The sequence below is a fragment of the Lycorma delicatula genome, chromosome 1 (assembly GCF_047948215.1).
Source record: "Lycorma delicatula isolate Av1 chromosome 1, ASM4794821v1, whole genome shotgun sequence".
Taxonomy (NCBI): Eukaryota; Metazoa; Arthropoda; class Insecta; order Hemiptera; family Fulgoridae; genus Lycorma; species Lycorma delicatula.
Genome location: NC_134455.1, coordinates 137,089,596 through 137,161,684, shown reverse-complemented (window position 1 = coordinate 137,161,684; position 72,089 = coordinate 137,089,596). Strand labels below are relative to the sequence as shown.

The 72,089-nt window shown below is 33.2% G+C and overlaps 1 protein-coding gene across 1 annotated transcript; it reads left to right on the top strand.

Moving 5' to 3' along the window:
* The first annotated feature begins 15,130 nt into the window (after window positions 1-15,130).
* Window positions 15,131-49,360, top strand: LOC142322792 (uncharacterized). Its single transcript, XM_075361872.1, has 3 exons — window positions 15,131-15,293; window positions 28,441-28,585; window positions 44,161-49,360. Exons 1-3 carry the CDS (start codon window positions 15,211-15,213, stop codon window positions 46,774-46,776), a joined length of 2,844 nt encoding a protein of 947 aa, XP_075217987.1. The 5' UTR covers window positions 15,131-15,210; the 3' UTR covers window positions 46,777-49,360.
* Window positions 49,361-72,089: the final 22,729 nt, after the last annotated feature.

The window sequence follows — 72,089 nt, the reverse complement described above, 5'->3', positions numbered from 1 at the left end:
TGACAAGGTGCACTGTCATGATGCAGCATCCAGTTGTCTTTGATGGTTGGTCTCATGTGGGCAACTCTTTTCTGCAGTCTTTCAAGAATTTCTCGGTAAACATATTGATTTACAGTCTCTCCTGTAGGCAAAAACTCCTTATGGACAATGCCATTACTATCAAAGAAACAAATTAGCATAGTTCTGATATGCTCATATTTGCTTTTTTGGGACGTGATGAGTTTAAAGTGTGCTACTCCTTGCTTGGGCGTTTTGTTTCGGGTTGTACTCAAATATCCAGGAATCATCACCAATAATAACATTTTTTTAGAAAATCAGGATTAATTTCAATTCACCCTAGAAGATCACAGCACACTTCCACCCTGTTGTTTTTCTGTTCAACAGTAAGGTTTTTTGGGAGTGTTAAGTTGTAGAGCGAGTATGGGCTGTATTTTGAAATGATGTTTGGATGTATTCATGTACAGTATTCGGATGAAATGAACTAAAATATGTTCTTCATGAATTTTAATTTGTCACATTAGACATTTTTTTTTAATATTGAAAATACAAGTCACATTAGGCTGATGAATAAATTACACATTAGTCAAAATTATACAATTGAACATTATCAATAAACACTATAAGCCACATTAGACTACAAAATAAAACTATTCTGTAATAGAATGAAATTTCACATTAAACAAATCATGAGCGCTCCAAGCAGGATCCGACTCTTGAATGATCGTACAAGACTAACTCGCCAGCCAGCACTAGTAGACGCTAGAGTGCAGCACCAACTGGCTCAACATGGAATGGAACAGGGACCAATTTTGCATAAACTTTTTTCAAGTCCAATTCGTTTGTCAAAATTTGATGGACTGTGGTACGGTTCAAATTCAATTGTTCTGCAATCATTGTGACAGTTAATCGCCAGTCGTCCTGTATCAAGTCTCTGATTTGCTCAACATTGTTGTCACTTATAGAACATTAACGGTCTTCCAGAGCATGGATCGTTCGCAACTGATTCCCAGCCATCTGAAAATACTTTAAACCATCTAAAAACTCAGGCTCATGACAGAGCGCCATCTCCATATGCCCTTTTCAATTTAGAAAAAGTTTCAGTAGCATATTCCCCGAGTTTAACACAAAACTTGATTGCACAATGTTGCTCAAAAGTAGTATCACTCATTTTTGTAAAACTCGTTTCATGAAAAATTTATTTGTCTCATGTGGCAACAATAGACCAAAAATATTAATTCCTAAAATAAATCAGCTGTTCTAATAACCATATGTTTACTAGTAACTTTATAGTGTTGCCACCTTGGCTGCCAAAAGAACTAGTCTCATTACTTTATTTATAAACTTCATATATTCTACCATAAAAGAGTTATGAAGAAAGACTACTACACAAAAGCAAAAACTCCAAGAAAATACTCTTCTTCTGGGATGGACATCCAAGTAGACCTAACATATGCGAGAACTGCTTCAATAAAACACACGAATATTACATGAAAAATACTTCAGTTGTAATCAAGAATTTTTAAGTAGTCAGTTTGATTGGATGATGAGTTTTTCATTTAAAGTTCTCTTCGCCAGTCTTATCAGACCATTGCGATACTTAATGTGTTAAATAAATAGCTTCAAATTAAGAATAAAAAAAGGTAAATGAAAAATGTATTTTTGTGGTTTTGATTGTACACATTTTAATTTTACTTAGGTGTTTAAAATTATATTTTTGATACATGATTTAGATAATTCAATGCTTATATGAATATTATTGACAATTACATTATGTTTATTTTATTTATAGTCTGAATAAAACTTATTGGATTTTTTTTTATCAGCATAACTGAAATTAATCTTCAATCGCTGAACGACCTTCTGCAAACTACACAGTTGAATATTTTCTCACCAGTATGAATAGACTATTACTCTTTAAACAACTATAATGATTAAAATATATGTTTGAAAAATTAAAGCGAGAATTTTTCTCAGCAGTATGAATGGAAAGATGCCTCTTACAAGTAGAACTATGAGTAAAAGACTTTTGACAAACATTGGATGTAAATTTTTTTTCACCGTTAAGGATGGAAAGATGTATTTCAAATGTATTGTCTTTTAAGGTTAGAACTATCGCTAAAATACTTTTGACAAAAATTACAAGATAAAGTTTTTTCACAATGATGAATTGAAAGATGTTTTTTTACAGTACCACTATAAATAAATAAAAGACTTTTGGTAAATATTACATTTGAATTTTTTTTCATCAATATGAATGTTTCTTTAAATAACTACACTGACTGAAAGACTTTTGAGAGAATTTACACTTAATTTTTTTCTTATTGGTATGAATGGAAAGATGCATTTTGAAGTTAGAACTATCACTAAACGACTTTTGACAAAAATTACAAGTAAATTTTTTTTCACTGGTATGAATAGAAAGAAGTGTCTTCAAAGTAGAAGTTAGAACAAAAAACTTTTAACAAATATTACATGTGAACTCTTTCTTACCTGTATGAATGAATAAATGCGTTTTTAAAGTAGAACTATGTCTAAAATACTTTTGACAAATATTACACATGAATTTCTTCTCAACCATATAAATAGGGCCATTTTTCAAAAAAATCATCTTTATTGCAATTTAGAGAATTTAGATAATCACTATTATGATTTCTCTCCTTAGCTTGTTTTTCAATGAATTGAGATGTTCTTTTGTCATCAACCACTTTAACACCACGATTCTGAAAAAAAATTCAATAATAAGATTAATCTAAAAAATTATTCATTAAAATTTACAACCTTATTTTCTACAAAATTTAAGTCCAATAATATCTGACTATTATTGTTGTCTTCTGACCATTACTAATGAAGTATCCTGTGATCCATATCCAATCTGCTATACTAAAAAAAAAAAATACTGCCAAAAATTCTCACAAAGTGTTATAATTAATATACTGAAGTACAAATAATCTTGTGCTAAACCTTTTGTGACAGCTTTTGTTATGTTTGAATAAAAGATTGATAGAAAGTGATAGTTATATGTTTCTAACTTTGCAGAAACACTGCTAAGTTTAATAAAGATATATTTTAAGAAAAATATAAATAATGGTTAATAAAATTATAAAAAAGTTTACAAAACAAATTAAAAAATAATAACAGAAGTACTAATACTTAAAACAACTTAGCTTTGTAATAGAACTTTACACCATTTTAAGTGCCCTACTATAGAGTAAGTTATATTGAAAACTTAACATAACATGCATTATTTTATGACAGCTTTATTACCGCTTTATCTATATTTTTACTATTGTTTTGTTGAAGCAAGTAAATGTTTGTTAAAATAAAAAACTTCTCCACTGAAAAATTGATGTAAAATGTATTAAAAAACGAATTTGTACATTCTAACTAAAATTAGAAGTATAATTTTTATGGGTACACATGTCAGTATCAAAACTTTAATTATCTGAAATTGATGATATTTTTTTACAATCAGTGGTGGCTTGCATATAGGCACTGTGGAACTGCAGCACCACCTATTTCCACTTGATATTATAAATAACATTTAATGCAATGAGTCCTTTTTTCTTTAATTCTTTCTTTATACTTGTACAATATATAATCCTTAAGCTTAATGTCAGTAGCCATCCCTTACTTTATGAAAAAAATACAAAAATCTTTATATGGAACTGTGCACAGTTTCAGTTTCAGTGGCATGGTGTTTGGCTGTTGTGTTCATGCACACATAGAAAGCTGCACGAGAGGCTGCAAGGGAGCGAGAGAGAATTTTGTCACTCCAGCAGTGCTGACCTTGGCATACCGGTGGAAGGTAGTTTTTTTTTACTCTGCATGCATATGGAACGTTCCTTGTTCGTTCCCTTTTCTAGTCTAGTTGGTGGAAGGAATATGAAAGCAGTTAAGTGTTTTTTTTTTTTTTTTTGGTAGTGATCAGAAAATGGCACAAGGCAAGGGCTCTTTAATCGCCAAATCTGTCCAAAAACATATTCGAAGGGCAAAAGAGATTATAATTAGTAAAAACTAATTTATTTATTTGTTTCTGTGTACATAGAAATATAAATTAAGCACTTTTGGACTATGATGTTTTTAAGCAAACATTTTATTAAGTTATTATCTAATAATGCTAAAAAATATTATAAGTATTGACTTTTTATAATTTATTTGGTTAAACCAAATACGGTTTTTAAGCACATCGTGCTTAAATTTGGTAAAACAAGATCAGAGCAACTGTTACTGGGGCAAAAAAGTGTCCTATTCATGGATTTCATGGGGCCAGGATCAATAATAATCACAATAGATGTACTGTGAAACACTTTTAAAATTAAAATGTGTAATTCAGAGCAGTGACTTGGGATGCTGTTGTCAAGAATTCTTCTCATTCACAATAAGCATATACACTGCTGCCTGTACTTTCAATAAGATATATCAATAAAAATGAAAACTTTCTGAACACTGACCTTGTAGCCCAATTTTAATTCACATCTAAAGACTATTTTCATCTAAAACAGGGGTTTGGTTCTTAACAGTTCAAAAACTGTGATGAGTTGAAAACATCAGTGCTGAACTGGCTGAAATCGCAGGGAGCGTAATTTTATTAACAAGGTTTAGAAACAAATGCTTGTTTCTAAACACTAGAAGTGCTTAGAAATCAATGGTGACTATATAGAAAAAGTGTTTTTAACACTTTTTATATAGCAAGCTAGTATTAGATTCTTATCACAGTAATTCATGTCTACCTGGGCAATTGTCTTACAAAGTGTTTCAAGAAGAAATAGAAAGTCCTTTTTCTTTTTCTACAAGAAAAAAAAGTTTGTCAAATATGGATCTGGAAATGTTTCATTTTTTGAGTTTTTGTAAAAAACATTTATGAAACATTTTCCCTTATTTCTCATTCAAAGATAAACTGAAGCCACACTGAATTCTTGGAACTTACATTAATTAGTAAATCTGAGGGTTTTTGATCCAAAAAATTTAATAAATTAAGTCCCAGAAAGTAACTTTTTAGAAAATTACTGTAAAATAAAAAAAAATGGTGTCTCAAAACAATTTTTTTGTTGTTTGATGTACCTACGTACATGCATGTTTTTTTAGGTTTAAATGTTAAATTGCCCATTAACAGATAAAATTTTGAAAGAAAATTTGCAGAGAATTTAATTCTAAGAAACTTTAGGTAAATAATGCCAACTGAACATGAAGAAGGTTTAGAAATTTTACTTTTATTAAAAACAAAACATTTCAGAAAAATACTGCACTATAATTAATAGAATGGTTCAAAATCCAAAAACCTTACGTTCACATTCAAATTTTCTTTAATTTCACTTGTAGAACACTGGATAAAATTTTTCCCAGTTTGTGAAATACTCTGTATACATATTTGAATTGTTTAATATTTTTATATATACATATATATATATATATATATATATATATATATATATATATATATAATCTTTTTTTTTATTGGTTTACTCAAATAGTTCATTAACATTTTGACCACTGTATTATTGAATATATACAAAGTATAAAACATTAAAACACATTAATTGGATAAGTTAAACTTACCAAATTAATTTCCAATAACTGGTTTTGACAGCATCCCACACCTTCAGTTGGTATTAAATTCTACATTTATTGAACCAAGACCGGTATAGCGGGCCTGAGTAACGGATTCCTACCAATTATTATCAAAGTAGTAAAAAATATAATAATGGGAGAATCCAGAAAGGGACAGTTAAAGAAACCTTTTTATGAAAAGGTACAGGTCCATTTAACATTCGTCTTTTGTTACACTGCCCACTGTTACAAAATAAACACCTGTTGTACCGTGAGAAAAGCTATCAGACCTGGTTATGGAATTCTTGGAATGAAAGGCTCTGTTCTCATGCTTCGAGTCGGGTCCAATCCAGCAGGCTAGAAGTATAAATAGTATGGGATAAACCATTTAAAAATGAGTTCAGCGAGGATAGGTTGGAAGACAAGGCATTACAACGTCAGTCCAGCAAGGAGTGGTGTGGAGCCCAGCGAGACTTATGATGTCAATTCAGCAAGGAGAAGCTGCAAGTTGTGTGAGTTTGGCAGAAGTCTACGAACCAGTCCAGTGAGTATAGTCTTGAATCAAGTTTGATATGATGAAGGTGATGCCACGAGTAATTTCAGTAAACAAGAAATATTATAGGTGAGCTATTGTAAAGCTGTATGTGAAAGAAATAATGTACTGAATTTCATTTACAAACTGTTAGGGTAGTTTTATTTGTTGACAGCAAAGATATTTGCAAGTGAATTTTATACTATTGTTTGTAAATAAAAGACTAGTGTTAAAAAGGGTTAAGACTAGTGATTACATTATATCTTTTGTTAATAGGTTTGAATTCTGGTTTTCTATCTACCTGGAATAAATCCTGAATGATTATTTTAAACTACGACTTGTGTGTAATCTCTGTTTATTATTACTATCTGATAAGTGATATTATGATTGTTTACTGTTTTTATTGTCATGTATTATGATGGTATGGTTTTATGTTATGTTTACTGTTTTGATTATGTTATGTTTTTATGTCATTTATTAATTGTTTGATTTGGTTGTTATCAACATGTAATACTATTATCCATTAATACTAATATTATTACTATTATCCTGATTATTATGGTGGTTGTAATTACTATTACTGTTATTTGTGTATTTACTATTTGTCATTAATTGTTTTATTATTGTCTTATTATTATCATTATAGTATTTATCACCACTCTCATTAAGATAGATTTGTCTTGTTGTAATTATGAACATTTTAAACCAATAACTGTAATTATTTAACACACAAAATTCTCTCTCAAAAATCTCTCAATATCCTGATCGAGTCATGAACATGCGACATTATTTAATAATATGTTGAAAAACAAATTAATGAAGGGTTTTTAAATAAATTTAATTGTTCTGCATTTTACATTTTGATTTGTTATATTATTCATAAAAATAATGTTATTTATTAATTTTTTCTTCTATTTAATCTAAAGTTTAAAATCTTAAATGAAAAATCTGAAATTTTTCAGTTTAATTGCTAAAACTTTTGAACTTATTTAGTGCGTTTTAAAATCATGCAGTTACTGAATAGATTACTTTTATTTTCAATATATAATAATTTTGGTTTTCGTTTTGGGGGGCTGCAAATACTATGATGTATGTGATGTGAATAAATAGATCTTTTATTCTGACTAGTATATAATAATATATTATATAAATCATGTCAGGGAAAGGTTAGATATTGTAGAATGAGAAGCACAAGTTATAACTTGTATTAAGAATATGATTTTGATTGTGTTGTTGCAGTTTCTTAGAATTCCTTGTAATATGTTGCTAGCTTTACTGGTATATTTAAATTAGTGTAATGAATAGGCTCAATAAATTTATGCAAGGACAGAATTGTATGGAATTCAAATAACATTATTCTGGATGGTAAAGTATTTTATGTTCTACATGTGTGAGTTATTTTTAACCTAATGTACAACCTAATGGTTCTGTACACTTGTAAATCTAGTTTCTATGCAGGAGCTGCAATGTAAATAATGAATTTATCTCATTGTGAATTTTGGGTGTTTACTTTAAATTATAAGTTAATTAACTTGGTGGTTCATTTGAAATCAAATTTGTTTATATGTTAGTTGATATTATTAGCTATTTCATTTTAATGTAGGGTGAGATTTGGTTCAATTACACTATTTTTGCAAATACATTCTGTAAATCTGTTATGTAGTTTAGATTTGTAGTACAATTAATAATAATTATCATCCTGACATCCTGAAATTGATAACAGGTTTGCTCAAAAATAAATTAACAATCTTTTTCCTTGAAAAGTAAATGAATAAGAGAAGTAAAACTCGGAAGAGTGCAGCATGTTACCAACTGCAGAAACAAATTTAATTGTAATCTCAAACGGCACATCCGTTATTTTCCAGTAACCATCCTGTGTGTAAATATAGTAGGTACCTTTATTTACATATGACTTCATAGAAGTTTATTTCATTTTCAAAAAAAAACAGCTTCAAAATAAAACTTCATTAAACAATGAACAGATATCTAGAGATTTTGCACAGAATTAAGAGAAAAGACTAAGAAAAGTATATTTAATGGAAACAAGAAATATTTGAGACAAACCAACACATAAAATAAAAATCATTAAAACTAAGAATAAAGAGCTAAAAAAGTGAAAATTTCAAGATTTATAAGCATCATCAAATCTTACATTGACAGAGTGAATAAACGACAAAAGAGTTACTATTAATTCTAAAAATAACTGTCAAAAGGTGTGGGTCTTTAATGAAAATATATAAGAAGGTAGAGAAATTAACATCCCAATACTTAATATTTTCAGACAGCAACAAAGTTACACAAAATAAGAGCAAAAAAGATGTTAACTCTCTTAAGATATGATTTCCAAAACGATTCTACAAAGGTCTTAGAACCTGTTGCGGAAAAAACAGTTGATTAATTAATAATGTTGTTACAAATTCAATACAGCTGAAATATTAAAAAACAGTCCCAACAATGCAGTAGTAAATGGATAAATAGTACAAATAGTAATAAATAGTATGTTTAGAATTAAACTTTTATAAGAATTTTCCAATAAAACATGACCAGAAGATTTGTAAGTTTGTTTCAATCTTTCTCAAGATATTTTACGAGGGTCTAACTGCTCAACTGGTTAGAATCTCTTCTAAATAAAATTAATATAAATTAGCAGAAGGTTCAAGATAAAGAAATTTATCAAACCTATTAATTAAATCCAAAGAAAAATGTTAGATGCAATAAGTTTGGAAGAAACGGATATAAATGTATTTTTAGAACCAAGTGAAGCATTTGACTACTAATATTTTTATATAAATTCTTCCACCTCTCACAATTTTTTATTCCACTTCGACATTGTCAGTCTAAAACTTCAAAGATATTTAATATCTTTGTAAGATTATTGTTATAAAGATATTAAAGTTATTATTAAACTTATTTTAAACAAAAAAGTACTTCTTAAAAAGTAAAACATTACTTCAGAAGGATTAAAAAGGAAATTATACAAACTTGCAAAACAAAAAATATTTTCTTATGCAAATTTCATGAAATTTGCAATTCTTTATTCAACTAACAAAATTACTTGTTTAAATACTTAATACAGTTACTATGAAATAAACTTCTTTGCATTAAGGTGAGCTTCAATAACACACTAAGCACTTCACAATTAAGAAGGCATAAATGAAAGTAACAAACATATGTTAACATAACACTGCCAAAATTGGCTTAGAAGCCATTATAATCAGAAATATTTATATAATTACCATTTATTTCTTAATATGGGCACTGATAAAAAATAATGAAACACTACTATGTTTGAAAGCTTTCTTCTCATACCATATTTATTTATTACCAGAAAGAAATATACATATCTTGATGATACATTCATGAACAGTAAAAATACACATGACAAAATAAATCCTACTGAGGCGTATATTATAGCCTGTGTGCAGGTCTGGTTGAAAACTTAACCTAAAATTAACAATGACAAAATACAAAAAATACATTCAAAATTACTCATAAACAAACAAAAGGTATATGTTAGCCAAATTAATAACTAAATTATGTGTAACATTTATAATCATTACATATTTATAATCCTTTGATAATTTAACATTCAACCCTAGAGTGTTAGCGTTGAACTGGTCAACATATACAAAATTCGATAGAAAAATCTGGATACTGATCCGATCCTATAGATGTATATAACCAATTTATAGAGAAAGTATCAAGCTATAATTCGGTTATTATTTTACTTGGTTAGGTTGCCTATTCTATCCGTAATTCTTTCATAATCATATAGTGTTTTGTTACTCCCCATGCTAACATTCCACAGATAATATAAGTGTGGAAAATACATAATAAAGCATTATTAAAGTTTTCATTGTCATATTTTTAATATAATTTGGCTAAAGCAAATAGTATTTTGTTAACAATTTTCTGAATATGTTTCTCCCATCTTATATTGCAGTCAAAAGTTATTCCTAGATACTTGCAGTAAGTCACCCTTTTTATATATAATTTGATATTTAATGTAAATTAGATGAGGTTAGTGAGCGAAGCGAGTGCTAGGTTATGTTGATAATCTAATGTTCATGGGGTTGTTGACAACTCCATGACCTGCACTTCGTACGATATCACCATGCGACCTAATGAGCTTGAAAATTCTTTTACAAAATTATATAAATTAGTATTTCCTCAATAATAACAAGAATGTAATAAAGTGAATCTCTCTTTTCTGTGTAGCTCCAGAACCACTGTAAGATATTACTTCAGAAGATGAATGAGAATGATATGTATGAACGTAAATGAAATACAGTCTTGTAAAATCTCAGATCAACCATTCCTGAGATGTGTGGTTAATTGAAACCCAGCCATTAAAGAATACTGGTATCTACGATCTAGTATTGAAATCCATAGGTAACCAAACATAACTTAACGCTGGCTAACCTTGTCTAATTAACATTAAATAATTTTTTTTTAAATCGAGATTTCTTACGGCTGTATAAGTTTGTTATAGCAATTTTTGACAAAAAATAATGTCCAGATAACTGACAATATAAATTAGGTGGTATGTTAACCAATAAGTACCAAAAAATATAATAACAAACAATTTTTATACTCTTGAATGATTTTATAAATACAGGGATTGGTAACTTTTCAAGAAGTTAGTTAGATGGAGTTAGTTGTTAGATGGAGCCACTGAAAGGTTACATTGAAGTAACAAAATAAATAAAATTATAAATATAATCTAACCAAACTTAACCTACACTCGCTAGTGAAGGTTAGCGAGTGAAGCGAGCGTAGAGCGTAGTTTAATAGGAAAATTTTGTGGTACATAAATTAAAATGTAATAATGTTTTAAACAAAGATGGTACACCGATTTAAAATACGAAAGGAAAGGTCGATAGGTTAGCGGAATATACTGGAGTTATACGGAGAAAATGAATTAGAAAATGGTGTTATACAGGAAGAACAGGAAGTCGAGGAGGATGAAAGGGGAGAGACAATACTGAGATCTGAATTTAAGAGTGCATTAAAAGATTTGAATGGCAGAAAGGCTCCTAGAATAGACCTGTAGAATTACTGCGTAGTGCTGGTGAGGAAGCGATAGATAGATTATACAATCCGGCCTCCGTGGCGCGAGTGGTAGGGTCTCGGCCTTTCACCCACAGGTCCTGGGTTCGAATCCCGGTCAGTCATGACATTTTTCACACACGCTACAAAACATTCATCTCATCCTCTGCGGAAAAAATGCTTAACTACGGACCCAGAAGTTAAAAAAAAACTGGTGTGTAATATTTACGAAAAGGGGGAAGAATACAGAACAATTAGCTTAACTAATCATGCATAAAAATTCTTAACTAGAACTCTGTACAGAAGAATTGAGAGGAGAGTGAAAGAAGTGTTAGGAAAGACCAGTTTGGTTTCAGGAAAAGTATAGGGACAAGAGAAGCAATTTTAGCGCCCAAATTAATAGAAGGAAGATTAAAGAAAAACAAACCAACATACTTGGCATTTATAGATAAGAAAAGGCATTCGATTACGTAGACTGGATAAAATGTTCAGCATTTTAAAAAATTAGGGTTCAAATACCCTAATAGAGAGAAAGAGATAGAAGAACGATTGCTAACATTTACAGGAATCAAACAGCAACAGTAATAATTGAAGAATCTAAGAAAGAAGCCATAATAAGAAGGGAATCCGACAGGGATGTTCCCTATCCCCGTTACTTTTTAATCTTTACTCAGAACTAGCAGTTAATGATGTTAAAGAACAATTTAGATCTGGAGTAACAGTACAAGGTGAAAAGATAAAGATGCTACGATTTGCTGATGATATAGTCATTCTAGCCAAGAGTAAAAAGATCTATGAACAATGAACGGCATGGATAAAGTCCTACGCAAGAACTACCGCATGAAAATAAACAACAAAATGAAAGCAATGAAACGCAGTAGAAATAACGAAGATGGATCACTGAATTTAGAGATATACGAAGAGAAAAGATTATGGAGATAGAAGAATTTTGTTATTTGTGAAGTAGAATTACTAAAGATGGACGAAGCAGGAGCGATATAAAATGCCGAATAGCACAGAAACGAGTCTTCAGTCAGAAATATAATTTGTTTACATAAAAAATTAATTTAAACGTCAGGAAAAGATTTTTGAAAGTATATGTTTGGAGCGTAGCTTTATATGGAAGTGAAACTTGGACGATCTGAGAAAAAAATATTAGAAGCTTTTGAAATGCAATGCTATAGGAAAATGTTAAAAATTAGATAGGTGGATAAAGTGACAAATGAAGAGGTATTGCGGCAAATGTATGAAGAAAGAAGCCTTTTAAAAAATATAATTAAAAGAAGAGAACAGACTTATAGGCCACGTATTAAGGTATCCTGGAATAGTCGCTTTAATACTGGAGGGACAGGTAAATGGGAAAAATTGTGCAAGCAGGCAACGTTTGTTATATGTAAAACATATTGTTAGCAATGTTGGATGTAGGGAGTATACCGAAATGAAGCGACTGACAATAGTTAGGGAATCTTGGAGAGCTGCATCAAACCAGTCAAATGATTAAAGACAAAAAAAAAAGATAAAACAACAAGAAATATTCATAAGATAAGACAACTGAATACAATTACGAATTTATTCTACCTTACCATCCGCTAAAATATTCACAGTTTTATGTATGTAGATTTTTTAATGTTAAGTTGTATATTAATTTATTTCGTTGTATGCTATTCATTATAATTATGATAAATTTATTGTTAGTATTATGGATTATTTTTGTCATTCAATTCGGTGATTTAATATATATAATGTGTTTCACCAATTTATTATTTGGACGTTAAAATAATCGAGGACTTTGTTAGAAAATATACTGGAGTAATACGAAAATTGACGTTTGCAAACAGGTAATTTTGAAAAGAATACGATATAAGTATTTGTTTCTGCTGAACGAAAATTTTACGGTGTATTTTTTAGTTCAAAATCACTTACATATTTGTTTATGCGCAGGATTACTTTCTTGACATATATTTGACACGACATAGGTACTTTAAATTCTTCGAATAAGTGTGTACCGACCGGAGTATAACCTTGGTCTACCAACAGCTGCTCTAATTAAATATTTCTGGAGCGTAAATATTTTAATAAGATGGGTATCATATTATCATTAATATGATTCCGTATCTCGATTCCATATTGAAAAAGTGAATGAGAATATGAAAAATGTATCATTCTTATTATTTCAAGATATGTAATTTTGTGAAAAAGTATGAAAAATTTATTTTAGACTTGACGTTACTGTACGTGGACATTCCAGTTCATATGATCGTCCAATATTATTACGAGATATTTTATCGACTTTACTTCATATATCGACTAACAACGGCAGTTACGGTTTATCGATTCGCTATTATTTACTGAAGATGTATATAGTTTTAGTTTAAATTCACAAGGAGGAGTTTGCCTTTTTCAGCAGGCAAGAATGACATATATTTCGTCTTATTTAGGATGAGCGTAAGAGTATGGCTTTCAAACCAAGATTTTACCATTAGTAATCCACGGGTAGCGCTCTTATATATACCTCATCCCACGTTTCGCCAGAAAAAACCAACGCTGTGTCATCAGAAAAAGATACTATGTTACCACTAGGAAAGTTTAGTTGTAAAAGATCGTTGACATATTTTAGAAAAAATTATTGGCGAGAGAACATACCTTGTGGTATTCCGAAGTTTGAGAATTTTCTGTGATCCCTGACATTACTTAGTCAGAATTTGAGTTCTACCCTTAAGTTAGTTTTCAAACAGTTCTTTTACTGGTCGTCTTATACGGCAGTTATTTAGTTTATGTATTACAATTTTGTGATGAATTTTTTCAAATGCCTTAGTTAAATCGTGAAACATTGCTATAGTCTTTATTATTTTTATTAAAATTATCATTAATTATTCTATTTAAATGTAAAACGGCATCTTTTGTTGATTTTCCAGATTGAAAATCGTACTGATTTTTGTGAATAAAATGATATTTATCAAAAAACTTTCGGTTTTTAATATTTTTTCAATTATTTTGGAAAAGTTACTAAACTGACTTATAGGTCTATAATTTGCCGGGTTGTTTTTATTTCTTGATTTATGTATTGCGATTATTTTGGCTATTTTAAATTTAGTAGGGAAATATTCTTCAATAAAATATCTAGTTCGAGTCGTTTTACTAAGTATTTACTTATTTCTTTTAAGCAAGAAGTATTAAAGCTATCGATTCCATGTGACGAGCTATTTTTTTTTTACATTTAATATTTCAGTAATATTTGTCGGGCTAAGAAATAAGGTATTAATAGAGGTGAGGTTAATAAAAGAGGCAGATTTAAGTTATTTGTATTTTGTAGTATCGCATTTGCATAATTTTCCTACATTTTTAAGGTATTTATTTAATTTATTAGGTCCAATTTTCGGTTGTGTAATTTCTTTTTTCATGTCTAATATTTCATTAATACATTCCCGCGTTTTCTTGATATTGTTTTTATTTGATTGGAACTTACTGTTAAAATAATCAATGTTTGCTTTCTTTATTATATTGTTTAATGTGTTGCTATATTTCTTATAATAATCTTTTAGTTTTATATTAAAGGGTTGTTTTAATAATTTACGATGTATTTTATCTTTCTTTCATAACAGCTGCCATACTCAATCCAATGTAATCCAAAGTAATCCAATGGTGCGTATGATTTCCACCATTTTTTTGGTTATAATATCAACTGTTTTATTCCTCTTCGTCACCAAATATCACGCTAATGAAGAGAAATAATAAGGCTAAAATAAAATAGCTTGTTTGAAGTAAATTAGGATAAAGCAGTTTAGATAAAACGTACCGCGGAATGTGAAAAGTAACTGCAAATTATTTTATTAATATGTAAAAGAAAACAATAAAATGGATAATGAAAAATAAATGACACTCATCAGTATTTTCCCTTTTCAAGAATGAAGTCTAGATATAAGAAGACCTATGACATTAAACGTAATATCATTCATATCAGTAGTCTATTTATTCGTCAGAATATATATTCATTTACAGAACCAGGCGTTATTTCAGAACTTCAGTATTACGATTGTATCGAACGGTAAAACAGTAATAATTTAAAAAAATATTTACTGAAAATGTTAGTATTTAAATTTATGTTATTATTTTTATTAAACTATTCAAGAAATATTCAAGCAGAACCTTCAGACTTATTTGACAGGTAAAAACTTCATTTATTTGGCTAATTCATACATTTTTACACCTATATAAATAAAAATGTAAATGGTTCGTTTGTTCAAAATCTTAAATCTCTGAAAGTTCTTCATAGATTGCTTTGAAATTTTAACACAACGTTGCATTCGAATACGCGCGTGTTTTTATATACCTACTATATATATATCTAAGATGTCACACCTGTGACAGGTAAAAACATGCTTTTTTGAAAAACAGCGCTATCTGTTGGACGTAAAAGTGAACACACGCTACACTAAATATTTTACGATTCCATTTCTGTGTTTCCGATGTGTGTGTCTGCTACAGACTAAAAAGCTACTGGACCGATTTACACGCAGGGAAAAAGGGATAAAGGGAAAATTCGGAAAATGGAAAGAGGGAAAAATCGAAAAAGGTAAAAGGAAAGAAGGTAAAAAGGGAAGAAGAAGAAAATTTAAAAAAGAAAAAAAGGAGAAACGGGGAAAAGAAAATGGAAAGGGGAAAGGATACAAAATAAAAAGAGGAAGGGGATGAGGATTGGGGTAGGGGAAATAAGGATAAGAGAAATGGGAGGAGGAAATGAAGAGGGGGAAATAGAAGAAAGTAAATATGCTGAAATTAAAATGGGAAAGGAAAAGGGAAAAAGGAGAAAAATGGAAAGGGGGAAAGGGTAAAAAATGTTAAATTTTACGAAGTTCCGAAATGTTAATTTTGTTAATGTTTTATCAAACTTTCAATTTTGATCATTTAATCAATATAAATATATACTCAAATCTAGCAATAGCGACGCGTTGCCGGGTCTACCAGTTATTTTAATATTTTTTTGTAGATTGTCATATACTAGTGTAAATTTATTAAACGATTTTGATTTTCAAATTTTACGTAACGGTATCTTTCACAATTAAATCTGATGTTCGTTATAAAATAATCCTTTATATTAAATTTCAGAAACCTATTATTATATATAAGAAAAATTTAAATATTTTTATTTATACAGTCCTTACAAATTTTCACGAAAAAATAGCTAGTTTAAAAAATAAATAAATAAAAGGTTATAAATTATTCATTTGTTTGAAATGCTTGATATAATATTGTATGATTTTTCGAAAAAAAATATCGCTATAACTTTCTTATTAGGTAAAATATCGAATTCGTTTAAAGTTCCTACTATTCTTTCGATAATGGCCTAAAACTAATTTAAGTAAAATTTTTTGATATCACCAATCATTGGCTCAGATGGTGGAAAAAATAAGGTTTCGAAGACAAAAAAAATCATACCTCCCTTAATCGGCACAAAATCGAATCGATTTAAAGTGGTCGTTAGTCCACTGAACATTACCTAAAACTTTTATGTTTAATAATTTTTGATATGACCAACCCTTACGGTAAGGGATGACCAAAATATTGCTTGAATTGTAAGATGATGGGGCTTGTCGTATGCTAAACATGTGAAACTTTTTTCACACGCAACCATTGTCGTATTGAGTAAATTTGAAGTTTTTCTTAACTTTATGTGGAAACCTTTTTGGCTGGCCTTTCAGTGAACCGGCTGTAATTAGATTACATGCCGTAAACCTTATAATATACGCGTACAATACGTCTATAAGAATTAAATTAAAATTTAATGGTTGGTGTCACACGGCAAATAACATTAAATTTTATGAAGTATGTGCATATATATAATTGTCTAGGATAAGGTGAATGTTTCTCGGCAATTTATATTTACAAACTTGATTTTTGCTGTGCAATCTTCATCTGAATATCTAAAAACCAATTTCAAGATAATCAGAAATTCGACCTCGAAAGGGATGATGAAAGGTAAAATAATTTTGAACAAAGTTTGCAAATTTTCCCGATTTCCAACTATATATTAACGAGATATTCAGTAGATTTGGTCTCTTGTAAATACTCTTCAGATAAATATCTAAAAAACCATTTTCAGTTTTTTTTTATAACTTCGATTTTTTAAGGGATGCGACGGTCTGTACCGCGCTGCTGCAAAATCAACACAGCCACGGCCACTGCTACTGTATGTGACTGCACCTGCTTCCTTAATACTGCTTTTTAATACAATTCTTTAATATAGTGGATAGTTACACGATTGCTGAAATATTGGTTTTTTAACATCAAATATTTATACAATTATTAATTCAACAATTTTACATGAAATATTAGGACAGAGTAAGTCTCTTTATTACTTATATTACTAGATCAGTATTATTCATACATTCTTAAGTTGCTGATTAACAAAAGTTTCAGATTTCTGGTGTCATATAAATAAAAGCTAATAATAATTAAACTATTCTGTTTAGTGAACTCCTGTTTACGGTTACAAATGTTAATTTCGACCGTACGGAGTAAAATACTCAGGTTTTATTATTGGATTATTTGGTGAATAATCAAAAAAGGAAAAAGAAACAATCACAGGAAAATGAAAGATAACATGAAGAAATATATCTCAAAAAAACGACAAGAAGATGAATATGAAGAGGAAGAAAATGTTAAGATCAAGGGAAGAATAAAAAAATTAAGAAAAGATGATAAATATAAAGAGGAAGAAAATGATAAAGCCAAAGAAAGAATAAAAAGATTGAGAGAATGTAATAAATATAGAGAGAAAATTTGAAAACTGGAGAACGTGTACACAAATTAAGATCAGAAGAATTATATCAAATCAAAGAACGATTAAATGATTGACAACAAAAACAAATAAACAAAATGATGATCAACTGCGATTTAAGGAGAATATTGTCCGACAGTATCAGAGGAGTAATTAACTAAAGGATAAGAATTTTTTGCAATTTATTAAAGATCGGGCATGTATGCCTCAGTGTTTGTTTCGTTCTTGTGAAGGTGTATTTTTCAGTCACTCTGTAGTTAACTTAAATGTAAATAAAATTAAACACAAATTCCAGAATTAAATAAAATTGAACAGAAATTAAAGTAGAAAATGCAAAAACAATACGATTCTATATTATAATTTTCAATTAATATTAAATAATTAGATGTTTCACCAAATTTATTACATATACAAATATGAAAATTACTTGTAAATTGCCTGTTAAATTACATATATAGATTTTTAAAAGTCCATAAATATTTATTTCACTAATAACTTCCGATTTTTTTGATTTTTTATTATTTAATTATTTTTTATCGTAAAAATCTTTTTACACTCAGAGATGAATAATTATTAATAAATCAATATATTTAAATTAAAAAAAAAGTTATAAAAACGGAGATGAACTCGGATTCGAATCAATGTGCCTTGAAAGATACAAATATTACATTAATGAAATTTTATTTGGCTATAACTCTGGAACCAATGAAAATAAATATCACTTATGATACGTCATTGAAAAGCTCTCAATGAAGGCTTATTACTACAGTAAGAAAAAGTCCAAAATCCAAATTTTTGGGGATTTTTGATTTTTTGTACACTTTTGGTTCAGTCGATTGCAATCAAATGGGTAGGTGCACAACTAGATGTTACAACAGTTCTAAATTCAAAATTTCAACATCCTACGGCTAATCGTTTTTCAGTTTTGCAAAATACTTACATACGTACGTGCAGATGTCACGCCGAAACTGGTAAAAATGGATTCAGGGATGATCAAAATGGATATTTCCTTTGAAATCTGTAAACCGAAATTTTTCGCGATCACAATACTTCCTTTAATTCGTACAAGGGAGTAAAAATATAAATTAAAAAAAAAAATTGACCGCGACGGGAAAAGCAAGTAACCTTATAGAGCGGGCGAAATCGCGACGGGATGATAGTATTTCATATATACTGTGTCTTAGTTGCGGTGGTTTAGTATAACTACCTGCACCTGACGTGATCATGTATTATTAAAACCGACCAGAACGAAATATTTTTTTAATATAAGCCAAGTATTAATTTTTTTTAATTGTAGCTATGAAGTTGTGAAACCAAACTTCATTTTTGATCAGACAGAATGTTATATAAAAATAAATAAATTTATAAATATATTTTATGATATTTTTAAAAATTAAATTTTATAAAATTCGTAAAATAATCTTATTCGAAAAATAGTTTCGAATTCGACTTTTATAAGGACCTTATTCGTCAAAGAAATTGACAACAGTCGACTGTGTAAATACATCTGCTAAATTCGATTACAATATGAAATTTTGCAATTATATTTTGAATTAACTAATAAATTAATTTATAAGTTTATCTAAAAATAAATATATCTTTAACATTTTTCGATACCTGCTTGCTCCTTAATCGATAAAAAAAGAACTCTTAGAGCGTAGCATCTTTTTTTCTAGATGGAAGGTATTTTATATATCGTACAAAATTTAATTTCAGTAGAAAGAAGTGAACTTAGCTTTTCGTAAACGAAAACATGCTGCTGGCATCCGTGGCGCGAGATAGCGTCTCGGCCTTTCATCCGGAGGTCCCGGGTTCGAATCCCGGTCAGGCAAAATAAGAAAAAAAAGAAGAAAACGAGAAACATAATATAGTCATAGATAGTACAATATTTGTTCTAATACTAATTAACTAACCAGAATCTTTTTCAAAGGAAAACGAAGTAAAGTGTACCGTTTAATGTTAAAAGAGTTTGTAACAAACAAATCATCAGATGCAAAAAGTTAAGTTTTACACGATAAATCAAATAAAACAAAAAAAAGAACAGATTTGTAAAAAGTACTTAAAAACAATATATTAAGTCTCCCCTGCACAGTCTCTCCTACGCAGTCAATTAAATGTTACTGATATATTTTCATTTCTAAATGTTTAAATCATTACATAAACTTATGTATTGTAATTTATTAAATTATAAAATTACTGATAAAAATACGAATAATATTAATCACGGGGTTCCAGGAAAACTTTTAAATAAAAGGAGATTGTGATGTCGATATATAATATTAAATGCATTTCTGATTTATCGAACCGATAACAATAAATTATAAACAAAAACAAGTTAAATTTTGAAAAAAAGATTTAACTTATGTTATGATCTTTAAGGGTCTCTGCTTATCAACCCAAATTAAAAACAATTTCCTTCGACGCAAGACATCAGTAACCTTGTTTTTTTTTTGTTTTTTAACCTCCGGATCCACCGTTAGGCATTCTTCAGAGGATGAGATGAATGATTTGTAGCGTGTGTGAAAATGCCATGCCTGACCGGGATTCGAACCCGGGACCTCCGGATAAAAAGCCGAAACGCTATTACTCGCGCCACGGAGGCCGGCATCAGTAACCTTGTTGAATAATTCCTACCTATACATGCATACTACTCGAGAAAAAAACCAAAATTTCAACAACAACGCTATTTTTGGGGGTGGGTTTGGAAAAATAAGTTATAATTTAAGAACATCTTTACTTGATGTCTAATGACTTGATTTTTTTTTTAAATGTAGGGGATAAATTAATGTATAACTTGTAGTATGCTTTTTTAATTCCTACTATCTGCATTAATAAGAACAATTACATAAAAAATTAAAATTCTTACCCGCATTACTAAATTCTAGATTTTATTTTTATTACCGAAAATACGAAAAAAATGTGGATTACCTTTTAAAATCGTATAAAATCATGACATCCATCGTGTTACTGAAGATTAATTTCTTGGAGTCGCACTTGGATTTCTCTCCAACAAATCCAGGAGCAGTAAGTGATGAAAACTTTGGATATGGAAAAGTGGTACCAGGACCGGTGAAGTTCAAGCAGTGAGGTAGGAGTCTTTTCCCTTAGGTAAACTACTGATGTCGGTTGAACAAATCAACCGCATCAAGGAACTCCCACACGGTCCGACAATGCGGCTCTCGTCACATTGACTCGCTGATTGTGAGTGGCCAATTTTTCCCTTGACCTCTAAGTTTCAGGGTGGCCTGAGTTCTGCCCCCCCCCCTAAAGAGCTGAGCAGTCGAATATTATGTGTTCGTTCGACTGGTTCACCCCGCAAACACACAGCTCGTCAGCTGCCAGGCGGAACCGAAACAAATATTGGTTTAAATTTACATGGTTGGAGAGCACTCGGGCTCCCATTGCCCTTAAAAATGAAGGAGAGGCATACCATCCCCCAAATCCTGTATGAACTTATACAAGGAACTTCCCTTAGTCGTGGCGTACCATTCTTGCTGCCATGCTTCCATCGCGAGGCTTTAAAACCTTCTCCGCAGGCGGGAGATGGGTAACTGTTCAAAATTTAGAACCGGTGCATTGAGATCACCGTTCCGCTCCGGTACAGGCCCGGCTCGAAACCGCATCCCAAATATCTCGGCCTTCCTGCCTCTTCACAATTTCAACATGGCCGTCCGAACTTTCAACACTAAATCGATTGGGAGGGCCTTTCCAATACAGTGGTAGCCTCGTAGGAGGTTGTTTTAAAAACACCAGTGAATACAATTAATGCTCTGTGCTAGGCACTCCTTAAAATATGAATAAGTGCTCGATTTCTTTCCAACCTTTGCGCCCAAACGGACGCCGCGTAAGAGGTCATACTTTCGAAGACACCTCCGTACACCATGTACAAATGACAGCCCGACAGCCCGTAATCCTTTTGAGCAATCCTGCTAAGCTTGTACATCACAGAGACAGCGTCCGCCGCTACTTGCCTAATGTGGTTGCTAAACGGCAACTTCTCATCAAACAGAACACCAAGGTATTTATGAACTCGAACTCGGCTGATTACTCAGCCTTTATACTTAATACGGGGGCTTACGACTATATGATAATTTGTCTGCACCCTTGAGAAGCATAAACTTCGTCTTGGACACAAAAATATTTAAATTTTGCATATCCATCCAGTCCTCTGCGGTTGACCAAACCGCCTGTGTGGCATAATTTTCAGGCATAAATCTATTTATTTTCGTCGTTGTAAATGGAAATCGCTTTAAAATTGTAAGAGTTTAAAAAAATCCCCCTTTCGGGTACTTTTTAAATCGCATGTTGATTTTTTAATGAAAAGATAATAATTTTCAATTATGAAGATAATGATACGCAATACATCGTGTAAACGAGTAACCCGTTCAGTATGCCCGTCGATTCTGATGTTTATTTTAAAATAAAATTAAGAGTTTTATTCCAAAATATTTTAATATGAGGAGTTGGAGAGCCTCTGGTCAAGCGTAATTTTGCGGCCCAACTAATTAGAAAAACAACTGATAAGATATTTCTCTATGAAAAATATTAGATTTCTCTATTAAAAAAGTATCATTTGCTAATATTTCAAATAATTTTTATATATTATAAATTAACAAAACATTTTTTTTGTCTTCAGTCATTTGACTGGTTTGATGCAGCTCCCCAAGATACCCTATCTAGTGCTAGTCATTTTTCGTTGGTATACCCCCTACATTCTATATCCCTAACAATTTGTTTTACATATTCCAAACGTTTCCTGCCTACACAATTTTTCCTTTCTACCTGTCCCTCCAATATTAAAGCGAGTATTCCAGGATGCTTTAACATGTGGCCTATACGTTTTATCTCTTCTTTTAAGTATATTTTTCCAAATGCTTCTTTCTTCATCGATTTGCCACAACACCTCTTCATTTGTCAATTTATACTCCCATCTGATTTTTAATATTCTCCTATAGCACCGCATTTCAAAAGCTTGTAATCTTTTCTTCTCAGGTACTCGGATCGTCCAAGTTTTACTTTCATATGAAGTTACGCTTTAAGCATACACTTTCAAAAATGCTTTATTGATCTTTAAATTAATTTTTGATGCAAGCAAATTATATTTCTGACTGAAAGCTCGTCTCACCTGTGCTATTCAGCATTTTATATCGCTCCTGCTTCGTCCATCTTTAGTAATTATACTTCCCAAATAACAAAATTCTTCTACCTCCATAATCTTTTCTCTTCCTATTTTTATATTCAGTGATCCATCTTCGTTATTTCTACTACATTTCATTACTTTCGTTTTGTTCTTGTTTATTTTCATGCGGTAGTTCTTGCGTAGGACTTATCATCCATGCCATTCATTGTTTCTTCTAAATCCTTTTTACTCTCAGCTAGAATTACTATATCATCAGCAAATCGTAGCATCTTTTTTTTTTCACCTTACACTGTTTCTCCGGATCTAAATTGTTCTTTAACCTCATAAACAACTAATTCTATGTAAAGATTAAAATGTAACGGGGATAGGGAACATTCTTGTCTGACTCCCTTTTTTCTTCCTTGTACGAAGTAAAGGAAGTATTGTGATCGCAAAAAATTTCGGTTTTCAGATTTCAACGGAAATATCAATTTTGACCATCCCTTAATCCATTTTACTAGTTTAGGTGTGACGTCTGTATGAATCTCGCATACTGAAAGACGATTAGCCCGTAGGATGCTGAAATTTTGCATTTAGGACTGTTGTACATCTAGGAGTTCACCTTCCCTTTTGATTGCAATTGAGTGGACCAAAAGTATCCAAAAAAGCTCAAAATCCCAAAAAATTTGTTTTTTGAACTTTTTCTTAACTGCAGTAATAAGCCCACTTAGAGGTATTTTCAATGATATATCATAAGTGGTATTTATTTTGATCGGTTCCAGAGTTATAGTCAAATAAAATTTTAATTGATGATATATTTTGATCTTATAAGGGGAAGGCATATCGGCTTGAATCCGACTTCATCTCCTTTTTTTAATTTAAATATATTGATTTATTAATCATTTTTAAACTCTTATTGTAAATTTTTTATGATAAATAATAATTCAATAATAACAATAAAAAATAAAAATACCAGAAGTTATTAGAGAAATATAATTTTATTAATTTTTAAAAATGTGTGTATGCAATTTAATAGGCGTACAAAAAAGTCATGTAGTGTCCACATCAGAATTTTTTTTTTCAGGGTACATACACATTCAAGCTGCATCGCCCGGACACGAAATGTTTGTTGTACAAAATAAACGTTAAAAACTGGACAAGTAAAGATTAATTTCAACTAAAAACCCCGAGACGAAAAAATACATCTTCAAAGTAAAAAGTCTGTAACGCATGCTAAAAGCGAAATAACAACATAAAGACTTACCTCATTATATATCCTAAATCAATAAAATCGCCATGTGCATTACAGAAAATGTCATGAGTATTTGATACACTCACTCCTGTAATTTATATATTTGAATATAAATGGACGGCCCAAGAAACCGTAAAACAGAAGAAAACAACTCTTCACTATTCCGTAGAATAGTCTGCATGTTAGCCCCTACCTCTTCAGGAAACATACAAGATTGTTAGAAACAACGCAACTGGTAAAAGGATGTTGAAAACACGCCTCTTTTTCCGTAATATCTGCGTGCTGATTGCCTGAAATTCCTATATGGCTGGGGATTCAGCAGAAGCTCATTGCTATATTACGTTTAGTCATTTGAAAAATAATACTCTGAATCTCACAGACAACAGGGTGTCTGGAGTATACGCACTAATCGCCTGTAAGGCGCTCATGGAATCTCAGCCAACAAAAACATGGTAAACATTTTGAGTTAATCAAATGTAATGCCGTATTAACGGCATATAGTTCTTCAACAAAAATACTGGTGATATTGGGAAGGCCAAACATGTGTATTCTGTTACCAACCACAAAACCACAACCAACAAAATTAACGTGTCTAGAGAAGTCCGTATAAATTGTAACATCAGGATTCGTGGTATTTATCCTACCCTACTAAACGGCATTTGTATGTGTGTCTGTGTAAGTCCCGCTTATTTTGACACCGGAATGTACCGATCCCTAGCGGAACAATCCAAATTCATTAGTACGTTTCTCGTGGTGGTCAGGTGAATACTTATTATATTATATATATATATATATATCGAAGGTTTGGGGAAATTTAGTACTTTTTAACCGGATCAGAATTTTCGGACGAAAATTACAAATATCTCGAAAACGGTTGGTCCTAGCGCTCTGAAAGATTTCTTCGACCCACCTGGGTGATACCCCATCCGCTCCCAGAAGTACCCGCCGAATGATAATATTTTCAAGTGCCCCCGGGGTGCCGTTCGGAAATTGGGGAGGGAGTGCTATGGGGTTCCATCGTAATATCTCGACAACCGCTAGTCCGATTTTCACGAACCAAACGGCGTATGTATCAACAGGTCGAGCGCTAACTGTTTAACGCATCGGGTCCACTCTTGATCGACCGGATCTTGGTTATTTGGAAATTAAATCGTTTAGCCCTATGTTTTGATTGCACTCACCCACCGTAAAACGTACCGATCTGATCTTTCGCTAAATACGCTCAAACCTTCATGAAGACTACTAAGTAAAAAATAAACAATATATAAAAAAACTATTTAAAAACCACTCTTACATTAAATACACTAAAAAGTAGAAAATAAAAAATTTTAAAACACCATTATTAAATTAAACGCAGTAAAATGTAAAAAAATAATTTTAGGACGGTATCTCAGAATGGATTTGTCAATAAGCTTTGATGGTGATATGTATGATAATGTGAAAGTCATAGTTTGAAATTAAAAATTTCATGTTTTTGCAAATTTTTTCATATGCGTGATGAATGGTCTAAAGAGTGGGGTGCCGGCCGGCACCCACTCTTTAAAAAATGTAAAAAAAAAGTTTTTTTAAACATATAAAATTATTTTTTACATTCTAGTGCGTTTAATTTAATAGTTTTGTTTCAAAAAATTTTTTTACATATTTTTTATTTATTTATGTGATTGTTTTTCTTCATAAAATAATGAACTATTACCAAAAAGTAGGCACCGGAATCTACCGATCACTAGCAGAAAATCCCGATTCGTTAGTATCCATTTCCAGTGTTAAATTTGTAATTTAACTTTCGTTATATCAATTTTCATCATTCAAAAAAAAAATATTTTTATACTAGAAGTAATCAATTTTGGATACCTAATAATCCCATTCCGAGACGCTGCTTACCAGGATGACCCGTACTGCAGCAAACAATATTATAAAATTCGTTTTGCAAGATAACGCGCGATAGACTTTAGGTGAGTTTTAACATATCGTACTTTGTTACACTTTATATTCAAAATGCTATTGTTTGCTTTGCACTCACATACGGTGATGAAAGCTTTCTTTTCGTCTGATCGGAATAATTTTGCACATATGTTGGGCACGAATTTTCTAAGGAATTCGGGCGCACTCTACATTACACGAAGTCAAGAAATCTGTTGAGAAGCGAGCTCAATATGTGTGATCCAAGTTTGGCCTCCGACAGCAATCGCCAAATTCTGAAAATGTCTATTAAAACAAGTCTAAAGTATCTAGTTATGGACTTTATGTTTCTGCGAAATTTTTAAAAATTCGGTTACATGTCTCGTAGTGTCTGGAAGATTTGAAGTACTGTCCAACCTCTGCCACCGTCCGAATATTTCGCTTTTCCGGTTAGAGATCAGGTGAAATTTTCTTCATAGATAAGCCCTTGATTTTTTTAAGAAATCTTTCCTTTTATCTAGAAATTTTTTTTTCAGCGGTGGACGGTCGGTGTTCTATTTGTAACCGCTAATCTGTCCGCTGCAAAGAAGATTCTCGAGTTTTGTGTTGAAATCTTCCGGTAAGATTATCGGTCTCCTAATACGTTATTAATTTGAGAAGAGATGAAAGCAAAACTTTCACTATTTCAATAACCTTCTTTATAAGTGGAACATCGCATTGATAAATCCATAAAAATTACAGTCGGATGGATACGGTTGTTGCGTAATAAACGTTTTATAGAAAACGGAATATCAACTCCTGAGGCTGACTAATGCTAAAATGCTATTTCCCGGTGTTGGAGGGGGGCCGGTGAGGTGGAGGTTTAGTCGCTAGGGCGCAGGCTACATAGGCCGTAACATCTGCGGAACCTGTTAGCAAGCCCGACACTTTGTCCGTAAATGGGATTACTCCCCTAACCAGAACAAAAAAAAAACGGGATATATTTCATCAGTTGAATGTTTGTTGTTAGTAAAAATTATGTAATAAAAAAGTTCAGCGATCAGATGGGAACATTTAGCTGAATATGTAAAGGCAGAAGGCGGCTTTACGTCATCGAAAACAATTAATGAGAAAATAAAATTATTATGTTGAAAGTTTATCAAAATGTTTAGCGGTTACACGTGTTATCTTTTAAAAGATATCTTGTTTGCGCAGTTTATTTATTTGTGGTTTATGTATGTTAAAATAGTCTAAAAATATTACAAATTTATTTGCTGACTAAACATTAATTTTTTTGCGATTACAATTTCCGGTTGTGAAACAATATACATCTTTGTGACATTGTTTGCTAATTTTCTCATCTAGTCAGCAATTATTATTCTTGAGTTGTTTTATGCTTTCCAGTTGGGTGGTGACCTTTGTTTAAGATATTGAACAGTTAAAACATTTTTAATTCATTAAAGACAGTGGAATTCAAAAGAAATACTGTTATCTTATTAATGTTATAGTTTTGATTTGAAAATTTTACATACAATTTTTTTTGTATTAGTCATTTGACTGGTTTGATGCAGCTCCTCAATATTCCCTATTTAGTGCTAGTCGTTTCATTTCAGTATACTCCCTACATTCTACATCCCTAACAATTTGTTTTATATATTCCAAACTTGCCTGCCTGCACAATTTTTCCTTTCTACCTGTCCCTCCAATAATAAAGTGACTATTCCAGGATGCCTTAATATGTGGCTTATAAGTCTTGTCTCTTCTTTTAATTATATTTTTCCAAATGCTTCTTTCTTCAACAATTTGCCGCAACACCTCTTCATTTGTCACTTTATCCACCCATCTGATTTTTAATATTCTCCTACATTTCAAAAGCTTCTAATCTTTTCTTCTCCGGTACTCGGATCGTCCAAGTTCCACTTTCATAAAAAGCTACGTTCCAAACATATACTTACAAAGATACTTTTTTGATTTTTAAATTAATTTTTAATGTAAGAAAATTATATTTCTGACTGAAAGCTCGTTTCGCCTGTGCTATTCGGTATTTTATATCGCTTCGTTCATCTCTAGTAATTCTACTTCTCACATAACAAAATTCTTCTACTTCCATAGTTTTTCTCGTCCTATATTCATATGCAGTGGTCCATCTACTTTATTTCTACTACATTTACAATACAAAATATAATTTTAAAAAAGCAATAAAAATTAATATTAACGTAAGTAACCGTTTAACTGATAGATCTTTTTAAAAATTAAATAATTATATTAATATTTCTTTATTTCAGGGAATCGGATGTCACAGAAGAAAAATTGATAAACCCGATAGAAAATTGGGTGTTCATTGCAGAAGAAGATAATACATTTGAAAATTCAATTGAGATAAATAATGAGGCGAGAGTTGAAGACCGTTGTTCGTACAGAAAGCTGGATGTTAGTAAATTGTACCTCTTAAGACATTTTTCAACGATCATTACTTTTGTTTTTATAATAATATCCTAAACCATAGAAATATATCCCACCCTACTAAAGAGCATTTGTATCTTTGCTTGTCTGTCTCTCTCTCTCTCTCTGCGCGCGCGCGCGCGCGCGCGTGTGTGTGTGTGCCAACCCCCTTAGCTTAGCACCAAAATGTACTGATTAATAGCGGAAAATCCCGATTCCGGGGTTACATATCTCGTGGTGGTCAGATATGTACTTGTTTTATTAATAAAAGAAAGGGATTATTAGTTAATATTTAGCAGAAAAAAAGGATTCTTATTTGGTGGGAGGGACTTATTTTACCATTCCGCTCTGCAGCAGTCCAGCTGCTGCAGAGCGGAATGGTAAATTTCAACAAGACATAATTATCAAACGCCGCTATAAAACGAGTATTTTTACAATTTTGTAGAATAATGTGAAATCAGTAACAACTTAAATGGTTTTAGGTAAACCTACTCGAAAGCATAATGTCAGCTTATAAATAACTGAAACCGACTCAGATCATTCAACACAACCCAATCTTATATAAAACTGGATAAGATTAAAAGCGTTATCTCTATCTCAAGAAAGATATACCTTCCGATTAACGATATTTAATGAACGGGCAATCCCTCCCCCAGAATTAATTTTCTTACGCTCGAAAATGTTAAAAATAAATTTTTATTTAATTTAAAATTCTAAAAACTTTGTTCAGTAATAAATTGAGATTCCTGACTATTTAATTTCTGTTTCTTATGTACATCTTTGGAAACTTTTGAATCTAATGAACTAATGTTTTTATCGTTCTCTAAGAAATATACGACTACTGTCTATTTCCACGGACGTTTATATTTATAATCGATCAAACAGACCTTTATTCTAGTTTCAATTTTCAATTTTATTTTAGTCTAATGACTAATTAACTTTTGAATCTAATGAACTAATTTTTTTATCGTTCTCTAAGAAATATACGACTACTGTCTATTTCCACGGACGTTTATATTTATAATCGATCAAACAGACCTTTATTCTAGTTTCAATTTTCAATTTTATTTTAGTCTCTCCTGCATATTCTAACATTCAGTTATTTTAACAAATAGATTTACATAATGAATGCTATTTCGACGGGTTTTGTTTTAAGTTTAGCGATTCCCGAGCGGATTTCATTTCTAGTCCAGTAGCGATCTTCCACACGCCGTTCGATTTTGTTGATTGGCGAGGGATCCTTTTAAAGAATAAGACGGTTTGTTCTTAATCGATCTTTGAGTCGACGGAAGAATTGCAATTCATTACGATACGTATTTTAACCGATAAATGGAAAATCTTTGACCGGTAATGAGCTTGCACCCGTCTCTATAAAATATATCGTTTCTGTTAATGGATCGTTTTATGTTTTAACTAGCTGTAGGGCGTGCCTACGGCACGTCTCCGCGGCTAGACCACCCCAGGCGGGTTGCCTTTGGGGCGGGTCATCCTGGTAAGCAGCGTCTTGGAATGGGATTATTAGGTGTCCAAAATTGATTACCTCTTGTGTAAATATATATATTTTTTTTAATGATGAAAATTGATATAACGAAAGTTAAATTAGAAATTTTACTCTAGAAATTGATACTAACGAATTGGGATTTTCCGCCAGTGTTCGGTACATTCCGGTGCTTACTTTTTGGTTATAGTTCATTATTTTAACAAAAAAAATTTCATAAATAAAAATAAAAAAAAGGAAAAAAATTTTTAAAACACCATTCTTAAATTAAAGAGTTGCCTAAAGAGTGGGGTGCGATCGCACTCTACTCTTTAGGCCATTCATCACGCATACGAAAAAACTGGCAAAAACATCAAATTTTTAATTTGAAGCTATGACTTTCACATAATCTTACATATCACCATCAAAGCTTGTCAACAAATCCATTCTGATATCCCGTCCTAAAATTATTTTTTACCTTTTAGTGCGTTTAATTTAAGAGTGGTTTTTAAAAAGTTTTTTTTATACTCGTATATTTTTTAAATATATAAATTTGCACTCTTGCACCCGTATCGGTAAAAGATGTAATTTCTCTTAATTAACCGTTTTATCATTTAATAGCACCTTATTTTTAATAGATCTTTCATTTCTCAACTAATTATATAAATAATATACTATTATTAATATTATTAGTTATTTTATACTAATTATATAAATAATATATTAATACCGAAGTTTTCAAGGTTCTCATCGAATTTCGGTCATTATTTTCATGATGAAGACGATATCGACTGAAGAAACCTGAAGCTTACGTTAAATAATTTTTAAAACTTTAAAATAAAGATAAATTTAATTTGAAAAGCGAACGACATTAAGAAAGAAAGAAATTCCCTGATATATCAAAATAGGAATGGAATGCAAAGTTAGCGGGAGTTTATAGATTCTCCCTTCGGATCGCAGAACCTGGACAGAGTCTCTTGCTGCTGGATGATTCAATCGGGCGTGTTTTTAAAAGGTTTATTTTAAGTGACGGGTCTAATTTTTCAAGTTTTGTCTTATTTAATATTTAGTATTTTTAAGGACGGATTTAATTGCATTCCAAGCCGTTGTTAAACCAGCGTTATCGAACCCATTTTATGGGCCGACCGCGGAAGGCTAGGCTTAGGCAACCTGTTCTTCCGACGTAATTCCCCTTCAGACCGTCCACTGAAATCCTTTCGGTGCTAACGCTTCATAGGCTAGCAGGAATACGCCACAACGGGGCACTAACTATATGGAGGGAGCAATGCGCCCCCTTTTCCGGAGGAGTCGCAATTGCTGATTTATGTTAATTTATATGTAAATTTTAAAGGAAGGGTTGTGTAGAAGCTCTTCATCCACTTCTGTTATGGCTGCCTTTCAGGACGCATCTCTGCTGGGCTCTTTTCCGGACTCCAGTCCGTGATGTTGAGACGAGTGGTTGGTCTTCCTTCTTCTTCATCTTCTTCTTCTCCCTCTTCTTCTTCCGATGACCTCTTCATTCTTCTTTGGCCTGCACTTTCCGAGAATTGGTAGTAACCGAAGTTACATACCATTAACCTTAGTATTCCCGAGGCCCCGAAGGGTTGAACGGGGGAAAGTGCAGGTTTCTTCTTTCTTCCATGCTGTCAGTGGCTGCTGGGCAGGTGGCTGCTGGGCTCGTTCCCTCAGTCTTCTTTCTTGAAAGGAAAGGGAATAGGAAACTTACAATTTGGTGGTACCTATTCGCGATCGCGGTTTTGGGGCGGCGATTGCCTTTTCAGAAGCAAACAGTAGTTCTTTACTCTACATAATATTAATCTCCAGACACACGTGTGTCCGGGAAGGGGTTGGGGGGACCGCGTGGCCGCAGTGAAAAAACCATTTGTTTATTGTGGTGGCTGTGGGTATCTGCAACAAAAGAAACAGAACACACACACGAAAAAAAAAATATTGAATTTTTATTTTGGGATGATAGGATTAAAGGAAGGCAGTTTCCCTATCTATTTCGGTGAGTGCTTGGTCAGAGACCAAGACGGCACGACGAGTCGTTCCACACCCGCGACTCTCCTGTTTCTCAATATTGTTGGGGCACAGTTCCACGTTTGCGGAGCGGAAGTTGCGTCTGGAGAAGAAAAAAAAGTAGGAATCACAACTTACCGCATTTTGTTGTCCTGAGACCGTATAACTCGCTGACTTGTACAGTTTACACTCGAAAACCATTCACTCGCGACCCCGGAAACGTTTCTGACCCGTTTTTCCGTTTGTGGCTCATGCGATATGGAGGCCCTTAAGCCTGGTTTGTCGATTCTCGGCTCCCGCACCGCACTATCACGGTGGTTCGTCCAGTACGGCGTGAGGCCGCTTCCTTACTACTGTCGGGGTTAGGTCCTCTCGGCAGATGTCCCGAAGATGACTGTGTTCGAACACATTAATTAGTGAACACATAATTAGTGTTTACTAATTACCTTCTGTTTCGCCCTTCCAGCGTGTTTTTGGACAGATTTGGCGATCAAAGAGCCCTTGCTTTCCGCCATCTTCTGATCGCTGTTGAAAAAACAACTAAACCGCTTTAATATTTCTTCTATCGACTAAACTAGCAAAAGCGAACGAACAAGGAACGTTCCGTACACTCGCGGAGTAATAAAAACTACCTTCCACTAGCACGCCAGAGTAGGCACTGGGGAAGCGACAGTGCTCTCTCTTCCTCGCAGCCTCGCGTGAAGCTTCCCATGTGCACATGTGCACAACAGCCAAACACCATACCGCTGGAACTGTGAAGCGCACAGTTCCATAGAAAAGGTTTTTTATCTTTTTCATAAAGTAAGGGATGGCTACTGACATTAAGTTTAAGGATTATATATTATACAAGTATAAAGAAAGAATTAAAGAAAAAAGGACTCGTTATATTAAATGTTATCGATAATATCAAGTGGAAATGGGGGTGCTACAGTTCCACAGTGCATATACGCGAGTCGCCACTGTTTTCGTTCAAAAGAATTCCCGGTGTACAACCTCTTCCCATCATCTCATAATGCAGTCAAAGTTATTATTAAAATGAGTGAGCGAAAGGGCACGCCTTTATCGAGTTCCTTATCACTCAGTATCACTCAGTATGAGTGATAAGGAACAGAGATGTATCACTCAGTATAAAAATATGTAATTACATACAGTCGATCACCAAACTATTTATTTTTTTCCTTCTTTTAATGTACAACGATGTAAATAGAAAGTTATATAAAAATTGTTATTTTTTTCTCTTCAGACGAATATTTATGGAATAATAATCTTTTCCTATATATCTTATCTTTAAGAATTAGGCTCGAGCGTATTCCGTGCTAAAAATCGCCCGCAGAAAAATAGACAATTATAAAAACTATTCTATCAAGGAAATAATTAACCATTATTTACTTTTAACTATTAGCGACTTAAATTTTGTTGCCATCTGGGGGAGTAGAATGTAACTTGGTAGGTATCTTCCATTCCGCCGTGCTTTCTAATTGCTGTTTCCATTATTTGTGAAAATCATTCGCCCAGATTACAGACGTCTGTTTCATTATTACCGGTATTCTCGCTCTGCATTCGATTTAATAAGGAATAACCTTTGCACTTTTTAAAAATAATCTCATCTCTAATGTCTTTTCTTTCTTTTTCCTGTTTAGCCTCCGGTAACTACCGTTTAGATAATTCTTCAGAGGATGAATGAGGATGATATGTATGAGTGTAGTGTAGTCTTGTACATTCTCAGTTCGACCGTACCTGAGATGTGTGGTTAATTGAAACCCAACCACCAAAGAACACCGGTATCCACGATCTAGTATTCAAATCCATGTAAAAATATCTGGCTTTACTAGGACTTGAACGCTGTAACTCTCGACTTCCAAATCAGCTGATTTAGGAAGACGCGTTAACCACTAGACCAACCCGGTGGGGTCATCTCTAATGCCTGAGTCTCGCTTTTCTATCACTTCTAGTATTTCATAAATAAAGATTGGGGTGGCAATACTCTTGAATCTTTTTCTTTCCTGGGGTTTTTTTACCTTTAACGATCGCCGTGTATCGCTTGAAATTAATTTAAAAATCGATATCAAAGATGGTATCATAATCTAACTATTTACCAGTAAGCTACTCGATCGACACTGCTTTAAATATCACTCATACGGGATTATTACTTGGAGTGGTGAAAATTCTGTATTATTGGCATTACACATCTGTTTATATCGTTTACTGATCAACGAAATTACTGACCTCTAAATCATTCTTGATCCTATGTTTTTTTTTCTAAATCATTCTAGAAGACCTCTGAATCGTTCAGCGACTCCGAAATAATTGAAACATATAAATAATATAATCGAAATAAGAATAGCTCTTGTAAATCATGAAGGTCGCGAATAATTGTCATCATGAAGATGTATAACAACAAGAATAACGAAGATATATAACAAGAATAACAACCATGAATACCATGAATAACTCTCTAAATATTCATACTTGGAAATTTGATTTCAGAAATTTTTTTTCCAGAAGACATAATCCAGTTTTTTTTTTATTTCGTTGTAAAAAGAAAATTTATCGAATTATTAGTTTCATGGCATCATAACTACTCTAGAGGTACGTTGCAAGAAGAAAAGGGTAATCAATAAAAAAGGGGTATGGGTTTTTTTTTAATTTCTCGACGTTTCATTACCCAAGAACCCCCTCCCCCCCCAAAAAAAAAGACGAGGGATAATGTTCGTACGTATATCTACGTAAGTTGGCGGGTTTGAAGCTTAATTACTTTTGGCTGGATAAACCGATTTTGATGAAATTTTATACAGAAAGTCGTGTATATGGAGAAATTTGTCGGTAAAATTTTGGGATCAATATTTCCAGGTAAGTGAGAAGGGATTTGGAGTCAATTTTCTCAAACTTTTTCTTGAGAACACAATCTTACTTCGCATTAAACTCAGTACATATATGTTTGCTTTATCCTACTATTTTGTTCCAAAATTTTTTAGTTTTACAAAAATCAAAAAACTATAGTTCTATTAATTGCATATCTTTTAACTGATTTTTTAAAAAATCATATTTTATTAAAAGTTTAATCAAAATATTACAATAAACTCTCATCATAATTTACCCCCACCACTAAAAAAAGAAATCTTAGGTAACCTTTTATTGGCTGTACGTTTTTCAGTGGGATTTTTTTCTAGTTTATTACATTTAACGTAGTAAATGTAGAAAAATCAAAAAGGTTTCTTGGAAGGTGATTTTGGTGGATTTTTTGTCTTCAGTCATGTGACTGGTTTGATGCAGCTCTCCAAGATTCCCTATCTAGTATCAGTTGTTTCATATTGGTATACCTCCTACATCTTACATCTCTAAAAGTTTATTTTACAAATTCCAAACGTTGCTTGCCTGCACAGTTTTTCCCTTCTACCTGTCCCTCCAATATCAAAGCGATTATTCCAGGATGCCTTAATACGTGGCCTATAAATCTTTCTCTTCTTTTAATTATAATTTTCATAAGTCTTCTTTCTTCATCGATTTGTCGCAATACGTCTTCATTTGTCACTTTATCCACCCGTCTGATTTTTAACACTCTCCTACGCCATCATATTTCAAAAGCTTCTAATTTTTTTTTCTTAGAAACTCCGACCAAGTTTCACTTTCATATAAAGCTACGCTCCACATATACTTTCAAAAATATTTTCCTGACGTTTAAATTAATTTTTAATATAAGAAAATTATATTTCTGACTGAAAGAACGTTTCGCCTGTGCTATTCGACATTTTATATCGCTCCTTTTTTCACTGTTATTCAAATCTAAACTCTTCTTTTACATCATTAACTGCTATTTCTATGTAAATATTAAAAAGTAACGAGGATAGCAAACATCCTTGTCGGATTCCCTTTTTTTACGGTTTCTTTCTTATGCTCTTCGATTATTACTGTTGCATTTTGGTCCTGTAAATTTTATCTCTATAATTGAACCCTACATTTTTTAAAATGCTGAACATTTTATTCCAGTCTACGTTATCAAATGTCTTTTCTAAGTTTATAAATACCATGTATGTCGTTTTGTTTTTTTTTAATCTTCCTTCTACTATTAATCTGAGCGCTAAAATTGCTTCCCTTGTCCCTATACTTTTTCTGAAACCAAATTGGTCTTCTCCTAACACTTCTTCTACTCTCCTCTCAATTCTTCTATACAGAATTCTAATTAAGATTGTTGATGCATGAGTAGTTAAGCCAATTGTTTATTTTTTTTTATTGTGATCGCGAAAAATTTCAGTTTTCAGATTTCAACGGAAATATCCATTTTGACCATCCCTGAATCCATTTTCACTAGTTTCGGTATGACGTCTGTACGTATGTGTGTGTATGTATCTCGAATAATTCATAAACGATTAGCCGTAGGATGTTGAAATTTTAAATTTAGGACTGTTGTCACATCTAACTGTGTGACAAAACCTACCTTTTTGATTGAAATCGATTGGACCAAAAGTGTCCAAAATCCCCAAAGCAATTGATTTTTTGACGTTTCTTAACTGCAGTAATAAGCCCTCACTTAGAGCTTTCCAATGATTATCATAAGTGGTACATATTTTCATCTGTTGCAGAGTTGTAGCCAAATAAAATTTTAATGATTGATCTTACAAGGAGAAGGCAAATCGATTCGAATCAGACTTCATCTTCTTTTTTGTTTGTTTAACTTTTCTTTTTTTTAATTTAAATATATTAATTTATTAATAATTATTAATCTCTGGTTGTAAAAAAAGTTTTTACGATAAATAATAATTCAATAATAACAATAAAAAAATGAAAAAATATCAGAAGTTATTAATGAAATAAAATTTTACGTACTTTTCGTATTAAAAAAAATTGTGTATGTAATTTAGTAGGCGTACAAAGAAGACATATGCTGTCCACATCAGATTTTTTAGATTCAGTTTCTAGTTAATGTATTTATTATAAGGTATTTATTACAAAAATGAAAGTAAAGTTTTTATGTCCGCTTCAGAAATTAATTAATTTATAAGATTCAAACATATTTCTTATAGGCTCTTTATCAGGGATAACCGCATTATATTTTTCGCGTGTTAATATTTCGAGTCGCCGACTAAAGAATGTTTTGAAAGAGATAGCTTTTGTGTATGATTTGTGTATTCGTGTATGATTCACGCGAATGAAATAATGAAAAGAAACACAATTTGATGTATTTAATTAAATTTGGTAAACGCTTGTTAAAATTTTCTTTATTTACTCTCAGCCATAATTGTACGCGTATTATTAGTAAGAAAAAGATAATTTTATTTTTTAACTTATTATGTCGCAATAAGTTCAAATAATCTAATATACCATTTGCAAGCTCAAATGAGGATTACGGATAAAACAGGTTCACTGTAGGAGGATGTTACGCTGAAGTTCCCTTCCATTATTTACGTTGAGATTTACTAGCTAGTTCTCCACGGCATTTCAAAAGTTTATGTACGTGTTGTCCGGAACCAGGATGTACATATTCTATTGAAGATTAGCAGACCCGGAAATGTTTCGCCATTGCTAGATTTCTGTATAGTATATATATACATATATATATATATATATATATATTAAATGAAGACAATTGAAAATTTGATAAAAAAGTAAAAAACTAAACATTACGGAACTTTACAAAATTTAACCTTTCACCTTATCTCCTTTTTCCCTTCTTCCTTTTTCCCTTTATCCCTTTTTCCCGCCCGTAAATCGATCCAGTAGTTTTTTAGTCTATAGCGGACGCACATACGAACATTGTTTTATATATATATTTATATAGAAGAAGAAATTATGTTTGTATATTTGTTTGTTTGTTTCGTAAATATCTCGATACCGGCGCCACCTAGCGGGTATAATTTTTGCAAAAATATTTCTTTTCACGTAAGTAATACATATTATGAATATGAGCCAAATCGGGTCATAAATAAAATTTTTCGAAATGTCTTGACCCCAGTGCCACCTTTTTTTTTCTTCTACTCCTCCTCTAGGTCGGTCCGGACTGATGGGTATAACTCCAGCCAGAGGAGTATCTGGTTACTCTAACAAGCCTCCCACCAACCGGCTGTATATACGGCATGGTAGGTTGGCTCGCCGGTCAGCTCTTTGAGGAGTCTTTATTGTGCCCTTTCTTGACGCCGTGTCCGGACATATCTGCCCAAAACACAGCGCCGGGTCTTTTCTCTTTTACTGTGCGTACCATCCCCTGGAGTCCCCAGAGGATCATAGGCACTGGCTCATCTGGGCATGCCAGCCCTCACCTCTGGGGCTGTCCTCCCGTTCCTGTACTTATAGCCCCGGCGCCGCTCCTCTTGATCTTTACTCCTGATTACTTCTGTGAGGTATGTGTTGACTCTCCTCCAATGTTCCTCGCTTTGTAACATGTAGTTCACAAGAGTATCTGGTGTGCATTGTGCGATGTCCGCCCTATTCGGTTGTAAACAAAACATTTATTTAAATAAATTACAGAATCATATTTAAATTATTACAGAGTGATTTAACAGGATATACAGATACTTTGGCAGCTTATTCTATATGTAAAAATAAATAAAAAAGTACATATAAACAAAGGTCCGGAAACGCTTCGTTAACGAGTTACGGCTGGCGAAATTTTCGCTCAAACTTCATCTCCTCCAGTGAAATGAAGCCACCATAGAAATTCATGGGACCCAAAAATGTAAGCTAATTAGACAACAATTAAATTTTTTGAATTGTAATTGAGTTTTTTCTGTACGCTTGCAGTCGATTTTCAGTTCATTAGAGCAATTTTTCTGCTAGTGCAAGCAGACAGCAGTAATATTTCCATACTTATTTTCCAATAAGTATGGAAATTTTACGCAAAATTTTACGTTGCATTGTTGCTCCCGAAAAACGCATATTACAAAAACCGCTACTAATACTTACACACGTTGCACTCAAATTACAATAACACAAAAACTGAACAAGATATCAACAATCCAAAAACTCATAGTTACATAGGAGGTTATACGGAACTCAATATTGCCAACCGCACGTCATTAAATATCTCCGTTGGCGGGTAATTAAAAAAATTCGGTTATTCTTTGAACAGACCTCATTCATATATGTCGATATGCTGCACGTGAAGGCAATGATACGACCGCAGTTGAAGAATATCGACAACGTTATCCTAATCGCAATATTCCAAACCTAAGAAATATTAGTACGGCATCATTTCGTATGTTACGGGAGATAATGGCTAGCCACCACACAGATAAAGTTCCAAGCTCTTTAAGTGGTGGACAGGTACCAGCTGGCATTCATCGACCAAGGCGTGACAGGAAATTACTGTCTTTTTAATATAATAACATGGGGTGCGCCTCCCCGGTTTATTTTTATTTTATGTCAAGTGAGCGGTTGGGAAACGTAAGCAGGTGGTGTATGGCATCTCGCTTAGTCCGCTCACACTGTTAGGTAAGCTAACACAGTTAGGAGCTGTTAGATTATTGGTCGCTAAACTGTTTTTGAGGTACAGTAGCCGCTTTTGGCACAGACATTTGGTCATATGCTCTAGGGTGACCGAATGGGGTGGTGGTGGGAGAAATGCTAGTTAACCAATGTTATGGGAAACAGGATCTCTTTCTACCAATAATCGTACCCCTTATGACCGTCCTCTCCAGCATGATGTTAATATCGATGAAAGTATTACTTTTGCTGTTAAGCGCAGTCTCGATAACAGTACAACACGTCTTTCCAACCGGTTCAGAGTTTCACAAACTAAAGTTTACCTTTATCCGTATCTAAACAAAAAGTACAATCCTCCCAAAAGTACCCTGCCCTTCGCTTGGCGTTCTGCAATCGGTTTAATACTCATCGACAACTTTTCAAGTACATTTTATTTGCCGATGAGTCACGGTACACTCGTGATGAGGTAAACAACATGAGAAACCAATACCCACGAACAGAAGTGAACCCTCATGCGACTGTGGAACGCAACGTTCAACAGCGATTTGCCATTAATGTATGGTGTGGGATTATTCATAATCACTCGAGTGGGCCGTTTATTTTCTAAGGGGCCATAACAGATGAGGCATACTTACAGTTTTTCAGGAAAAATTACAGCCATTATTTGAAGATATTCCTCTTGCAACACGATGCCGGAAGACAGAGTGAGCAACATAAAACAAAATCCATAACGTAACCGCCGCAGAATCGGTAGGTTATGTTAAAATGAAATTTTATGAATGATACGGATAAATTAAATAAGAAAAACATAAAACGTAATTTAAATGTTGCATTTATTTACCTTATTGTTACAAAATATGTTCAAAATGACTGCCCTGGGCATCGATGTAATCTTGTACTCGACTGATCATATCGAGAGTCGTCTGATGCAAACCGTTGTCAGGGGGTTGATTTCTCGTTGAATTTTTACCTTCAGTTCATCAATATTGTGGGGATTAAAGGCATAAACTCTCTCCTTTAAGTAGCCTCAAAGGAAAAAATTGTAATAGACAACTCTGGGAAACGTAGAGGCTGCCGTCCTCTGCTGACAGCTCGTTCATTTGTGAAAGCTGCATGAACGCGATTCAGTGAAACGTTTGATGAGTGACAAGTTACTCCGTCTTGTTGGAAAAAGCTGCATTCTTTTTTATTATCAGTTAATTGCGCATAGAATTCTTCGAAAATTGTGAGGCAAACTTGTTTATTGATAGTCCGGTAAAAATATATTTGTCGCACTATAGGATTACCGGAAACGCCACACCAAACACCAATTTTCTCATCGTGAAGTGAACGCTCGAATATCTCGTGAGGATTCCTCACCATCCAGCACCTTTCTTTTTCCTGTTTAGCCTCCGGTAACTACCGATTAGATAATACTTCAGAGGAGGATGAATAAGGATGATATGTATGAGTGTAAATGTAGTGTAGTCTTGTACATTCTCAGTTCGACCAATCCTGAGATGTGTGGGTAATTGAAACCCAACCACCAAAGAACACCGGTATTCACGATCTAGCATTCAAATTCATGTAAAAATAACTGGCTTTACTAGGACTTGAACGCTGGAACTCTCGGCTTCCAAATCAGCTGATTTGGGAAGACGCGTTCACCACTAGACCAACCCGGTGGGTACCATCCAATACCTGGTTTTCTGCGAATTAATGTGGCCGGATAAATGAAACCGTGCCTCGTCTGACATGAAATACGACATCGGATTTATCTGTCCACCGATAATGTTTTCGAGAAGCCAGTTGCAATAATCAAGTCGTTTCGGTTTGTCTGACTCCTTCAGCTGTTGCACAGTTGTAACGCGGTACATTTTCAATTTTAATTCATGGAGAATTTTACAAGATTTGTGTTTAACACCAGATTGTTGGTATAATTTGCGTAGTGATTTTTTTGGACCGGCAGTAAATCTCCTTTCTATATCGGCAATGGCCTGTGGAGTCCTAAAAGAAGATCGCCTATTTCGTTTTTCATTTGAAACCGAACCTGTTGTACGTCACTTTTTAACTAAATCGTGTATTTTATTCTTCGCTAGGACACAGGACACAGAACAAATATAGACCTCAGCTATAACTACCCTCCCCTGGTTTGAATGAGGCATTTTACACAAACACAACTGCACTCACAATATTGCACTGCAACAAACCGTATACTACACTGACACGTAACCACCTGACAAACGGCAGCAACAATCAACAGTAACATATATATCCACTAGTCGCGCTAGTTGTGTGAAAGGCATTCATAAATTGTGTCCGATAGCGGTTTCATTATGGGTTAGGTTTTATGTTACTCACTTTGTACTTCCAGCACAACATTTCCAGCACAGTCACTACATTTCTCTCATATTGTTTCCACCTATTTAAATCAGCAATTCCCAGATAAATGGATCGGTCGAAGCGGTTCATAATCCTAGCCATCCAGTTCACCAGATCTTACGCTGATAGATTTTTGTGTACGGGTTGGATGAAGTCTAAGGTGTCCATATTATTGATGCTTTTCCGCTGTTAAATAACAGCCGCAATGAATTAGAAGGAGCAACACGAGCAATTTACAAACGTGCATTGAAGTAAATGGAAACATTTTTGAAAATTTATTGTAAAAATTATTAATTTTTTACGTTAGAAATCATTTTTCAGTTAAATTTAGCTTTGTACTGCTCTAAAGAAAATTCCATTTTATTTAACTGTTATTCGCTTTCTGTTTACTTTATTTATACTGTTCTGTTTAGAATTAAATTTCTTATAAGTTTTATTAATGAGTTTTTTTTTTGTTTACTGGCAATTTATTTAAGTCAAAACGTAACAAGTCAAAACAAAAAAAAAGTCAAACAAGTCAAACGAAAAAAAGTGCGTTTTTCTACTGCCGTTTTTTTGCATTTTTCCGGCCCTGTCTTAAAATTCGGAAACCTATACCGTAGTCTCTTCCATCCTTTCCTTCGTTGGAATCTCTTTCTCATCCGTCTTCGAGGCAATCGGCCAGTTTCTACCTGTCTGTTCGCAGGATGTATTTCATTCCCTCTTACTAGCCGTCTACGGGAGACATTTCTCGATCCGCCACCTGAGGACGTAACCTCAGAGAACAGGCTCCCCGACAGCAGAGTAATATTGGTTCTGTAAAGAAATAATTTTTTAATCGTATTTTAGAAGCGGTAGAAAAATCTTTTAAAGGAGTCGGTAATAAATTTAAAATGACAACTAAATATAAGTTCTTTGTTGTAGATTATTTAAAATTTTTACTTATTCATTCTCACGTTTCGAGTTGGGTCCGGTCCGGCAGGTAAAAAGGATCGGAGTCCAGGGAAAACCAATTAAAAATTAGTACTGTGAAATGAGTTTACGCGAGACGATATAATATCATTTCGCGAGGAGAGTCTGCGATGGAGTTCGCAGACTCTCCTCGAGACGATCAAGTTCGGCAAAATCAGTTTAAGCGAGACGTTATGGTGTCAGTTCCGCGAGTAGAGTCTTCAGTGTCAGTCAGCGAGTGTTCTGCGCGAAGATCAGTGAAGGAGCGAATTTCTAGTTCAGGTTCGACGCAATTACGTTGAAATTACAAGTAATTCCAGTACATGAAAACAAGAAATGGTTCGGTGAGTTACTGAAAGACTAAGAGAAAGAGATAATGTATTAAATTTCATTCATAAACTGTTAGGGTAGTTTTATTTGGGACAGAAAATGTATTTGTAGTGAAAGAACTTTATACTCGTTTTATCTATTTTACTATTGTTGTTGTTAATACAAGACTGGTGGTTAAAAGTATTAAGACTAGCGGTCGACCCACCAGGTTGGTCTAGTGGTGAACACGTCTTCCCAAATTAGCTGATTTGGAAGTCGAAAGTTCCAGCGTTCAAATTCTAGTAAAGGCAGTTACTTTTATACAGATTTATATAATAGATCGTGGATACCGGTGTTCTTTGGTGGTTGGGTTTCAATTAACCACACATCTCAGGAGTGGTCAAACTGAGACTGAACAAGACTACACTTCATTTACACTCATACATATCATCCTCACTCATCCTCTGAAGTAATAACTGAACGGTAATTCCCGGAGGCTAAACAGGAAAAAGGAAGACTAGCGGTCATGCTAATGTCTTTTGTCAATGGTACTGAATTCTGGTTTTAATTATTTATCTACCTGTAAATAAATTTTGTCGATTAATTTAAATCCTGTTTTGTACGTAATCATTGTTATTTATTATTAACAATTATTACTGTTACTGTTGTTGTTGTTAGTATTTTTATTATTCTAATTATTATTGTGATTAATTTATTATTGTCGTTTATTATTATCATTACAATTCCAATTGTTATTATAATTGATCTGTCTCGTATTAATTATGTTCTTTAAATAAGAAAATTGTAATTATATAAACATTTCCAATTGACAATCTCTCAATATCCTGATCAAGCTGCGAACACACGACAATACATATATATATATATATATATACATATATAATTTAAACAAACTTAATCTCCTTTTTATACGCAGTAAATGATAAACTTAAAGAAATTTAAATGAAAATAATGGATAACAAAGTAAAAAACGAATTTTTTTTTTTTTAATTTAATTTAAAATTGTAACAGAATGTTTCGTATGTTTCAGAATAAAATTCAAAAACTACCGGGTCCTGAAGAGTGTAAAAAAATTAATGAAATCTTTAATCGAGACGAAAATTATAATATGATAAGCTACGATGGAAATCTGTTTGATTCGTTGAAGGAAGGAATGGATTCAATAGTTTTTCCCGATAAAAAGGAAAAGATGAATACCATATTTTTTGTCGGAAATACTGGATCCGGTAAATCGACTTTGGTACAGATATTGGGATCCGATAACACCGAAATATATTCGAAACCGATACACGAAGGTTCAAATGACTTTCTTATTATCGATAAAAACAAAATAGGAAGAGATACGATAACATCTCAAACTTTGTATCCTGAATTATTGGTCGATAAAGAAACAAATTTTGTACTTTGCGATAATCCTGGATTTCGTGACACAAGAAGCGCTATTCATGAAATAATTGCCATGTATGCGATGAGAAAAGTATTACAGAATACTAAAAAAATTAAAATCGTAATAGTTTCGACTCACGCATCCTTACAAAAAGGAATGTATCGCGATGATTTCACAAATTTATTAAAACATCTCGGCGATTTATGTTTAGATATAGATAAATATAAAAATAGTATTTATTTAATAGGTAATAAAGTTGAAAATACGGCTACTGCTACAAAAAATGGAGTTAAAATCGTTTCGGATGAAAACATAATACATAGTATGGCGTATTTTTTAAACGAAGTAAAAACAAGTTTTAGCGATGAAAATAATGCATTTAATATATCGGATAAAGTAACATTTTTCAAAAAGTCTATAAAAATTATAAATGCGCTTCTTGAGGACAGAAACGCTAAAATATACCGTCGTATGAAAATTCTACGTCGACCGATGGAAGAAGGGCCGCTGTCAGGGATAGAAATACTTCAAACAGAAAGACAGAGTATAAGAAACATGTTGCTTAACGAAGAAAATCTAATAGACGTGAACGAAAACGATTTCGGATTTGCTTTAACGGAAAGCGCATTTTTATATTTAGAGGAACTATTTCAGAAAATGAACGCTTACATAACAATATTATCGAAAACAATAAGCGCTTATATCGAAAATTATTACGACAACTTAATCGATTCAAATACCGATCTCGATTACATAACGACTACTTTATTCGGCATAAAAAGAAATTTAAAACGATTATCAAACGATATAGGCATTAGTAAAAATCCCGGTGAATATGTACAAGTAATTACAAATTTTTCTAACGAACATAATCTGGAACTGAATTGTTTGATTTCACTGCAGAATATTACGGCATTAAATAATTATTTGGTACAGTTGGAGGAATTACGGAACTCTAGCAGTTATACTCCGTTAACGTGGAACATGTCTATTAAGGGGTTATCTGATTTCATCGAATATAAAATCGAACGTTATACCTTTCTGAAAGATTCATTAGAGATTCTATCCGAATTAAAATATCAAAAAAACAGAAAAAATATTTTAACAGCGTTTCCAAGGAACAATAAATTACCTACGATTAATGAAGATAACTTTCAAACTTTTCTAACAAAATTGTCCTTGGAGACACGATACGGTGAAATGAAAATCGATTTTAACAGTCTGGAAAAATTAAATAGTATCGCAAATATAACGTTAAAACACAGACATAGTTCCATATGCGACGAAGAAACGTTGGTATTAAAGGGGTATTTTATAATTTTAAGCGAATTGGATGGATTACATGCGTTATGTAAAGACGCCAAAAAAATCGTTATTCTGGCTGTTCATACGGTTTTTATCGATAGCGATTTGAAAAACGAATGGCTTAGTGGGAAAGACGTAACGATAATAGCCCCTGTTTGGGAGGTCGTAGGTTCTAGAAAAATAAGTGTCGACGGTATAAAAGGGGGTAATGCTTTACCGAAAGCAAACTTAGGTGAAATAGGAAGAAATGGGAAGAGCGGAGGTCCCGGTGGAAACGTTTTCGGTATAGGAATGAATTTCAAAAACGGCGGAAATCTAATAATAAGTGCGAGCGGCGGTGAAGGTCAAAACGGACAAGAAGGAGGGGACGGTGCACGGGGAGAAAAAGGGTCAGATGGGGACGAAAGTGCAGCCGAGTTTGAAGATAGTAACTCAAAAATATATATCATTGTTAACTATAAAACAGAGTCCTACATCGATAAAGGAAAAAGAGGAGGATTCGGTGGCGACAGCGGTGCCGGTGGAAAAGGAGGATTCGGAGGAAAAAAAGGTTCGGTAAAATTATTTAACATCGGTAACGAACCCGATGAAGTAGCAATTGTTACTGAAGAAGGGAAACGAGGAGCAGATGGAAAAGACGGAATACCGGGTAAGGGCGGAGTTAAAGGCTGCGATAGAAGGGTTACTAAAGAGACGATCTACTTTTTATTTATTCCGATCAGCCGAAACCAGGTGAGTACGGATGTAAATTGTGGCCAACAAGCTCCCGATGGAAGTGTTCGAAGAACAACGACTAATGTTGAGGAATCATTTATCGATATGACCAACAATGACAGTCCTGTATGCATACATATAATGAACTTCGAAAATTATTATTTAAAAGAATACCACAATTTACTAACGGACGGTATCCCTATACGTTTTATAAACAAAATGAAATCGACTAAATATTAACAACGGTAAATAAAGAAGTAATATCTCAAAAGTTTTGCATATATATGGCTTAAATCAAGAAATTATGATTTTTAATTTTTAATACTGTCTTGAGGAAAATACATTCTACTGTTTCTTTGCACAATATTAAATTCTTTAATCTGAAAACATTAAATAAGTAATTTTAATATCTCAATCAATATGAAAGCCGTAAGTCAAAAAGTGCCTTTTTCATGTTGCATGTTCCATCATATTATTTAATGACATAAATGGTTTACGTCCAACTTCCATGTTTTTCTCCATAGTATGACTACAATATATTTGATATATTAGAGTCAAGTCCTTTTTTCAATATTTTTATTTACATAAACATAAATTTCTACAAAATGTTCAATTTATTCTACGTTAAATATTGAAAGAGATTCTATTTTAGTTAACAGAAAAAAATATTTTAATAAAGACACAAATTTAAATTTATGTGCTTGAGTAGGTAATGATAATAATAGTAGTAGTTATAGTGTGGTAAGAAAAGATATTAATTTTCAGGAAAACAACAATGATAATTCTGTTTCAAATATAAATAATGAAACGAAGCGGCCCGGAAAGTACAGAAAGACTGAAAAGAGAAAATTAATACAGAAAGGCCTACACCATTAGCAGCAGGAGAGTTGAAGACTAAAAAATAGCAGAAAAAAAGCATTGAATTGCATTCTTAAATGAAGAAGTATGATTTGCCATTTTTTATGAAAATTGGTACTTGGGTTATAGAGAAGAAAGGTCAGCATTTTTGGCTATTCACTTTGGAACGCTAAGTTACTAGAAAGAGACAGCATTAGTCCTCATAAATACATAAGATTGCTAATGAATTTTTTTAAATCGATGGCACTAGGTTGCTTTGAAAAAAACGATAACTTATTAGCAAAAATGAAAAATTTATTAGTATTAGAGCTATTTAAAGTCTTTAATATTGTCTAATAGTCGGTTGCAGATGTAGAAAATCCTGCTATTATTGCGGATGGCAAAAAATTATGATAAATGGGCAATACATTAGCGCACTAAAAATTATCTGACTGGTAGAAAAAATAATTTAGAAGCGTTCACATTACAATCAAGTTCCGGAGATTTTTTTTTTTTCTCTGGTTAGTGGAGTAATCCCATTTACGGACAAAGTGTCGGGCTCGCTAACAGGTTCCGCAAATGTTAGCCTGCGCCGTACCGACTAAAACTCCACCGCACTAGTCCCCCATTCCGAGTCCGGAAACCGCGTTTAAGCATTAGTCAGCCGCAGAAGATGCCTTCGAGCTCAGTGTGTTCAGAGTCCGCGTGCATCATCACTGTCGCCCATCCATGCAAGCACGAACGAACGCCAGCTCTGTAGAGGGCTGTCTGTTCTCCCTTCGTTCTCCAGTCCGGTATCCTACACCTCACTTCAAGAGATATTCGTTGGTCTTTTGTGTTCTGCTGGTCGGTCCGCATTTTATTATCGGGGAGTCTCCCTCCTCGTTTGAGTTGAGTCAGCCATGGCATGCTAGACATGCTTACATCCCGTTTCTTCTTACTATCTGTTCAGGTTTCCATCCTGCTCCTTCTGTCTCAGAATCTTTGGGGCTAGTTCTGCTACTGCAAGCCACTCTCTATCTTCCCTGAGCATATACTCCAGCATATTGTCCAGTGTCAGTTGGTACGGAGGTCTCTCCGTAGCGACACCCATTTTCCACAATCGAAGAAGGTGTGCTCTGAGGTATTTACTTCCCCGCAGTAGACACACGCAGAGTCTGCACGTAAGCGGAATCTGCCGGGGCTTATTTTGGGGGTTATATAAATCAACAATTTTACAAAAATTCCAGTACGAGGACTGTTCCGACCTACTATTTCAAAAGTCTGTGAATTTATCATTAAAAAAACATTTCAATTTTCAATAAAATAGTTTCATGAAGTTAGATAACAAGTGCGGTTTAAAAGTTCCATCCACAAAATTTATGATCTTTTAGAAAAACATGCCTGTATGCTAACGATAATACAAGGTCAGACTAAGAAACACCTTGTTAAAATACTGGCTCTCGATATGAAGAAGCAAATATTGCCTCAAAAATATTTTAATCTCTTCAAAGAGAAATCGTCATGTTGATTTCATTCTGCACTAGATTAAAGTGATCTTCTTCAAGCAGTGCCGGTGGATTACTGAGAGATGAGAAATTTGAAAAGAAAAAAATTTTCTAATACCATTATTACGTAGAAAAAGAAAATGAGTTTAACTTTAGTGTTTATTTGTTATAATGCTCCTTATAGCATATTATAGATATTTTTGTATAACGTTATTATGATTCTGTAGTTTGTAGGAATGTTTTAGCAAAATTTTATGAAATTATTCATCTAAATTTTGTAACAGTCGACTTAGAAAGTAAAGAAACAGATATGCAATTCCTTTTAGGTATTAAAGATGTATTTTTTTTTTTTTTTTTTTTTGTAAATGTCATGTTGAAGTAAAAGTAACAGATTTTTTTTAACATGTGTATCTTTTTTTCTATGTATTCTTGTAAATAATAAAATATATATTTGTATAAATTTTTGAAAGCTACTTAATACATTTCAAAAAATTTCTGAACTTTTTTATTTTATTCTTACACCGCTGTACTCCTTAGAAAGTATTACCAATAAAATTCTTATTGTTATTGATAATTATTCTTAGAAATTTCACGCTCTCAGTAATAATTCTTTGTAGATTAAATAATTATAAGAATTTATTATCAATTATTGTTTTCAATTATGCTAATTAATTGTTTATCATACCGTATGAATGATTTCATACTGTATAAATCAAATTATTCCATTCTGAGCTACTTATAAATATCTTTAGACAAATATATTTCATTATTTAATACAAACATTGACTCGCAACAAATCTTTAAAAATGTTTTAATAGTGTCTTTATTTTAATGTAATCAAAGATTATATAATATAATCTTTAAAAGTGACTTAATAGAAAAATTAAATCTTTTTAACAATTTTCACTTTTTAAGAGTGACAATTATGGAAAAAATAAAACTGCAGTTCAAAGTTTTAGGTCATATTTATTTCAGTGTCAAAAAATACATAAGATGTAGTGTCCAAAAATACGTAAGCCAAAATTATATATAGAAAAATCTTGTAGACCAGCGTTATCGATACCAGAATAGTATTGCAAAAATGTACTAAGAACAGAAAGAATTTTCAGTTGCTTCTGCGATTTTTCCACTGAAATGAAAGAATGGTGAAACATCTACTTATGAAAAAAAATTGCATCTTTAGTAAGGCACCTCAATAATATATTTTATGAATTAAAATATTTAAAAGAAAATTCAGTTATTGACAAAAATATGATATACAATAATCATGATTTCATTCTTTCAATGATTTATTTTAAGAGTACGTCCATTAAAAAAACTCATATCAACACTGGCAAACAAATTAATCTGAACACAGTACTTTAACAGAAAAAAATGTTTAGTAGTCAAACTTACTCAAATTTAATAATTTATGTGTTCTCCTTTGTTTTTGATTATCATATTAATCCTCTTTGGCATTGATTCCGCTAAGATAGAACAATGGTTTTTCATTTCTTCAACTCGAAACCAAACCTGTATCACTGAACTAATAAGACCAGTTTTTGTGCTACAATTCATTTTCCAAAGTCTTTTTTTTTAGTATATCCCATAAATTTTCAACGGGATTCAGGTCAGGGAAGTTCCCTAACCACGAAAGCACTCTAATTTTTGTGGTTTTGAAGAACTCTTTTGCTTTCTTTGACCTGTAACATCGTGTACGGTCCTGTTGGAAAATGAGTTCTGGGTTCTTCTGCATAAGTAGGGCTTTATTTTTCTTTGACATATGTTAATGTATCGGTCCGATTTCATCATCCTATCCACAGGCATAAGTGCTCCTGACCCTTCATGTGTAAAGCATCCCCAAAACATGTTTTTGGCTGGATGTTTGGGAGCTTGCTTCAGGTGTGCTGGCGTAGTAGTCTTCTCACCTGATGACTTACGAACGTAGACTAGTCTCTCTCTTTGGACAAAGAAATGAGTCTCGTCTCAAAAAATAACTTTTTTCCACATCTAAATAGTCTATTCTTTATTTTCCTTTGCCCCCATTGACGTCTTTTTTGTCTTCATAATAAGACCTGTGTCAATAACAGCTTCTTTTTAGATTTCCGAGCAATCCTTCTCGCTGAAAAAAATCGTTTGCAAACTTTGATATCAGAAACATTAGTCCCACTGACTCTTAAGTCCTATTAAGGTCAACAGCTGACAATCGTGGATTAATTTCTTTTTTTCTTATTAGTAACTGATCTTGTGTAGGCGTGGTTTTCTTTTTCTGGCCACATTTTCCTTTTCTTTTTGGAGAGACGGAACCTGTTTCCCTAAATCTTTTCACGATTTCATTCATAGTACCTAACTCCATACTACACTCACTGGCAATCTGTTTTTGTATCATTTGTGTGTGTTGGGACAGAGTAACAATTTTTGATCTGTTTCGAGGGGTTATATCCATTGTATTAACAAGAAACTCACAACGTCATCAAAACCTAATTGGCAACGAATTATAAAAGAAAAAAAACACTAATTTTGTTTATATATGAACTAACAACATAACCTGAAACACCAATCTGCCACAGAATGAAAATTCCCTACAACAGAAAAAAATGCCCTTTGTTCGGATTAATTTGTTTACTACTGAAAAAGGTGTCCCAAAATAATAATAATCATTTATTTATCAAATGTTGTTTTATATACTAAAAAAAAATACAACACTAACTTAACTACTTTACACTCCTTAAAAAAAAAAAAAAAAAAAAAAAAAAAAAAACATTTAGTATGATAAATTAGTGTCCCTATAGAATATTCTGTGTTGGGGATTGCCATCAAAATTATAAATTACAGAAAGATTATAAATTAAAACAATTAATTTATGACGTCAAAATTCTTCAAACCTTTCAATACAATCCTATTTTCTAATTTTATAGAAATTTCCTTCAAGCATTTTATTCTATTGATCGAACTAAAATTTCTCTATATTATCTACCTTATTCTCCGGTTATAGGAGAATAATTTTGCACTAAATTTAGTTTTTTTTCTACATTTACCGATTTCTTCGGGAAGAAAGTTAACTTTTTCACTACTAAAAGGGTGTACAAATAAAAGGGTATAATTTAACTCTTCTTTCAGGCAGCATAATTTTTTTTCTCACATGCCTTTTATTACTTCTTTTCCCGTAAATTCTTATTTTTTATACTTTTTATTACATTCAATACTTTTTCATTATTTGTTAGTCTCATAAACTTAAAGTTTTTTGGGTCTACATCATTATTAATTTACTGTATCTATTAACTTTATTATCTAAACTCTAGGTCCTATTTTATTTCATTTGCTACGTTCCTAAATTCTTTAATAAAGTGGACAGTTACACAATTGCTGAAATATTAGTTTTTATTAACATCAAATATTCCTTACAGGAAATATTACGATAGAGTAAAATTCCCTTTGTAATTCGTATTACTACATCAGTATTATTCGTATCTTCGTGAGATGCTGATTAACAAAAGTTTCAGACTTCTGGTGTATAAATAAAAGTTAATAATAATTAAATTATTCCGCTTAGTGAACTCCTGCATACTGGGTACAAATGTTAATTTCGACCTTACGGTGTAAAATATTCAGTGTTTATTATTGCATTATTTGGTGAATAATCAAAAAAGGAAAAAGAAGTAATCATACAGGAAAAAGAAAGGTAACACGAATAAATGTAGCTCAAAAAACGTCAAGAAGATGAATATAAAGAGGAAGAAAACGTTAAGACCAAGGAAAGGATAAAAATATTAAGAAAAGATGATAAATATAAAGAGAGAAAATTTAAAAACTAGAGAACGTGTACACAAATTAAGATCAGAAGAATTACATCAAACCAAAAAGCGAATAAATGATTGGCAACAAAAAACAAATAAATGAAATGATGATCGACTCCGACTTACGGAGAATATTGTCAACAATATCAGAGGAGTAATGAACTAAAAGATAAGAATTTTTTTGCAATTTATTAAAAATCTGGGATGTATGCGTCATTGTATATGTTGTTCTTGTGAGGGTCTATTTTTCACTCACACTGCAGTTAACTTTAATATAGATACAATTAATCAGACATTTAGAATAATTAAATAAATTAAATTGAGATTAAACTATAAAATCCAGAAATAATACGACTCTAAATTATAATTTTCAATTAATAATTAATAATCGGGTGTTTCATCAAATCTATTAGATATAAACATATGTAATAATGCCTATTAAATTACCTATACACATTTTTAAAAGTACATAAAATTTTATTTCACTAATAACTTTTGATTTTTTCGTATTTTTTTTATTGTCCTTATTGAATTATTATTTATTGTAAAAATGTTTATACAATCATCGGTTAATAATTATTAATAAATCAATATATTTAAATTAAAAAAGGGAGATGAAGTCAGATTCGATCCGAAGTGCCTTCCCTTGTAAGATCTAAATAAATCATTAATTAAAATTTCATTTGGCTATAACTCTGGAACCGATGAAAATAAATACCATTTACGATATACTGTTGAAAAGCTCTCAATGAGGACTTATTACTGCAGTTAAGAAAAAGTCCAAAATCCAAATTTTTAGGCATTTTGAGCTTTTTTATATTTGGTCCAGTCGATTGCAATCAAAATATCTCGGATATGAACCATGTATTTATGTTGTTACATTGGCTTGTATAACAATTATCAAAATTGAAAGCGAGTTTGCAAATAAAACAGGTTCAACTGCCACTATTTCATCCGCTGATCAGACAGTAGAGGAATTCAATAATTTATTTTATTAGGTTTCAAACAACAATATTGTTGATCGATTTCAAAGAAAGCCATGAACGGTTTTGTTGACGAATCAGTATTTTGGTATACAGAAAGTTAAAATCCGTATTTATAATAAATAAAGTAAACATTTAGTGGGTATTGACGAATTTCCAACCAGTCATTTGAAAGAATTCTTAATGCTATTATTATCCGGCTTACAAATTTAATTCTAATTAATATAAGTCATAGTATTTCCCAGATGCTGTAAGATTTTCCTTCTTATTATCCTCTTTAAGAATGGCTAGGTATTTAATTTATAAAATTGTAGGCCTACTCAGTTATTTTACTAATTTTTTTTACAATTATTCGAATAAATCATTAAAACGACACTTAACATTTATTGAAGTACACAACGTATTAACAAAGATTCAACACGGTTTGAGAAAAAAAATGCCTACTAATACAGCCATCTCCCAGTTTTTGGAAAATTTATTAAATCGCTTCAACTACAAAAGATTCTGTTTTCAATTTTATTTAGTTACACATTGCTTATCGATGAAAAAACTTAAAAGCTACCAGTTTTAGAGGAGCAACTCACAATAGGTTAAAACCACATCTTGTCAATTGAAAACAAAGTCATTGAAATTCCAGTTTTAATTAAAAATACTCGTCTAAAATTTAGATAACTCTAAAGTAAAGACCGCTGGGAAACTTCTCTCCTTAAGGTTGGCAAATCTTTGTCGTTCATGGCCACGTTAGTAATGTACTCACTACATTTTTGTCTGTAAGTTGTCGCGTTGTAGTATCTTTCATTACGTGTGAGTTATTACGTTAGAAAATGAATAAGAAAATCGATGTTTCCGCCGACTGTGAAATACGTGAAGTCATACGTTTTAAAACCATCAAAACTTTAAGCCAGCTGAAATTCATAGCCAGTCGGTTGCTGTGTACGGTGATAATGTAATGAATGAAAGAAACGTCCGAAAATGTTGTGAAAAGTTTAGAAATAACAGAATTTATATGCACCATGAAGAACGTTTCGGAAAGGCCCTCGATAATCACCGAGGACTTGTTGAATCGCGTCGATGATGAAATCAAAAGAGATAGTCGCTCAATGATTTTCGACCTGGTCCTTCTTTTTCATGATATTTCAAGAGGTGTTATCAGTCGTATTGTTCATGACCGTTTAGCCTTCAGAAAGGTTTGTGCACGTCGAATGCCCACGTTTTAATGGAACGTCACAAAACATTCGAGTGGGATCTGCTTTGGAATTTTTGATGCGCTACACAGAAAAAGATGATAAATTTCTTAATTCGATCGTTACCAGCGATGAAACATGGATTTCGTATTATACGCCAGAGAGAAAACGGCAGTCAAGTGAATGGCGTCATCCTCAATCACCAATCAAACCGACAAAGGTCAACCAACAGCCATTTGGACCCAAACTGCGGGCCATAGTCTTTTGGTATTGGTTTGGCAAACTCTGATCGATTTCATGCCACGTGGAACAACTATAAATGCAGAAGCCTACTGCGAAACTCTATGTAAGTTACGGCGTGCCATACAAAATCGGCGACGTGGGCGGCTGATCGACGGCGTCGTCCTGCTGCACGATACTGCACGTCCACATGTTACGGGTCCGACACGTGATTTACTGTGAACATTTGGATGGGAAATTTACAGTCACCCACCATATAGTCAGGACTTATCTCCTTTTGATTACCGTTTGTTTGGGAAATTGAAATAATTTTTGAACGGTAAGCGATTCGCGGGTGATGATGAACTTAAAAATTGTGTTAATCAGTGGCTAAATGGACTGGCGGCAGAAGAATACGACGAGAGTATATTGAAGCTGGTGCATCGCTACGATAAATGTCTTAATACATGTGGCGATTAAATAGAGAAGTAGTATAAGGTATCTAGTTTAAGAGAAATTAAAAATATTTATAAAGTTTTCAGAATAAATTTCTTTAGAATGAAACGGTCTTTACTTTAAAGATAACCTCTCGTAGTTAAATAAAAACAGTTTGAATAATTTTAGTTATAACTATTTGAACAAAGAACTAGGGAAATGATTTATAATTAATTTGTAAAAATCTATTGGCAAACAACCGAGTTATTGCACACAATTAACCCGGCAGTACGCTTTCGCACCGTAATGTAAGCTGATAATTTTTTGCCTATTTTTATTTCCTCCACTAAACGGAAAAAAAATTTTATTTTTTACAAATGAGGTGTCATTTTGTTCAAAATAAAATTCTTAATAAATTCTTTAATAGGTAAAAATTTTAACAAACAAATAATTATAAAGATATTAAAGATTAAATAATTAAGATGGCCTCCGTTTTGAAATTTTTGATGGTGACGTTTTCAATTTTTTTTATTTTGTAGAACAAGACACTAGTCTTAGATTTGCCAAATTTAATTAAGGCATGTTTACCCGTTCCTGAGTTTTTTTTTGAAAATCACAAAATGGCATCCAGAAGAAAAACAAAGCCAAATGTCGATGTGAACCTTTTGACTTGAAACGTCTTTAAAATCACACCGAAACATACGGGTACCAGAACAGAAATTTGTAGCGTAACGAAAAGTCTATATCGTCCTGCCTTAATAACTCCCTAACTCTTAGTTTTAACGCCGTAAATGCGGTCTCATTTTATATCTTGCATGATCAACTCGCCGATACGATTCTGAGTTTATGTCACTGGTAAACGGGTTGGCAATGAGGGGCACAGCACAGATTGGCAAAAACTGGCGCTCTCACTCATTTCCATTTAGTGTAGCTCACGACTTAGACGTGATAGCGTGGTGATTAGTTTGTGTTTACAGTTTGTCGAGATAAATCGATTTAAGTAATAATAGGTGTGTTTTGGATAATATTTATGCGTAAAAAATTAAAGTAAATGTGTAAAAAGTATAAAAATTCAATATGTCAGCCTCAGTCCGCACAAAAGCCAGCCAGAAATATAGATTACGCATATCGTTGGAAAGAGAAGGTTATGGGCCGTGCACAGGTACCCCGATGTCCGGTGCCGAACGAGCGAGACCGTTTCGGCAGCGTCGCAAAACTGGCGGCACGCTCAGTGAACGAAGCCAACGTGCGAGCACCTCTACCGCTACTTTGCCTTACTTCTCATATCACAGACCAATGTTGAACAAAATTGTCGTGGAATATTAATCGAAATAAATATCATGCATCATTTAGTGTCGGTTTTATGTTACAATTAAATTTAGTACGCAATCAATGTCTCGTTTTTATTTCGATTCGATACACGAAAACTGACTCGCTGACCTACGACCGACCAATTTATCTGTAGAGTTGGCCAAATGAAGGAACTAAAATTTTCCATTGTAGAATTTCAGTTTTGTTAAAAAAAAATACGATGGTGGCTCTCCCCTTTAACTCTAGAGATAAGTTGGTCGATCTGTAGCTCGGAGGAACTTCATCCAAGGTCTGTAACGTTTCACGTTAAACCAACGGCCATGCACCCCGACACAGCCCAACCAGTTTTTTTTTTGCTCATTTTGGTATCCTGCATCAGTTCCTGAAGTTTGGCTTCTACGTCCAGAAACATTCCGTTTGTACGTCCATAAAAGAATAACTACATAAATGTTTTTTAACTGCATGAAATAGTCATGAAATATTCAGTAAAACTTGGTTTTTTCTTTCGATTTTAGCCTCTGATTAAAAGACCGTATTCCGATTTTCAACTTTTTTGTAGTTTTCTTTTTACCCAGTGTTCTCTAATTCTTTGCGCTTGTTGTTCTTTTCTTTTTTCTACTAAAAATTCGGACCAAAACCAAATTTAACTTTTATGTTTCGTCTAAATTTCAGTTTTATTAAGAACAGAATTTTCTCCTTGCTTTCTTTTGACCGTTCTTGAGCACCGTCATCTTTTTCCTTTCTTTTTCTTGAAAATCGTGTATCGATTAAATTTTCTCTTTATAAACTGTCCGATCTCAATTTTAATTTCGGAGATTTTTATTTATATCGATTTTAACTTCTTTCCTCCGATTAATTTTGGTTTTCCTTTTATAAAAATAATTAAATATCTATTTTGTAAGACCATTATTGGCCGTTCTAAAAAGATGTCTGAAGAAATAAACTGGGCCTAGAATTTTTCGAATTATTCTTCTTTCAATTTTTTTTAATTATTTCATTTTAAATTTAAATTATTTTTTTATAGTGTGAATTGTTTTTTGTTATGAAAGAGCGGGCATCAACAGCTATGGTCATTTAACCCGGCAAAAATCGGTAGCGTACGAAAAGATACCGTGCCTGACCGGAATTCGAACCCGAAACCTCTGCACAAAATACTGAGACCTGCTCGGCCACGGAAATGTTAAATTTAATTTAGTTTAACCTTTATTAATATAAACTGCAGAAGTATAATATAGTTATAAATAAAAAGAAATATGTAGATTAACTTTTCATTAAATTCCTGGTCTGTAATATTTCGTCCACCATTTATTTTATTGTTAAAAAATATATATATATTTCAGTAAATATAATAACCGCTTCAATTTAATTTAATTGCTTGCTGTCCTTAGTTACCGTGATCTGACTGCATAAGGAATACCAAATAATTCACCACATCTTCCACTATCTGTAAACAAAAGAAATTCAGTAAAATATTAAAAGTAAACCTTACGGCCTATAAATCCATAAAAAAATATCAAAATTTAAGTAAATAATTTATATATGTATGATCAGATCTGTAATCTGATAATGAGGGAACGCGCCAGATTTTTTAATAAAATCAAATCTCCGCAATATAGGTGCAATTAAACCAGCTGCGGCGTTGAACATGGAAATAAAGATATATTTGAATTTTTATATTCGTGCAAGTCTGAAAAGATTTTAAAACCGATTATAGTTCATTTTGTTTCTTAATTAAGAATTTTGGTTTTATTAGTTTGTATACGTTAAGTGGCTCGAGTATATTTAGTGTGTGAAATATTCATATCGCTATTGATGTTTGTACATTGATGTTTTAACGAAATGGGTTTTGAAAGTGGACAACTGTAGTAGACATCTTTCAAACTACTAAGCTCCATTTGTAATCCTGGATTTTGTTTTCCTAAAAAAAAAATATATATATAGTCTTTTATTGTATGTTATATTTCTTGAGATTGTATTTTTGTCTTTTCTCCTGAATTTATTAATTCATGTATTGATGACTCTTTTATCCTCAGTACTGATGTAATCCTGTTGACCAATTAAATCAGAAAACAAAAATATTTTCATTATTTTGCAGATCATGGACATCTTATATATATATTTTGCACATCTTTATTAAGGACTAGCTACAGGGCGGGTTGCCCTAGCGGGCGTCTCGGAACGGGATTATTAGGTGTCCAAAATTGATTATGTCGTAAAAAATTTTTTTTTTTGAATGATGAAAATTTATATAGGAAAGTTAAATTAGAAATTTAACTTTAGAAATTGATACTAACGAATCAGGATTTTCCGTTAGTGATCGGTACATTCCGGTGCCTACCTTTTGGTTATAGTTCATTATTTTATAACGGAAAAAATAACATAAGTAAATAAAAAATATATAAAAAAAGTTTTTAAAACACCACTTTTAAATTAAACGCACTAAAAGATAAAGAATAATTTTAGGACGGGATCTCAGAATGGATTTGTTAACAAGCTTTGATGGTGATATGTAAGATTTGGTGAAAGTCATAGCTATAAATTAAATAGAATGTGGGGTGCTTCAGCACCCCACTCTTTAGGAAATTGATCACGCATATAAAAAAATTGGCAAAACATCAGATTTTTAATTTGAAGCTATGACTTTCACATAATCATACATATCACCATAAAGCTTGTTGTCAAATCCATTTTAGATACCGTCCTAAAAGTATTTTTTACATTTTATTACGTTTAACTTAATAGTGGTGTTGTTGTAAAAATTTATTTTACATATTTTTTTATTTTCTACTTTTTAGTCTTCATAAGTTTATACTTTATAGCTGCGATAGCGCACAGTTTTAAGCGCATTTATCGAAAAATCGGATAGGTACTTTTACGGTAGGTGAGTACAATCATAACATAGGCCTAAACGATTTAATTTCCGGATAACCAAGATCTGATCGATCAAGAGTATACCCAACGCGTTAAACAGTTAGCACTCGAACTGCTGATACATACGCCGTTTGAATTGTAAAAATCGGATAAATGGTTGCCGAGATATTACGGTGGCTTTCCCAATTTTCAAACGGCGCCCGGGGGCATTTAAAAATATTATTATTCGACGGGTACCACTGGGAACGGATGGAGTATCGTCAAGGGGGTCGAAAAAGATTTCAGAGCGGTAGGATCGACAGTTTTCGGGATATTTGCGATTTTTGTCCGAAAATTCGGATCCGGTTAAAAAGTATTAAATTTTCCCAAAACTTCGATATATGTATATATATCGGGCGTCAATCTTCCGGAACGGAAAGGTCCCGAAATGTTTACGCATTTCACTAAGGGAACAACTTGACGTTCGAGTCTCCACGTGGTGCGCCTGGATAGAAGAGTGTTAATGATCTCTCTGAACTAAACCGGAAGAATGCTCTAGGGCTTACAACATTAGTTCTAACAATGAGTGACAGGGGAAACCCTTTCACTCCACCATACCTGAAACTAAAATGCCTGATGGCAATGTATATACAAAATGTAACTACTCCAGGAGGTAACTGGAAACAGGAATCCTCCACTGCTGTTGGCGGTGTCACTGAGCCATCGGATTCTGGAGAGCCCGGAACCTCATGCTCGGAAGTGTCGGAGCTTCCCGGAACTACGTTACTGACGACTATACAAACAACACAACAAATAAGACTCAAAACCAAGAAGAAACATCTTTTGGGGACACAATATCAACACTCTAATGCCGACAGGGAAACTAAAACAACTAACAGACACTCTAGACGAGCAAAAAATAAATATACTGGCTCTAAAAGAGACAAGGTTCAGGAATGAATTGCCAATGGGCACCAGAAACTACAGAATTTTTAAAGGCAAACCAGCGATCAAAAACAACGCAGGAGCCTACATCTTAGGAACAGCGTTTATAGTGAAGAGAAACGTCACCGAATCGATCATTGACTTGTCTTCACCATCAGAAAGAATTTCAACGATGTCTTTCAGGCAACAAAGCCTATACAATAATAAACGCACATGCACCAATAAATAGAGACAACAGAAAATATCCCGATAAGGTTGAACAATTCTGGAGCCTTTAGAAGAAACTTCTACGAACATCCCTCAGCACCATGTAAAGATTTTAGTAGGCGACTTTAATGCTCAAATAGGAAAAGAACGAAAATTCAGGGGAGTGGTAGGAGACTTTCCAGCACACCAAAGGATGAACAAGAATGGCGAAAGACTGATAGCTTTCTGCAAATTATTCAATCTTAGGTTAATGTCAACCAACTTTAAAGCCTTACCGCGGAAAAAGAAGACATGGACATCACCCAACCCGGAATTAGGTGAATTTCAACTGGACCATTTAGCGATAACTGCAAGAAACAAGAAAGAAATCTTAAACGTCAAAGTAAAGAGAGGGATTAACACAGATTCAGACCATTACCTTACGGAAATAAAAGTGAAGTTTCAACCTAATAAACCTGCTGCTCGCCCTCCCAGAAAGCCAAGGTTAGACATGGACAAATTAGGATTGAAAGTTGAAAAATACCAAGAAAACCTGAAAAGTTCAAAAATGGGAAACAATTGGAACGAAATAGAAGAATCCATGCCAAAGGCAGCAGAAGAACTGGCAGAACCTGATAAAAAACCTAGGCATAGATGGTGGAATAATGAATGTGATCGAGCAGTGAATGAACGTGCAAAGTTATGGGAATTATGGCTGGCAGATAGGACTATAGAAAAATGGACTAATTTTAGGAACCAGAGGAAGAATACCATCAAGATTAGAAGAGTCAAGAAAAATCAGGATAAAGAGATTCTGGGAGGTATTGACAGCGATTTCAAACAACATAACACTAGAGACTTCTACGGGATCTTCAAGGCCCAGGTGAGGGGATATCAACCATCAGGACTCTGCTTCAGAGATGAAAATGGCAAACTTGCACTAGATAATAAACAGAACTGCCGGATATTAGCAAGATACTTTGAAAAATTATTAAACTGTGATGAACCAAAAGAAAAACTGCAATTCCTAACGGATGGCGAGAAGAAAAAAGAAGATTCTAAACCACCATCACTGAAATAAATAGTTACACTGATAAAGCAATTAAAGAATAACAAAGCACCAGAAGAAAATGGAATAGTGTCCGAAATTATAAAACATAGAGGACAGATTATGGCTGAGAAAATTCCAAAAAAGGTTGAAGAAATCTGGATAACAGAAACACTACTAGATGAATGGAAGACGGCGCTGATACACCCACTACACAAGAAAGGTGATAGATCCAACACAAACAACTACAGAGGAATTTCCCTGCTTCCTGTAGCTTATAAAATATTTTCGAAGGCATTACTTTCTCGACTCGAAGAACAAGTTGAGAATGAAATAGGAGAACATCAAGGAGAGTTCAGAAGAGGAAGATCGTGCGTGGAACAAATCTTCAATTTAAAAAATATATTAAGACTAAGAGCATAGGGAGGTATTAACACCGTAGTAACATTTGTAGATTTCAAGAAGGCATACGATTCGATAGACAGACAGTCAATGATGAAAACGCTCAAGGAATTCGGAATAGACAGGAAGACGTAAACATTAATAGGACAAACGTTGACAAATACGCAGTCCAAAATAAAATTTATGGGAGAAATATCAGAGCCCTTTGAAGTTAAAACGGGATTGAGGCAGGGAGATGGGCTGTCGCCAATATTGTTTAATCTAATCCTCGAGAAAATAATAAGGGAATAGCGGAAGAAGAAAGAGGAAAACGGATTAAAAGAAATACGACTAGGAGCTGGTAAAAACCAAATAAAAGTGAATTGTTTGGCCTTTGCAGAATGATATAGCAATAATTACAAAAAATGTTGAAGAGGCTAGAGAATCGATAGAGTTACTAGAGGAAATAGGCGTAAGGACAGGACTACAGATATCTTACGAGAAGACGGAATACATGGAATACTGACATCACAAGGAGAAAGAAATAAAAACAAAAGGAAGGAATATCAGGAGAATCGTTCGTTTCAAATATCTTGGAGAAATTATTCAAGCTAATGGACTCGATAAAACAGCTAACACGGAAAGGACCAGGAAATTAGAAAGAGCATACGGGATAACAAAGAATATCTACAACAAAAAGAGTATATCATACGGATAAAAATAAGACACTACACTACCGTGCTCAAACCAGAGGCACTCTACGCATCAGAGTGTTTGATACTCAGGAAGAAGAATGAACTGAAGGAGATGGAAATACGTGAAAGAAGAATCTTGAGGAAAATATTGGGACCAAGAAAACTAGAAGACGGATCTTAGAGACTAAGAAGTAACGAAGAACTTTATAAAGGGAACAATGAACCGCTGACGTTGACGATAAGAAAACGAAGGGTGAAGTTCTACGGTCATTTACTCAGGATGACGGATGATAGGTTAACGAAGCGCGTCTTTAGTTTTTTAACAAATATGAAAGTGACTACAGATCGGGTCGTCGAAGTTAAGCAGGATCTCAGCGAACTACAACTGAACGAAGGCGATGAGTGTAACAACTGAGTTTAGAGATAAAATGAATAAACACATTTTCCGGAAACTTACAGATAAGACAAGAACTGGGAGGCAGTAGACTGATGAACAAAAACAAGTTAAACGAGACGAAATGAAATTGTACTGGAAAAACAGACGGAAGTGCAAAAAGTTCAACGCGGTCCAAAGCGACCATAAATAAAAAAAATATATATATCGCTATATATACGGTAGATCGATATAATATTATAAAAAGTATACACCTGACCACCACGAGACATGTACTAACGAATCGGGATTTTCCGCTAGTAATCGGTACATTCCGGTGCTTAGCTAAGGGGAATGCACACACAGACACACGTACAAATTGCTTTTTAGCAGGGTAGGGTGAATGTTTATTAATCTTTACTCTAGAGTCGTAATAACGTAGGAAACAAAAAATAAGAATCATAATATTTTAATAAATTTAAATTTTAATATACATTTAAAAATCTATACCCATTTTTATTACCGAAACAACAAGGTTGCTTGTTTTCACCTGGCGTATTACTTTATTGAGAAAATATCTTTCATTACAAGTATACAGCAATTCAGTAGCAGAAAGTTTTCCTTTATAAAAAATATTTCATAAAATCTGTTCAAATATTACTATTTCAGCTGTTACATATTTATCAACTGATACCTGATACGATTTTTATATCGGCTGTTACATGTGATATTAGTATGTTTAAAAGAATTTATAAACAATATAGCGAATCGTGGACAATTGTGTTATGTTTGCAGTGGTATTACGTTTTTAAAATTAATTTAGTTCGATTTCTTGATTTTATTTCTATTTAGTTAAAGGCCAAGGCTAGGCTACATAACCTAGCGGTAGTGGCGTTGCTATGGACCGGTTTCCGTCTATTCCGCATAGAAACCACTGAGGGATTGGCAACTACGAGTCGGTAAACAACATCAACCAGGTGAAACAAATATGAATGATTCTTCGGGTAATAGCAGTGACTTTCATATTGCGGACTCGATTCTACTAGCTGCTAGATGTTCTTCTATGAGCTATTTGAGAATTAGGTGTTGTTCAGGATACACAACCAACCATCCTGATGGAAGGGCACATGGGAGTACTGCGATTATGGTAAGAAAAAGCTACGGCACAATCAGCTACATCCGTTCAGCACCGCCCACATTCACGCAACCTCGATTGAGATCAAGGTCCGACTCTACGTCTGATCACCTCGATAGAGAGCAAGGTCCGACTCTACGTCTGATCACCTGCCTGTTCTTCTGACGGTTCTGACGATAGCCGTGAGCAAAAAAGGATCATTATTTCTTCACAACATTCGAACGGATTGGGAGTCGTATAGTAGTTGGATTGAGGAGAAGCTACCTTTCGATGTGGCGCTTACGCGCACCGATGACGTGGACGTAGCTATCAGCTGCCTAACCGCTGTCATGCAGGAAGTGGCGTGGCGCTCTACTCCGTTGGAGGTGGATGGAATACAACGAGGTACGGATTATCCCAGGAAGGTTATGAACTTGGTTAGAACAAAGAGAATGTTTAGAAGGAGGTGGTAGCGGTTCGGGTAGTGTTATTCGGGAAGCGACAGGACGGCGATGAACATGGCGGCCTGCAGATTGAACGTACCACTGCGTGTACACAAGAATACTCCTTCAAGCAGTATGTTGAGAGTCTATCTCCTCTGAAACAGGACGATCATTCTTTGTGGAGAGTAACGAGAAAATTCAAGCGGGCGCCTATCTCTTTCTGATAGGTGGGCCTGTGACAACAGCCAAAAGGACGAGTTGTTCGCTGAGAACTTAGAGAAGATGCTTCGGCCGCATGAGATGCATGGTGGTATGGAGGAGGAAGTTAGTGAGTTCTTAACTAGCCCGATTCCTTTGTGTCTCCCTTTGAGGCCCTTCTCGAAGGTGGAGATAGCACAAGAGGTGAAGAGGATGGGGTGCGTACGGAAGTCTAGAGGGTTTGACTGCGTTACCCATAAAAAGATGTGTTCACTATCATCTCGGGCTGTATTTTACATACGGGATCTATTTAATGCAAATCTTAGTACAACCCACTACCATTCGGAATGGAAGGTGTCACAAATAACAATGGTCTTGAAACCTGGGAAGCCTTCGCAGCAGATGTCTTCGTATAGGCCTATAAGCCTGCTACCGGCATCATCATCAAGATCTTTGAGAAGCTGTTCCTGCGCAGATTGTGACCGGTGTTGGAAAGTGAAGGAGTGATACCTGATCATCAATTCGACTTTAAGGGTGGTCACTCGACTGTGGAATGAGTCCATATAATTACTAGTGTTATCGTCAGGTGTCTGGAAGATAAACAGTACTGTTCGACAGTCTTTTTTGATATAGAACACAAACATTTGACAAGGTTTGGATACCATGACTTCTATTCAAATTGAAATCGTGCCTACCATAACCGTACTTTTTAATTCTACGCAGCTATCTAGATGATCGCTTCTCGCGCGTTAATTACAATCAAGAGATGTCTGCGTTTTTCAATAACAACTCGGGGGTTTCGCAAGGCTCAGTTTTGAGGCCGGTTCTGTCCCTGGTTTACACTTCTGACCTGTCTACTCCAACTAATGTTACGGTTGCGTCTTACGCGTATGATACGGCTATCTTGTCGGTTGACGATCGTCGTTCAATACGTTCGAGAGGAAGTTGGATGTCTAGTTTCGAGGTATGTGTCTAAGGTGAATAAGCATATTATCATCTCGCTTTGAAACTGTTAAACAGCGAGGACGTTAGAAGGCTTAAAAAGGCTCCGTGTATTTGATCTTGTTGATGGCCGTTTATTGTTTCTTAACGGCTTAAAACTTATTTACCTCATATGCTACCGTTCTGTTTTCGTTAACTAAAAACATTAAAATAAAACATGTATGATATTAAATATTGTTATAATTCATAGGTTTCTTAATCGATGGACTAATTACATATTTTATAATCAACTAATAAATTATTACCTTAATAATTATGCCATTATTTATGACAAAGCTAAAGCTACCACAAACATTAAATGGTACATTACGAAGTTGACTGATGAGTAAATCATCGAAAAATACTGTATTCAGTTTTAGTAAATCTTTTATCATTTCTCGCACCTTAAACAGAAACATAATTAAGATATTACATAAAATTTGTATCATGATATTGCTTGCTAATCTCAATTTATAGATTTAATTTTTACTTCCTTGTATCAAGTAAAGGAAGTATTGTGATCGCGAAAAATTTCGGTTTTCAGATCTCAACAGAAACATCCATTTTCACCATCCCTGAATCCATTTTGACTAGTTTCGGCGTGACGTCTGAACGTACGCATGTATGCCGCATACCTCAAAAACGATTAGCCGTAGTATGTTGAAATTTTTAATTTAGGACTGTTTTAACATCTAGTTGTGCACCTCCCCTTTTGATTGCAATCGACTGAACCAAAAATGTCCAAAAAAAAAACAAAATTTACACAATTTTGATTTTGGACTTTTTTTAACTGCAGTAATAAGCCCTCATTGAGAGCTTTTCAACGATGTTCCATAAGTGGTACTAATTTTCATTGGTTCCAGAGTTATTGCCAAATAGAATATTAATTAATGAACCATTTGGATCTTAACAGGGGAAGGCACATCGGTTCAAATCAGACTTCATGCCCTTTTTTTATTTAAATACATTGATTTATTAATAATTATTAACCTCCGAGCAAAAAAAAAAAAAATCAGAAGTTATTAGTGAAATAAGGGTTTATATCATTTTAATTTGCATTCAAAACTTTTTACAGAGGTTAATTATTAATAAATCAATATATTTAAATTAAAAATAACCCTCTGATGTGGACACCACATGACTTCCTTTTACGCCTATTAAATTACATTCACAAATTTTTTTCTAAATGAAAAGTACATAAAATTTTATTTCATTAAAACTTCGGATATTTTTTCTTTTTTTTAATTATTGAATTATTGTTTAACGTAATTTTTTTTACAATCAGAGGTTAATAATTTTTAATAACTCATTATATTTAAATTTAAAAAAAAGTCAAAAAAAAGGACATGAAGTTTGATTCAAACTGATGTGCTTTCCCCAAAGATCCAAATATTTCATTAATTAAAATTCTATTTGGCTATAACTCTGGGACCAGGGAAGATAAGTACCATTTATGATGTATCATTGAAAAGCTCTCAACGAGCTCTTACTGCTGTAGTTGAGAAAAAATCCAAAATTCAAATGTTTTGGATTTTGGGCTTTTTTGGATACTTTTGGTCCGATCGATTGCAATCAAAAGAGGAGGTGCACAACTAGATGTTACAACAGTTCTAAATTTAAAATTTCAACATCCTACGGCTAATCATTTTTGAGTTATGCGAGATACATAAGTACGTACAGACGTCACGCCGAAACTAGTCAAAATGAATTTAGGAATAGTAAAAATTGATATTTCCGTTGGAATTTGAAAACCGAAAGTTTTTCGCGATCACAATACTTCCTTTACTTTGTAGAAGTAAAAAAGTTAAAAAATATGAAGTCGAATTCGAACCGATATTCGCATGGTTACGGATCCGACACGTTCTCATTTACACCACTAAACTATTTAGACGACGTAAAAAAAAATTAATATATTTGTTGGATAAAGTTAACAAAAAACACACAGCTAGTATTTGCCAAAAGAAATTGGACTTTATTAGTGTAACAAATGAACTTATGTTATAATTATAATCTTAAAACATAACAGGAAATTATGAAATTAGCATGACTTAATACTACTTAATATATCAGCTGAATTAACAAATGAATAATGCTGTTAAATACAAAAATACATGAATAAACCTTTATAAATACACAGTGTAACAGAGTCGGAAAATAAGAGAGTTGTTTACAATAATTTCAGTATAGAAGGCGTTAAATCACAATATAAACACATTAAAATAAATAATAATATAAATAGAATTTATTCTAATAGTAAGTTTTCTTGAAAGTATTAAGTTACAAAGAAGCACAAAGACATGACTTCATATCCGGAGTAATTCTCTTTAGATTAATTTAAGAGAATATGAATTCAGTGCATGAATAGGTAAGAATTAATCTCAGCGATTAACAAGTTAAATTAGATTAAATGAGAGAGTTGATTGCAATAAACCTTTCAAGTAAAGGTAATTTGCTCTGAGTAACTGACGTTTGAACACGAACTTTTGATGAACAACACGAAATATAATAATTGTTACAATAATAATATATCGCACATAAGTTTTATAATTCTGTAGTGTTTAAATTAAAAGTAGATTTGATAAGAACGATAGTTTGCATTTAATAACCCCTAAAATGGGCTACACATGAACAAGGATAACATAAACGTTTAATATGAATAATAATGAATAATTTTCACTTGCCTGTATCACACACAAATATTAGCAAGAGTTGAACTCGTAAAAGCAAGTACAGATGAATACATATGTAATCCTGGGCGTAGTCCGCACTGGTGTATCAGGAATTCAGAGGTGTGATGTGGTTTGGTGGTAGAATGATGCGTAGAATCTCAGATGTGTAGTGACGAGTTTTGAGATTCTGCTTGAATGAGAATGTTACCACAAAGTTTGCAGGAGAGTATGGCCATAGGCGACTGCACTGGTGAGATGTTGGATCTACTCTGCCGAAAAGATGGCGAAAGAAAAAAGGGGGAAACCAGATCCAGGTAGTGGACAGGAGAGAGTGTGTGTAAAAGACAAGAGATGTGTGCATGTATTAGTAAGGGGACGAAAGAATAACGGGTGTATGAAAAGGGTAGTTAAAATAATTCGATAGAAGAATGGACGCGGTCACTAAGGATGACGGTGGGAGGGTCGAACACAAGAACAAATAATAAACAGGTGGATTTGACAAACACAGAAATACGAAACAAAGTGAGATTTAAACATTCCTTGTAACAAAACAACGGGACCCACCCTAGCTTGGAATTCGTAGAAAATAACGGAAAACTTTACGCTAGAATGGCGTAAACAATATTAACTAATATAAAATACTGATACGGACACCACAAAAAATGTGGTGTCTAACACAATGCAATTTTATAACTGTTCAGTGTATTAAAGAATTGGAGGATCGTATCTCACTTTTAAATGAAATAAGTTTAAATGAAGTGCAATAAAAAATGTGTATATGTAATTTAATAGCTGTACAAGAACGTCATGTGGTGTCCACATTAGATTTTCACAGTTGAGAAAAAAATAATGACTCACCAATTTATGCGGTGTATTTGCCAATATTATGAAGAAAAAATACCATAATCCATAATACGCTAACCAAGATGAACAAACAAATAGACTTTCTTCTCCATCGAAATTTAAAAATACTAAATAACTCTGCACTGTGCAGTTTATTATAATGAGAATATTTTTATTAAATAAATAAGGACCATATATGTTGTTAAGTGCTTCGTAACACATGTGTAAATCATAGTGTAATAGTCGTAATTTTTCAATGTATTTTCTTGGCGTATCATTTTTAAACGATTCATTCTTAATGTTTTTTACAAACTGTTTAATTAACGTGTTGAGAATTTTTAACCGGTTGTATACAGAAAATATAAACGAAATAACAGACAGAAAATTAATGTGTTCCGGATATATTGAGACTAAACCAAATAGTAACCAAAAAATATATCAAAAGAAATTGTTTTAATCCATCCTGAATAAACTGAAAAATGCGATCTTTGATACACAAAGGAATTACAAATAGACCGAACGCAAGGAAAATGTATTTATAATAACGTTTTCCTTAAAAAAACATATAAATATTTCAATCGAAAACTTTTCAGTAAATTTTTATCAAACGTGTCAAAGTTAATAAAAATTTTATAAATATTTTTATAAACCGCAAAAAACATTATCTGTATAAGAAATGTTTCGATAAACTTAAAAATTACGATGGGAAAAAGCTTCTTTCGTACATTATCGTTTTCTTCCAATAGATGTTGAAAAAGAAACAAAGCAGAAAGATAAAGAGTAATTATTAATGAATACGAGTAAACGAATCGTTTACTTTTCAGATCGTAAACAAAATAACCGAATTCAGATGTTGTTTCCTTTTGTGGAAGTACACCGACAGATATAAATGTCTTAAAAAGAAGATTAATCGAATCATAAAATCTATAAATTTATTTATTTATTTTCATATTTTATTTATGCCCTTTTATTCTTTCTTATTAAGTTTACACTATTCTTCAAAAATGAAAAAAAACTGTTAAGGCATTCCCAAAATGTTACGTTTTCCGATTTTATCGTAGTGAGATTTCTACTGTAATACTTTTGGGGTGTAATCAACAATAATTGAAAGAAAATATATATTATTCATTACTATAAACTGCTTTTGTGAAATGTTTTTCGTATCGAATATTATTGTTAAAAAAAATGTGATGAGTTTTCCATTATCATTATATTAAAACCAACGTAAAAATTGTACCTCTTATAACAACAATGGATATAAAATTGATGTCAAGATAATAATTACTATTACCTTTTTTGCTATGATCACTTATTTTATATATTGAGTATTGCCTACCTTTCTTAGCTTAATTTTTTAATCGATGAACAACAATAAAGTGGTTCTGCAACGCGTCAACAAGTGAGAAAAAACTGATGTGGACGCCATATGACTTCCTTCTACGGCTATTAAATTACATATATTTTGTATTGTTACCACATATATGCCTAATTTAATATCGGCGGGCGAACACGAGAGCAACGATGTGAGCTGGCGCACAGTAGACGTACACGCTGATGCAAGCATCACTCCCACCGCGCATTTCTCCCACCATAACGGTGCTGCATCCCTATCACTCTCAGGCTGCAATAATAAAGCATGCACGAGAGTGAATTTTCAATTTATCTTCGACCACCACCTGGAGGAGACCAAGAAGAAGAAGAAGAAGATGGGAAAAGACAGAAGAAATTCCCTGGTCGGCTCAACATGGGACGTCCCGGTGGATGCCAACATCCCTACCGGAGCAGCAGGACTGGCCGGCCCGCCGAGGGAGCCGCTGGACGCGAACGCTACCTTCCCGCTCCAGCTTTCCGGGCTTCAATCGCCCTGGCCGGTCCATCGTGGGATCTCTCGGGGAGAACCGCCTTGGCCGCGCCGGCGAAGGATGACCGACGCCGACCCGACACTGCGAGGTTCTAGAGGCCACCACTGCCACGCTGTACTGGAGACCCAACTGCCGCTGAGGGAAAGCCCGGTCTGACTTCAATGAACGAGCCGCAACTCCCCCGATTTCTCCGGTGACCAGCTTCCGGACTTAACAGCTCTTCCCAGAGCTAACGCAACAAACACCCCTTTTCAGGGTCACCACAAGGTTATGAATTACGTGCCGTCGAAGCCATTCGGCTACAGTATATATTTATATTTTTTATTTCAATTTTTCTCTTCGTTTTTTTTTCTTCTTTGTACGAAGAAAAGGAAGTATTGTGATCGCGAAAAAATTCGGGTTTCAGATTTCAACGAAAATATTCCTTTTGACTAGTTTCGGCGTGACGTCTGTATGTATGTATCTCACATAACTCAAAAACGATTAGCTGTAGAAATTTTTAATTTAGGACTCTTGTAATATCTATTTGTGCACCTCCCTTTTTGATTGCAATTGACTGAAACAATAGTGACCAAAAAATCCCAAAATTCTAATCATTTTGATTTTGAACTTTTTTTAACTACAGTAATAAGCCCTAATTGTGAGATTTTCAACGATATACCATTAAGTTGTACTTATTTTCATTGGTTCCAAAGTTTTATTCAAATAAAATTTTAATTAATGAAATATTTGG

Bases quoted from the DNA above. Each gene is read 5' to 3' on its own strand.
- LOC142322792 (XM_075361872.1), top strand. From the start codon at position 15,211: ATGTTAGTATTTAAATTTATGTTATTATTTTTATTAAACTATTCAAGA. The intron at 15,294-28,440 runs GTAAAAACTTCA...TCTTTATTTCAG, and splicing joins CCTTCAGACTTATTTGACAG to GGAATCGGATGTCACAGAAG. The intron at 28,586-44,160 runs GTTAGTAAATTG...CGTATGTTTCAG, and splicing joins GTTCGTACAGAAAGCTGGAT to AATAAAATTCAAAAACTACC.